Genomic DNA, 72,089 nt, shown 5'->3' on the forward strand with positions numbered 1-72,089 from the left:
CGTATGAAAAGCAATCACAATGAGATCCCAAATCTTCACTTGCCAATGGTTTTGTGGCATAAAATAAAATCCATGGAAACCCAACCCACGCGTTCAGCCATCGCTGCTTTTCGCCCTCAATTTTTACCTACTTGCTGGGAACCCTAATCAGAAGATGATGATATTATATGGCTAGTGCCTAGATTTTCCTACCACTTTTAGGCCACTGCCAAACCCACGTAAGAGTTTCCAGGAAAGGGAGTAGTAAAAGAACTAACTACTGAGAAATTCTATGGCTTTGGATACTTAGGGTTCTCTCTCTTGTGTGCGTGTGTGTGTGTGAATAAGATAACCCCCATTCTCACTATGAAACTGAAAGATTCCCCAAAAATGGTAGAAAAGGGTAAGGGTCCGAAAGCAAGGAAGAAAGAGATGCAGAAATAGAAACAACTTGGGTAACGGTGAGGACTTAAAACAAGAGGGACCCACCAAAGATCTTCCTCCACTTTCATTTCAAAGAGAAATGCTATAAAATTAACTTCTTATCTGGTTGTCATAGGAATCAAGAAAATTTGAAGTTTTACCCAGAAGCTCCCCCCCCCCCCCCCAAAAAAAAAAAAAAAAAAAAAAAAAACGAAATCTCAAAGGGTGCGTACAATAAGCTCATCTTAATTTGCGATGGTCTCTTCATCAAGATCATAAAGACCGCACGCCATCTGGTAAATAATCAGGACAACACACACCTACCAATTTGTTTGAGACAGTTGAAAAGACATCATTCTGAAGCAAAATTTGTAAATTTCACTGACCTGAAACACTTGATATGGTTTCCTTGTCCAGCCTGTAAATCTCCATGGTGATGAATCCTGGACAATATTATGTGATATGAAGGCATTCGAGAACGCATAACTTACCAGAAGCCTCCAGTTTCACAGGATACATCGCTGGTGAATGATACCAATCACTTCGCCCTAATTAGCAATTACAGCAATCCAAGGATGTACAAAGTTCTTGCAACGCACGGCCATATTTCATCTTATCAATCAAATCCCCCTTCATCATCACTGCTGTCGCCAAACATGGCAGCCATTTTCAGGGCCAGGTTTGCTGCCATTTCCCTCCTCTGAAAATCAGGCATCAACCTCAAGCTGTCACGCATGTTTCCAATCTCAGACATCAACTGTTCCAAATCCCCGAAATCATAATGTGCACCCTTATCATCAAGTTCCAAGACTTCATCTGGTTGTGTCTCGGGTTGGCATACACTGGGAGATACTTCTGTGCCAGTATCTTTGCCCGAATGAGACATTGATGTAGAAGGCTGCTGTTGTTCTCTTCCCAATAGGCCAATTTCTTTGTCTCCAACAGATCCTTCAGATTCAGTACTCTGAGCAACTGGACCCCTGGGATAACTTGTTTCAACAGGACCATCAGCAGATACCCATCCTCCATTCGTGACATCCCATGGTTCTGCTGAACCCGCAGATAATACTTCATAATCAAATTCATAGTCAGATTCTTCTTCCGACGACTCTGAGCAATGAAAATGTAAACAGTCAACAGTCGGAGTAAACTGAAAAGCAGTTTTCAAAATTCAATGGTAGTAGTGTCAAACCTTGCTTCTCCGGGAAAGATGGTTCAGTTATCTTATCACCAGATTTCAATACCATTCCAGGCCACATATAAGCAGAAAGAGCACCATGAAGTCGTTCAATACCTTGTAAATCTCCATCAACTGACAAACCTGTCAAAGAGAAGAAGTCTTTTGATCACATTAAATATTAAACATACACAGCAGAATACAGAACCTGTAGACAAAACAAAAGGGACATGAACAACAGATTAAGATTCCATTCAACATGCCTGAACTTTAATTAAGTTTTATTAAGACATAAATTGTTAGTTCAATTGACAAGTTTAGCTCAATAAGATTATGTTTGCTTAAGTTACTTGACCCACTTGACCCAGGAACGATGAGTGACTTGATTTGACAGTGACAAATGTAAATATATCAGGCCAACATAATTACATCTGCAAGCATTTGTGGATGCTGGTGAGTAAACTACATGGTTTACTCATATCTACTACAAGTCATTTTGACTTCTCAACCTTTGGCATTACGTTATACCAGATTCTAGGTACTAAAGAGATTAACATTGAGTCAAACAAGATTGCAATGATGCAATCCACAATAAATACTTATATATCACATTCTTTCTGATACATATACTAATATTGTAGCTTAATTGTGACATTGATGTCATCGGAAAATGAGAAATCATTTTCTCCACATGAGGGAATAAAACTGCTTCAATTGGACCTTCCGTAGGACCTGCAGTGGTGGAACCTGGTGGACCTGGATGCCTACTAATCTTGTTATGGAAGCGTCCTGCACTCAATTGTCCTTTTATATGACAATACTACTCAGAATCTTATGCATCCAATATGGCCAAGACACTAATTATTGGGAATATGCAAATGATGCATGTTATAAGTGGTTTAAAGTCATACAGACAAAACCTATGTTGAGTTCCCTAGTGCAAAGACTTGAGAAAGTAAAAATCTCTTGAAAATAACCAAAAACAAAAACAGCAGCAAAAATGGCTATTTCTAAAAATGCTCATCCATTTTATACTGCTAATTGCCAAATCCACCACTATCAATATCACTGTGTCAGAAATTTGCTTTATTTATGTTTGTGTCATGTATCTATACCCCTAAATCACAATCATGCTTGACTTGGAGGAGTAATGTCTGCGTTATGAAACTCCTTTGAAGTAAACATAAGTTCTAATAAATTCAAAAGGGGTGGCAAAAGCTGTACTCTGTCTTGATTTCAATTTGGGGGCCATATGGGGTTGGTGTAATTTAGCTTCATCATCATACTGCAGTCAGGATTTTCCAGACTTCAGGCGGTAAGAGTAACAAGGTTGTAAATAGAGACATGTAACTGTCTCCATGAATGTTTTTAGAAGGTTTTAAAACCCAAAAATTAAACTTCCAAATTGTGAAGCAGTCTTTTCCATGTTTTCCTTGTTTCGGCAATCAGGGAACACACACACACACAAAGATATATGTATGTATGTACATATATCTGCTGGGTTGCAAAGTAAGAACATCAGCACACGGAATACAAATAAGAAACCAGAATTAGCAACATGATGAAACAAAGATCTTACATCTGTCAAAGTCAGGATTGGATGCACATGATTCGATGTATTCAATATTGTGTTCAAAGCACCAATCCAAACATGATCTCTTAATTTCTGATGATGGCTCTTTATCTCCTAATAAGCTAACTCCTTCAGTTTCAGAAATTCCATAGTCTGAGAACTCAGAACTAAGAGGGGACTCTCCAAGTTTATGTAGGCGTCTCCTGTATTCAACATGAGCTGAATGCCCTGGAAGAAGATCCACTTTGTTCCCAATACATAATAATATGTCAAACTTCTGAATGTTGGTGCGAGAAACCCAATCTTTGAGAGCAGCAAGAGATGATAGCTGTGAGCCAGATAAGATATTGATGTATCACATTATTATATTGGATGCATGGAAATTAATGTACACATTACTTTCTCAAATTTGAAAATTGAACTCCCTGAAAAAAGCCATAGATATGAAGTGAGAGGCTGGGCTGACCTCAGTCATGTCAAAAACCATAACCAAGGCAGCCAATTGGTCATGCATGGGCAGGGGCCCAAAGGAGGAGTCATCATGCAGTTGAGCCATCCAAACAGAGACATCAGCAGTGTAATATTTCGTGTTAATGGTCCACCTGATTAGTATTAGATAAACCATAAATGCACTGCAAGTAGATGCTTTAGGAAATTCTAAGTAGACATGAATACTTTTACTACATTAATTGGACGATATAGGTCTGGAGAAATAATATTTAGCACGCATACCCATAGCTAAGCACATTGGATGAAGAATCAGATGCATCTTCAAAGTCCACAGAAAGTAATCCTGCAATCAATAAATAGTCAAAGTCAATGTTGCCAAACAGAGAACATGAAGCTGCTGGATATGTCCACAATGTTCTGGAGCTTTTTATTCCCCCACTTCTTTCTTTTTGGTCTAGGCCTTTCTGAACAGCTGGGTATAGTATAACTAAGAAGCAAAGAAAATGAAGGAAAGGATAAAAAAGAAGAAGAAAGGAATACGAGAAGAAGAAGAAGAAGAAGAAGAAGAAAGGATCAAGATAGTCTAATTAAAAATGTGTGAAGAAATAACAATTATAGAAGAAGTTACTGCTTCTCTAGTGAAATTTACTTTGGCATATACTCTCTAGAATAGCATCCATAATGCAAACTCCAACTCTGTGTTGTTTTAATATTAATGTCTCCATAATAGTTACATACTAAAAAATCCATCAGGCAACTACACTTCCAAATCTTCATTTAAGAATTCCATTTAAGTTATTCCCACAGACCAAGTGAGCACTCTTCTTTTTGACCTCTTTTTGGTCCAACATGAGGATCAAGAGCCTAAGAGGACTGAAATATCCCCCAAGGCTAGTTGATCTAGAACAGCAACAGTATAACAGTTGCTATGGTCCCTTCATTGAGCATTATACGATCTGTACAGGATGTAATGAGAGTACCAAGAAGCATAGAATTTCAACTGTATAAGAAAAGAATTAAACATCATCAACACTTAGCAGAACATATGAAGAAAATGTTGCAACCCATGCCTTGAGAAAGGCAAAGAAGACAAGCCAAACACTTGTAATTGAGGCCAAGAAGCAGGAAGGGTGCAACTCACTTTCAACTAAATCCACTCAATAAAACTTGTGATTGATGATCAGTTTGGACTCCTAATTTTATAGGGTTTTGTAAGTATAAAAATAACTCACTAGTGTAGTTAGTTTTGATACAACGTGATACAAGAACAAGAATAATCACAAGCCTTAATCCCACTAGGTGGGATTTCATACATGAATTCTGGACTTCCAACCATCTCCATCCATGCCTATATCCTCTATAAGGCTGGCAGGATTAGGAAGTACTAATATTTGGGTTATTGGTTATTGAATAAAGAGATTGTTACTAGTCTTTTCCACCTCATTTTCTTCTCCTTAAATGATCTTTCTCTAAACTTCTCTTTCTTCTTCTTTTTCCCTAGGTTTTCTTTGGCTTGGTCTTCTCTCCATTTCTTTTCATTCTTTTCTTTTACTTTATATGCTTCACCAATTTAGCATCAGAGCAAACATCAATTCACTGCAGCAATAGCATACTGCAACACTGTACTACCTTCTCCTTCAAAATGAACCAGTGTAGCAATTCTTCAAAAACAACACAATCAAAAGGTTGAGATCAGCTTTCCATCAACATCCACCATCACTCAACTAGACACAGCCATTAAAAAGCATCCTTTGGCAATTCATTGTTGTCATAATCATCTAGCAGTTAAGCTATTGCTGGAGGCTTTGTTGGGATCTCAGGTTGTCATCATAAACACCATGCTGATTTCTGAAGAGAAAATCCACTGTTTTGCCTGGATAATTTTTTAGCTTTTACACATCATTACCCCTCTAAATGAGATTTCTACTCAGTCAGGGAAAATAAAGGACATGAAGAATTATAATTATTTCAGAATTTTAGTTATTTAGGATCTTAAGAGGATTAGAAGTTTTATTTGTTTTTTCTGTCATACACCTAAGCTGGAACTATTATATTAAGGGGGAATTATGGCTGTAATAAGTTGTAATTAGATGAGCCTTTTTGAATTTGAATTCGGGAGTGGCAAAGGCCTTAGATCGTTTGCGCGGAGACATGCGCAATCAAGTCCGAGAGGAGATGAGAGAACAAAGCAACATGTTGCGCAATTAGATGCAGCAATTTATGCTAATGTTCTCGAGTCAGGCTCAAGTGAGATTATTCCCTGATTTTCCCCCTCGTGAAAGAATGGATCCGATACTACCGAGCATTGGCACTAGCCAAAGAGTGGTCGAATCGTCAGAAGTGGAGGTTGATACAGCAGCAATTGGGGACAGTGGTGTGGAGAGGAGATCGGAAGTTCAGGACCTCAGGTAAATTCAAACCATTACAATTTTCTGATTCCAAAATTGGAATTACTTCTGTTTGATGAATTGAAACCACGCTGGTGGGTTCGGAGGTGTGATAAGTTGTTTAGTATACACTAAGTGGCCGATGACCAAAGAGCCAATCTGGCAGTGGCCTATTTGAACGATGTAGGGGATGTATGGTTCCAAGGGTGGTCAAGAGGTAGGAATGATTACAATTGGGATGAATTTGTGAAGGGATTGTGAGAGAGGTTTGGGGAGAGAAGAACCATGGATATAGTGGAGGAATTTAATAAGATGATACAGAGTGGGATGGTGCAGGAGTACCAACTCAAATTTGAGGAGTTGAAGTCGCTTATGCTCAATCAAAATCCTTACATGACTGAAGAGTATTTTGTGTCTAAGTTTTATTAGTGGGCTGAGTAATCTCAGGCCCATGGTGATGATGATGAGGCCAAGAATGGTGCAAGAAGCGGCTAAGAATGCCCTACTACAGGAATTGACAGTAGAAGCCTTGATGAGGAAGTAGAGGAATCAAGGCAAGGGAGGAAATAATGGCCTGACACAACCCACGGGAAGGGTGCAAGGGAAGGAGATGTTCCGAGCAAGGGCAAGGACCAAGTTTTAGGCACTGCCACCTCCTGCTCCTGCGAAGCATCAAGGGGGAAGACTCTTGGAGTAACAAAGACAAGCAGGACTATAATATAGGTGAGGGGATAAGTACTTCCCCAAACACCAATGTAAGAGACAATTGCTCTTGCTAGAAGGGGGTGAGATAGAAGAAGACGCAGGGGAGGAAATCGTGGTCGTGGTGAATGATTGGGAGGAGGATTAGGGAGTTATTTCACTGCATGCTATAAAAGGACGAGGGAAAAGTTCAAGAAGGCACTCTAAAGGTATTGATTAACAAAGGAAGTACCCATAGTTTCATTGACGAAGGGACAACCAAGAGGATGAATTGTGAGCTATCAAATACGCAGCCCCTATCAGTGACAATAGCTAATGGGAGTAGTGTGTTGAGTAAGTGCTTGTTTGGGATTTTGTTGGATGATGCAGGGGGAAACCTTTGAAGTAGATCTAAGGCTGTTAAAGCTTGGGGGATGCCAAATCATTTTGGGAGTTGACTGGATGAGAGGGGTAAGCCCTATCAGCTTCGACTTCAACAAGATGGAAGTCACATTGGAGAAGGAAGGAGCATAACTCTCCAAGGTAATATGGGATCAGGGGCTTGCAAGATGATTAAGGGAAAACAATTGCAGAAGCTACTCAAATTGTTAGTATTATTGTTATCTACGATATCTATGCTCTAGCTTGAGGGGGAGTGTTAAAATTATTAGTATTATTGTATATATTATAATTATTGTATGTGTGTGTTTTATTTGTAATTAGATTAAGCCCGTAGATGTTTAAGTGTCATTATGCTTATTATAAATAACAAGCTAAAAGGGGCTAATATTATAAGTTTTTCTCTCATAATTATTTTCTCTCACCCGTACACTTTCACCACCTGATCCAGGAAGACCTGAGCCACTTCTTATGCAGTGTAAGGGTGGGTTAGGCCCAGGAAGTAGGCAAACTTTGTAAGCCAATCCACCACAACAAATATGCAGTCCTTCCTTTTAGATTTTGGAAGCCCTCAATAAAATCCATTGATACACTCTCCCATGCCTACCCCGAAATATTCAAAGGTTGTAAAAGCCCTAGATAGGCCACAGTTTCATATTTGCATGTTTTACACACATCACAAGTTAAGACAAACTTCATCACCTCCTCCTTGAGTTTAGGCTAGCAAAACAATTGCTTCACCTTGTGATAGGTATTGTGGACCCCAGAATGACCTCTGATAGGGGATTCATATAGGGCATGTAGTATCTTCTCCTTGAGCTCTGTGTTGTTTCCCACCACCAACCTGCCTTAAATAGCATCACCCCATTTGCCAGTGTGTACCTATCACAACTCCAATGTGACAATGAGAACAACCTTCTAATTCGATGTGAATTAGAGAGTGTAGTAGGGATTATGGAGAAGAAAAAGAAGAAGGTAAAGAGAGATTGTAATTAGATGGAGAGGAGAAAACAGAGAAAGAGAGATGAAAGTAGAGAGAAAAGATAGGATTTTGTTGGGATTCCAACGAATTGTACTGAATTTCTATTGAACCACTCCAATCCAATTGGAAAATTACACAACTCAAGAAGGAAAAAACAAGAACACCCAGGGCGTTCAAGAGGCCCCAACTCTCCAGAATCCTTCTACAAAATTCCACACCTCTCTCTCACTCTCTCTTATTTATACCCCATCCTACTCAGCATAACTGCCTCTAGCAGCACATGCTGGTTTGTTACACACAAACCAGCTATTTCCCTTACTACCCTCCACCCCCAGCTTGTTGTTACGCAAGCCCCCCTCACTTTACCCCCCTTTGCCTCTGCCCCTTGGGCTGCCTCTAGTAGGTCTAATGGATCGGGGGCCTATCATTATCTCCCTCCCTCACTTTTACCTTGTCCTCAAGGTGAAAATCTGGAAACTGATGTCGAATGAGGTCAAACGGTTCCCGTGTTGCTTCTAAAGGGGGCAGTCCGTTCCATTGAATTAAAACTTCCCTTCCTTGAAGATTACTTCTTGTTCCAGATCAAACCCCCAGAACTACCTCGGGCTCCACCAACAACTCTAGATCTGCACTCAGCTGGCTAGGAACTTCCACTCTAGCCCGCAACGCCCCTCTTGCCTCACGTAATTGGGACACGTAGAAGACGGGGGTGGATGTTGCAATGGGAGGGCAGTGTTAATTTGTAAGCAATCGGTCCTACCTCCTTCTCAACTTCAAAAGGACCATAAAATCTAGGAGCTAATTTCTCATTGGAACAACTAGCCAGCGACTTCCGACGATATGGCCTCAATTTCAAGTAGACAAAGTCCCCCACTTTGAATTTTACCTCTCTTCTTTTCCTATCAGCTCCTCTCTTCATTACCGATTGAGCCCTGAACAATTGTGTCTTCAAGTCATCCAAAATTTTATCCCGTTCAGACAGTTGTCGTTCCACCATTGATACGGGCGTGGTACCTCTTTCAAACCTCACTAAGACTGGAGGTTCTCTCCCATACACCACCTAAAACGGGGTCTTCCTTGAAGTTGTATGGTAGGACGTGTTATACCATAGTTTAGCCCAAGGCAGCCACATGGACCATGATTTCAGTTGAGAGGAAGCAAAACAGCGCAAGTATGTTTCCAAAGTCCGATTCAGTACCTCAGTTTATCCATCGGTTTGTGGGTGATAGGCGGTACTTCAATTTACTTTTGTACCTTGGAGGCGGAACAATTCCTCCCAAAATTTGCTTATGAAAATTTTGTCCTTATCCCATACAATGGATCTTGGGAGGCCATGTATCCTTACAATTTCCTTAACAAAATTTCCAGCCACTTCCCTTGCAGTAAAAGGATGTTTCAATCCGATAAAGTGCCCATATTTACTTAATCGGTCTACTACAACCAATATTGAATCCATTTTGCCCGACCTTGGTAACCCCTCAATGAAATCCATCGCAATATCTTCCCACACTTGATTAGGGATAGGAAGAGGCTGCAGTAATCCTCCAGATGTCAAAACTAAATACTTGTTCTATTGGCAAACGGAACAGCTACTCATATTTACGGATGTCCTTCTTCATCCCTTGCCAATAGACACTAGTCGCCACTCACTTGTAAGTCTTCAAGAACCCCGAATGACCCCCGAGACTGCCATCATGTCCCTCATGTAGAATCAATGGAATGAGAGAGGACCCTTTCGGTAAATATAACCTTCCTTTGTATAGCAGTTGGCTGCCCACCCACTGAAAATTGGGTTGGGAAGCAGGATCAGTTTGCAGATCCTTAATAATTCGTTGAACCTTGTCATCTGCTTCCACTTCTCGGGCCAATTGATCCAATTGGACCACTTTGGGTACAATCAAAGCCATTAAGGCTGTTGTATGGTTGATGCGTGATAACCCATCGGCTGCCTTATTCTCCAATCCCGGCCTATAGTGTATCTCAAATTGAAATCCCATTAGTTTTACCATCCATCTCTAATACTCGGGGCTCACCAACCGCTGTTCCATCAAGTATTTGAGGTTCTTTTGATCAGTCCAAACCTCAACTTTCCTCCCTAAAAGATAATGTCTCCATTTTTGCACCGTAAAGACTATAGCCATCAATTCCCGCTCATAAACTGATTTCGTCCTTCCTAATTGGCTGAAAGCTTGACTGAAATAAGAAATTGGTCGGTGGTCCTGCATTAAAACAGCCCCCATGCCTTCCCCCGAGGCATCCGCCTCGATCACGAAAGGTTTTCCAAAATTCGGCAAAGCTAGAACGGGCAGGGAAATCATCTTCGCCTTAAGCTGTTGGAAGGCTTGTTCGGCTGCCCCATCCCAATAAAAATTATTCTTCCTTAATCGTTCAGTTAAGGGTCTTGCCATCTTACCGTAGTCTTTCACAAAGCGACGATAATATCCCGTGAGCCCCAAGAAACCTATCAATTCCTTCATTGTTGTAGGAGTAGGCCACTCTACCATCACTTGCACCTTAACGTGATCAGCTGACACACCTTATTGGGAAATGATGTGGCCTACATATTCAACCTCCGGTTGCTCGAACAAGCACTTTTTCCTATTAGCAAGAAGTTGATTTTCTACCAACACTTTTAAAACACAATGTAAGTGCTTTGCGTGTTGCTCTAAACTCCTACTATAAACCAATATATCATCAAAAAAACCAATACAAATCGCCTTAAATACTCCCTGAAAATATCATTCATCAGTGATTGAAAAGTTGCGGGTGCGTTTGTCAACCCGAACGGCATAACTAAGAACTCGTAGTGGCCCTCATGTGTCCGGAAATCTGTTTTGGGAACATCTTCCGCCTTGACTCTAATTTAATGGGAACCAGATTTTAGGTCCAGCTTGGAAAAAACCATAGCCTCGTGCAGCTCATCCAACAGCTCATCAATCACCGGTATAGGGAATTTGTCGAGAATGGTTACTTTGTTCAAGGCCCTATAATCGACACAAAACCTCCATCCTTCTTCTTAACCAACAACACCGGGCAAGAAAATGGACTGCAACTTGGCTGAACAATCCCAACCCCCAACATCTCACCCACCAATTTTTCAATCTCATTTTTTTGCATGTAAGGGTAACGGTAGGGCCTCACATGTACGGGTACGGCCCCTGAAATCAGGTTAATAGCATGGTCCTTTTTTCTGCATGGTGGCAGCCCCTCGGGATTAGAAAATACCCCTTCAAACTCTTCCAGCACCCCTTGCAACATCCTTAGAATTTCCCACTACTTTTCTTCAAATTCTGCTGTAATGGGCCCCAATTCCAACAGCATCCCCTCCCCACTTCCCTTAAGAGCTTTCATCATGGCCTTCAAGGACACCATGGTTTTACTTAAGCATGGTTCTCCCTGTAGTGTTACAACCATACCCCCCACTTGAAACTTCATTGTTAAAGCTTTCCAATCCTCATTCATTTTCCCCACTGCGGCTAACCACTTCATTCCTAAGATCACATCCAAGCTACCCAACTCTAAAGGCAAAAAATCCTCCACAATTTGTAGGTTTTGTAGATGCAATTTCACCCCCTTACAGATGTCGGGCCCTTGCACCTCCATTCTTGTTTCCATAATCACTCCATACTCGACAATTTCTATTCTTGGCAACCCCAACTGCTGCACCAGCTCGGCTACTATAAAATTATGTGTCGCCCCTCCATCAATAAGCGTTATAACTGGATGCCCTTCAATATCCCATTTCAACTTCATTGTTTGCAGCGTTGTCAATACAACAACTGAATTCATTGAGAGTTCAATGACCTCGCTCCCTTGCCCCAATTCTTCTTCACTCCCTCCCCCTATTTTCGCCTCAACTCCTTCCTCTTCCATTTCTTCATCATAAATCATCATAACTTGCAGTTCCATGTGTTCTTACATCGGTGGCCTATAGAATATTTCTCATCACAACAAAAACATAGGCCCTTCTACCTTTTGGATTTCCACTCGGCCTCGCTAAGTCGTTTAAAAAGGACATTGCTGTCACTCCCAACCACTGGCAGTTTGCTACTCGCCTGACTAACGACTCTCGAATGAGGAGTAGAACTTCTTGACTATATGGGAGAGGGTCGATTTACATGGGTTGTAGAGTGGGTTGGAAAATTACTCCTCACTGGCCCAAACGTCCTACTGCAATTGAGCATGGTTGCATTTTTATCCTCGATACATTGAGCCATTGACATGATCCAATCCAACCCCCTAGGCTGCAATACCCTAATCTCAGCCCTTATTTTCGATTTAAGGCCATTAATGAAATGGCCTTCCAAGAACGCCTTAGGAACTTTCGACACAGGCACAACCAAAGTCTCGAACATCAGCCTGTAATCCTTGACAGTCCCTTCTTGCCGGAGAGCCAGGAACCTCTCCACCCAGAATATCCATTCGTTCGGATTATCCCCCTCAAAGGTCGGCATCTCCAGGCGGTGAACTCTCCCTTCCTATTGCCATCCCATGCCACCCTGCATTCTCCGATTCATGCCGACTCCAAGGGTCACGTCAAAATCCTGGGTAACCTCCGTTGGCCACTCGCCTCCATGGGTCTTAGCCTTCCTCTCCCGTTCCTGTTCATCCCACCTTGTTCGCATGATGGCAAACTATTTGAGCATCTCTGCTACGTTCTAGTCTAATATCCAAACCAACACAAATACATAAAGTAAATAAAGACATAATAATATAACATAAAAGAAATGAATAAGACAGTGAAAATTGAAAATGGGGTTGCCAATGTCACACCAAGATCTTCGTGTGTGACAGTATCCTACCTTACTTGTGGGATCAATTATTAGTCTTCCTTTGCTCATCTCCCTCATAACTTCTGGCCACTTCTTGACATCACTCTGGAACTAAGGCGGAAATAGAGGCAGTTGTTCCCTCTTCATGGCATCGGGATAGAGCACCTGTTGCAATGTTCTCCTTTCCCTTCGTATACTAGATAGTATAGTCTAGGCCCATCAATTTTGTCATTCCTTTCCTTTGCAAATGAGTCTGAAGTTTCTGTTGTAGTAGAAACTTCAAACTCTCATGGTCAGTCTTAATGATAAATCTGCTCCCTTCTAGGTAGTGCTTCCATTTGTCCACTACAAAGACAACTTCTAATAACCCCTTTTCATATAAGCCGAGGCCCATATGTTGTGGGGCTAAGGTCTAGCTTATAAAAGCCAAGGGCCTACCTTCTTGCATGAGGACAGCCCTTATGCCCATTCCACTTGCATCGGTCTCCACCACAAATGCCCTTCTTGCATGAGGACAGCCCCTATGCCCATTCCACTTGCATTAGTCTCCACCACAAATGCCTTACTAAAATCCAATAAGCTCAAGATTGGAGCTTCACTCGTTGCTTTCTTCAATAGTTCAAAGGTTGCCTCAGCCTGTTGATCCCATTTAAAATTGTCTTTCTTCAACAAATCCATGAGAGGTTTCTTAATTGCCCGGTACCCTCTTACAAATCTCTTATAATAGTTAGTCAGCACCAAAAATCCCCTCAAGGCCTTAATGGTCTTGGGCCTTGGCCAATTGACCATGGTTGCTACCTTCTTTGGATCTGTACTCACCCCTAGCCCAGATATGATATACCCCAAATACTCCACTTGGCCTTGTGCAAAGGTATATTTTAACCCCTTAATATACAATCGGTTGAGGTTGAGAATCTCAAATGTAGTCCTTAAGTGCTTGAGGTGGGTGTAAAAAGTTGGGTTATATATCAAGATATCATCAAAGAACAAAAAGATGAAATCTTTGAGGTGGGGTTCAAAATTTTGGTTCGTTAGTGACTGGAAGGTGGTCGGGGCATTTGTTAAGCCAAAGGGTATGACAAGGAACTCATAGTGGCCATGGTGGGTTCGAAATGCAATTTTGGGTATGTCAAGGGGGTTCATCCGAATTTGGTGATACCAGATCATAGGTCAAGCCTAGAGAAAATGGTGGCATGTTTTAACTCATCCAACAAGAGTCTTCAATGAGTGGGATGGGAATTTGTTTTTTATAGTTATTTCATTTAGCTGGCAGTAGTCAATGCAAAATTGCCAAGAACCATCTTTTTTTTAACCAACAACATTGGGGATGCAAAAGGGCTATGGGTGGGCCTTATAAGTGATTTGTGAAGCATCTCCCTAACCAATTTCTCTATTTTTGTCTATTGGTTAGGAAGGTATATGTACGCACGGGTGTTTACAAGATCTATATTGGGCTTTAGGTTGATGGTGTGGTCAATAGATCGAGTTGGGGGTAAGGAATTAGGCTCTACAAAAAGATTCTCAAACTCAACTAACAGCATATTAAGTAGGTCAAGATTGTGTACCTCATTATCAGCTTGAGGGGGGCTGTTGACAATTAGCATAAATTCCCCCTCAGCTACCAACTCATCTTCCTTTCCGTCCGTGGCTTGGATAGAAAATAACTGAGCCACCTGGTTCATCTTAAGTTTGAGCATCTTCTGTAGCTTCCTCCCTGTCATCATTTTACAAATCCCTAGCTCTTTGCTTCCTGTGAGTGTCATATGTAGCTTCCTCCACCTTTCCTTCTACTTTGATTATCTTACCGTTAGTCAATCCCTTTAGGGCATGTAGGATATCTCACCATTATCCTCCTCTTCCTCTTCTTGGGTCTGTGATGCTTTCCCCTCCTTAGCTATATCTCCTTCTTCTCCTTCCAACAACAGTAGTTGTTTCTTACATTGGTGGCCGACGAAGTATTTATCCCCACACCTGAAACAGAGGCCTGCCTACCTCCTCTGCTCCATAATCTTTCCACTTTGGTGATTGGGAGCAGGAAATGTCAGATTCTTCATTCCCGGGGATCCCCTTCCTCACTCCTTAGCATAGTTCTTACTCTATGGTAGGCTCCATAGGGCAAATCCCTTGTTCATCATTCTTTGCTTCTTCATCAATGCTTCCACTGTCAATTCCTGGAGCCAAGCACCATCAGCAACATGCTTGAGTGTCCTGGGTTGGAGCACTTTTACCATCGACCTCAACTCTTCATTCAAGCCACTTATGAAGCTTGAAATAAAGTAAGCCTCCGTCAAGTAAGGATTATGAATGAATAAGCATTAAGGCTTTTAGCTCTTCAAATCTTAGTTGGTACTCCATCATAGTCCCTACCAGCCTAATTTTGTTAAACTCCTCCACCACATCTGACAAGTCCCTGTCTCCAAACCTCTCACAAAATTCCTCCGTGAAATCATCCCATCTGCAATCTTCTCAAACCTTGGACCACTCTTGATACCAAGAGTCACATCATTAAGGTATGTTGCCGCTATGGGCACCTTTTGCCTCTCTGCTACACCATACCATTCAAACATTCACTCATACCCCTTGATCCACCAACGTGGATTCACTCCATCAAATAGCGAAATCTCCAAACATGGCGTGGGTAAACCCTGTTGATTTTGTCCCACTCCCCATCCATGCTCACCTGGCTCCCCATGATCATCCCCTCCTACAAAGGTTCCAGTGGCCCTTTGGTTCACCCATCGACCCTATGTAATTGGATCTAATCTACCTTGCCCTGACAGAATTGGATCTGATCTCTCCTTAGGAGGAAATTTGGGAGAAAGACTCACCTAGTTTTGCCTTGCAAACATCACCAGAAATCCTTGAAGTTGCTCACGGATTTGAATTCCCACGTCCTCCCTAATCTGAGCCACTACTACTTCTAACTTCCTATCGACGGCCATGACAGCCTTGTGGTTCTGATTGGAGCCCAACTCCAATTGATCCACTCGCGATTGTAGATCACTCATCGAGGATCCACATTGCTGCAACTAAGCCTCCAAATTCTTCATCCTCATTCCTTCAACCATCTTCGTCACCTTCAATCAAGCGGCTAAGGATTGGCTTTGATATCAAAATTGTCATATCCGCAAGGGTCTGGCAATGATTGGAGTTTGATCTCTTCCGAGAGGAGGGAGATCACAATGGAAAACGAGAGAAATCTCGCAAAAGTGAGGGAGAGAGAATTAGAGAAACAGAGAGATAAAGAGAGAGTGGGAGAATTGAGAGGGAAATGTGAGGGAATAAGAGAATTTCATTCAAATTCTGGATGCCTCCCATAGTAGGGTCGGCCTCAATTTATAGCCTTCCCGCACATGCCATGTACATATGTTCCTGCCCAATTTAGTAACTGCCTATGTACTACACGCCTCTTCTACCCATGTACAATTACTTATTGCATCAACTACATTCTATTTGTTACAATATACCCCCGTAAGTACATGACAGGGTTGTTTTGGCACAAGATGGTCGACCCTTAGCTTTCCTTAGTTAGACCTTGGCCCCAAGGCACCAAGGGCTTAGTACATATGACAAAAAGCTATTGGCTATACTTATGGCAGTGAACAAATAAAGACACTACTTGGAAGGGGGACAGTTCATAATCAAGACTGATCATGAGAGCCTTAAGTTTCTTCTACAACAAAGGCTACACACTAACTTACAAAAGAAAGGTATGGCCAAGTTAATGGGGTTCAATTATGTGATTCAGTTCAGGACGGGGAAAGAGAATTATCCTGACCCTAAGGATTTCCCAATGATAGCTTAGTAAATATAATAGTGGAAGTTTACATTTCTTTCTATATATTTTGTTATATGGCTTTGTCTTTAGCTAATAGGCAGTTGGGCTATTTGTTACATTATACATGGGTGCAAGTGGGAGGCAGTTAGGCTATATATAAGCCACAACTGAGGATGGAAGGATTATGCTTGAATTGATTGAATGAAATTCTCAATTTTCTCTCTAGATTTCTCTCCAATCTCCCTCTCCTTTCTCCCTACTACTCTCTCTCATTTCTCTCTAAATTCTTCTCCACTTTTGTCCAATTTCCCTCACCCGTCATTCTGTTCTTGATCTTACTTCAATCGGATCCTTCCGATTCCCAATTCAACACTAGGCTAAACCCTAGGTACATGACAAGAATGTGGTTGCGAATGCTTTAACAAGATACCATGAGGAGGAAACTAGCACAACCATCACTGCCTTGGTACCGGATTGGTACCAGGAAGTGGCAACAAATTATGACAATGGGATGTGGACGAGAGAGTTAATGGAGCAGTTGAGTATTGACAACAATAGCAGGCAAGGATATACTATACTCAATAAGCTAATTAGATATCATGGGAGGTTGGTGGTCGAGGAGAAGGCCTTGAAGAATAAAATCCTTCAAACCATGCATGATTCTCCCCTTGGATGGTACTCAAGGATTCAAAACACCTATCAGAAGGTGAAGCAGATGTTCTATTGGCCTAGTTTAAAAAAATCAATGAGGAGTTCGTCCTCAATTGTGACACATGCAAAAGGTGCAAGCATGAGTCAGTGGCACGACCTGGACTTCTCCAATCCCTTGGCATTCATAATCAGGCATGGACCAATATCACTATGGATTTTATAGAGGGCTTATCCAGGTCAGAAGGGAAGAATTGTGTCCCAGTTGTGGTGGATAGATTGACTAAATTCATCCATTTCTTGAGTTTATCCCATCCATTTGCCGCACAATAAGTAGCTAAGCTCTTCCCGGATAGTGTGGTTAAGCTACATGGAGTGCCCCAAACACTTGTTTCTGATAGGAATAAAGTGTTCACTAGCTTATTTTGGCAAGAGCTACTATGATCCATAGGCTCTAAGCTCCACATGTCCACAGCCTATCACCCGGAGATGGATAGCCAATCCAAGTGAGTAAATCAGTGTCTTGAAACTTATTTGAGGTGTTTCTGTTTTTTGCAGCCTAAGGGATGGCACAAATAGTTGTCCTTAGCCTAGTGGTGGTATAATTCCAGCCACCATCGTTTATTAACATGACACCATTTGAAGCCCTATAAGGTTACAAACCTAATCTACTGCCATCTATTAGGGGGCCGACTACAGTAGCAGCCGTGGATGCCTATTTACAGCATAAGCAACACACTCTACAGACCTTGAAGATGGAATTGGCCAAGGCCCAAAACCGGATGAAGCAACTAGCAGATAAGAAAAAGAGTGAATGGGTGTTTGATGAAGGGGAAGAAGTTCATCTCAAGCTTAGCCAACCTCACCTAAGTCCGTCTCTAAGCAGCCAGTTTGTAAACTAAGCCCCAAATTTTATGGCCCCTATCCAATTATCACAAGGATTGGACAAGTTGCAACTACCTGAGGGAACACACATTCACCCCGTGTTCCATGTCTCTCTCCTAAAGAAGTTAGCTAGAAACAATGTGCTCAGTCAAGCCCTTCCCTCTCATCTCAGTGGGGAAGAACCAGTAGCCATTCTAGACAAAAGGGTAACCTACCAACAAGGGGCTCCCCTAACCCAAGGTATTAGTTTAGTGGTCATCACTATACCCTGACAATAATACTTGGGAGTTGTTGGATGAGGAGTTCTGAAGGAGATTTAAAATTAAAGGAAAGAGATCAAGTTAATGGATGCTGCTCGCGAGAAGAATTTGATAATGTTGATATTTAAAAGTTTGTATTTTTAAGTTGTAAAGTTTGTTATAGAGTTTAAATTTATTTCCTAAGTTTTAGAGATAGATTACCTAGTTTCTAGGAGTTGCATAATCCTAATCTTCTCCTAAATTATAGGAGAACTTTTAGGAGATAACTTGTATATATTTTCCCACTGATTTCATAGAATTTAATCAAGCCTTTACATTATTTCCGGCTTGTTTCATGGTATCAGAGCCTGCTCTTCGATCTTGAATCAGACTCTGCCAGTTTTTCATCCAAGTTCATGCCTTCAACAATGGCCAACATCCCACTTAATCCTACCCTAACCAAGGCATCAGCCACCAGTTCTCCAAGTCCTCTTCCTTCTTCGTCCTCTCCATCTCAGCAAAACAATCCCATAATTTCCATTGATAATCACTCTTTGCAAATTACTCAACATAAGTTAAATGAGAGTAATTTCAAAGACTGGTTCCAATTAGTTATGTTGGTGATTAAAGGAAAGGGTAAAGCTAGTTATCTAACAATATCTATTCCTATTCCTCCTATAACTGCAGGACCCTATGGAGTATGGGAGGCAAAAAATTCAACCATTATGGCATGGTTGATCAACTCAATAGAACCGAGAATAGGTAGGACTTATCTTTTCTACAAAACAACAAAAGAAATCTGGGATTCGGCCCAAGAGATGTATTCAGACTTGGAAAATTCCTCTCAGTGCTTTGAAATCAAGTCAACTATAAGATCTACTTAACAAGGTACTCTTGAGTATTACCAAATACTTTAATGCTTTGGTAAAATTGTTGCATGAAATTGACTTATTTCATACTATTAGTTGGGAATCTCATGCTGATAGTATTAAATACACTAAAATGGTTGAAAAAGACCGGATTTTTGATTTCTTATATGGGCTTAACACTAATCTTGATGAAGTTAGAGGAAGGATTTTGGGTTTAAAACCCTTACCACCCCTAAGACGTTGCACAGGTCAAAAGAGAAGAAAGTAGATGTAGGGTGATGCTGCAACAAGCAGAATCGGTTCTAAACCATCAAAATTCAGCACTAGCCATAAACAGACAAGGGGAATCTTTATCACGGAATCCAGGAAGGGAAAAATTGTGGTGTGATCATTGTAAGAAACCATACCACACGAAGGAATCATGTTGGAAAATAAACGACAAACCACCCAACTGGAAGTTAAAAATGAAGAAAGAAAATCCCAGATCTCCCTATGCTATCGAAGTTTCTACTGAAATCAAAACTAGCCCAAGTTTGAATCTATCCGAGGAGCAAATCCTAGCCTTATACAAGTTACTAAATCAAGGTGCAAATCAGTTAAGTTCTTCTAATCCTCAATCCTCAACATCCATAGACGTGCAAGGTAAATCTAAATCCTACTCCCTAATTACAAAGAGACTGCCTAAGAATGTTTGGATAATTGATATGGGGGATTCTAATCATATGTCAAGTGCTAAAAACTTAATGACTGATTATAAACCATGACATTCCTCGATTAATATTTCAATGGCTAATGGTACCACTTCTCTTGCCTTGGGAATTGGCATGATTTGTGTGTCAAAACTAAGGACGCAATTGGTACTACATGTCCCGAGAATAAAATATAATCTGTTATCAATCAGTAAGTTGACAAATGACATGGGTTGTAGTGTAACATTTTTTCCCTCTCATTGTGTTTTTCAGGACCAAGTATCGGGGAAGATGACTGACAGTGCTAGAGTGATAGATGGTCTTTACTACTTGGTTGGTGATATCCCAAATTCTTCTCACAATAAAGCTGCCATAAACATGATTGTCAGTGACAAAGTCTTGTTATGGCATCAACGTCTAAGGCACCCTAGTTTCTCTTATCTTAAATCATTGTATACAGAAATTTTCATCAATAAAGATCAAGTTTTCTCATGCCAACAATGAACTATTGCAAAACAACCTAGATCTCACCATTCTATTCAATCTTATAAACCCTTTCATTTTATATATAGTGACATTTGGGGACCCTCTAAATGTCATAATGTCAATCGTTTATAACTTTCATTGATAATCATTCTAGAGCTTGTTGGGTGTACCTAATGAAGGAAAAATCATAAGCAAGTAACATTTTCAAAAGATTTCATACATTCATTTTGAATATGTTTCAAACTTCTATACATATCCTTTGAACTGATAACGGCCGAGAGTATTTTTCTAATGACTTCACCAACTACTTGGCCCAGCATGGTATCCTTCACCAAATCTCATGTCCTTACACATCCCAACAAAATAAGGTTGCTAAGAGGAAAAACCGCCACCTTCTAGAAGTGGCTAGAGCCATAATGTTCACCACCAATGTTCCTCATTTTTATTGGGGTGAAACTATCCTCACAGCTGCATACTTAATAAATCAACTTCCATCTAAACCTTTGAAGTTCAAAACCCCCCTTAGCATTCTTTGTGACTCATATCCGGATACACCCTATCTTTCTTCTCTTGATCTTAAGGTGTTCGGGTGCATTGTGTATGTTTATAACCATAATCCTTCTCGTTCCAAATTAGATCGCAAAGCACACAAATGTATCTTTCTTGGGTACTCACCATCCCAAAAAGGCTACAAGTGCTACTGTCCAACCACCCGCAGATTCTATATTTCCACTGATGTCACATTCTATGAGGATCTACCATTTTATCGCTCTCTCGATTTTCTTCCAGCAACACCTAGCACTCACCATGACCCTATTCCTTCCTTGCCTCCTCTTGCTCCTAACCTACCAGTGTATTCTCAAGGGGGAGCATCTCAAGGATCAGCCATTGATAATACACTGGCAACAGTTCCTACAGCTCCTGTTTTTCCTATTTCTCACACCTTTGACGCTTCTCATACTTCAAGTCCCTCCAGCTCTTCCTCAAAGTGTTCTCCTACTAAATCTAGGCATGAGAAAACAGCCTCCAACCCAAATCCAGCAACTGACAACCCTTTGTTTGTCTACTCCAGAAGACCCAAAGGCAATCCTGAACTTAATGCTAGCCTACCATTTCCCTTATATGCTAGTCCGGTGGAGGATGAACCAGATGTGGTTGTTGGCAACACCAGTGACACAAAAGCAAGGAGAGACAGTACTGATAGCAAAGGAAGATGGTTTAGATTGGGCTATTACTATAGCCCTACGTAAAGGGGTAAGATCATGTGTGAAATACCCAATTTCTAACCACCTAACCTATACAAAGTTGTCTTCTCAGTTTAAGGGTTTTGTTTCCAAGCTTGACAGCATTGCAATTCCAACAAATATTCATAGTGCCATGAAAGATCCAAAGTGGAAGGAGGTTGTTATGGAAGAAATGGGTGCCCTAATTGAAAATCAGACCTGGGAGATGGTGAAACTTCCACCAAACAAGAAGACAGTTGGCTGCCGGTGGATCTTCACTATTAAACATAAGGCAGATAAGAGTATTAAAAGGTATAAAGCAAGGTTAGTGGTCCAAGGTTTTACACAAACCTATGGAATTGATTATGAGGAGACATTTACTCCTGTTGCTAAACTAAATTCTATAATAGTATTGTTGTCTATTGCTGTAAATTTAGATTGGCCCTTACTTCAATTTGACATTAAAAATGTTTTTTTAATGGTGATTTGGATGAAGAGATATATATATGAGAATTCCCCTAGGTTTTGAGGAAAAAATTGGCAGTGGAAATGTGTGCAAACTGAAAAAAATCTCTATATGAATTGAAGCAATCACCAAGGACTTGGTTCAAGAAATTCAGCATGACCCTAAATCAATTGGAATATAAACAAGGACAGCCCGATCATACATTGTTCATAAAATCCTCAACATGTGGAAAGAAAGCAATACTAATAGTTTATGTTGATTATATTATTGTGACAAGACATGATTTCCAAGAGATTGAAAACTTGAAGAAAATATTGAGGGCAGAATTTCAGGTCAAAGATCTAGGGAGTATGAGATACTTCCTTGGAATGGAGGTGGCTAAAAGAAAAGGAAGCCTATTTATCTCTCAACGAAAGTATACACTTGATCTGCTAGAGGAAACTGGAATGTTAGCTTGCAGGCCGGCTGCTACTCCATTAGAAAAAGGGTGGAATGCTGAAGAAATGATGATACTCCGGTGTAAAAGGAAAGATACCAAAGGTTGGTTGGAAAATTAATTTATTTGTCACTAACAAGGCCAGACATAGCCTATTCAATGAGTATAATCAGTCAATACATACATTCTCCTACTCAAAGGCATATGAATGCAGTGATTCATGTTCTTAGATATTTAAAAGGTACACCTGGAAAAGGGATGCTATTTCAAAAAACAGATGAAAGAGGAATTGAAGGCTATGTGGATACAGATTGGGCTGGTTCTAGAGAAAATAGCAGGTCCACCTCTGGTTATTGCACCAAGCAATGGGGTAACATTGTCACATGGAGAAGCAAGAAGCAATCGATTGTAACACGAAACAATGTTGAAGCCGAATTCCGAGACATAGCTCAAGGAACATGGGAGGTCATATGATTGGAAAGGATGATGGAAGACTTGGAGATACCTTTATCTAATAAAACAAAGGTATTTAGTGATAACAAATTAGCCATCAGCATTGTGAAAAATCCAGTTCAGAGTGACCGAATGAAATATGTGAGGATAGATAGGAGCTTCATAAAAAAAGAGATTGAAAAAGGATGGATTGACTTATCCTATGTTCCTACCACTGATCGAGTAGCTGATATATTCACAAAAGCTATTACAAGACTAGTATTTGAAACATTGATTGGCAAGCTGGGAATGATGTCTATCTATTATCCAACTTGAGAGGGAGTGTTGGATGAGGAGTTCCAAAGGAGATTTAAAATTAAAAGAAAGAGATCAAGTTAATGGATGTTGCTCGCGAGAAGAATCTGATAATGTTGATATTTGAAAGTTTGTATTTTTAAGTTGCAAAGTTTGTTTTAGAGTTTAAATTTATTTCCTAAGTTTTAGAGATAGATTACCTAGTTTCTAGAAGTTTGATAATCCTAATCTTCTCCTAAATTATAGGAGAACTTTTAGGAGATAACTTGTATATATTTTCCCACTGATTTCATAGAATTTAATCAAGCCTTTAGATTATTTTCGGCTCGTTTCAGGAGTACTTGTCAGAGCTTCTCCAACAATTTACCAATGCGGCCAACCTACTCTACATTCTTGGGGACAAGAAGTAGTTTGAGGGGGGAATTGTCGTGTGCCTAACCTGGAACTATTGTATTAAGGGGGAATTATGGTTTGTAATAAGTTGTAATTAGATGAGCATTTTTTAATTTGAATTCAGGAGTGGCAATCGTTTTATTGGTGCCAACTTCCCGCGGAGGACCAGTTTAAAAGTTCAATCCTAACTCATTTGAAAGGCATCAAATACAATTGAATTGCCTATTCTCTCAATTTCCCTCTAAATCTCTCTCTCCCTCTCTTTCCTTCTCAATCTTTCTCCCTCAATTCTCAAATTTCCCTTCCCTCTTCTATAATTCCCACCTAATTCTCTTCTAAATAGAGGAGAGTTACCTCCATCGGATCAAGGATTCAACAATTTCTTTCATTTTGTTTCTTAATTTTGTTTCTTAATGGTCCTATGTTGGAGTTAAAGAATTACCACAAAGTAAGACCCAAGCAATAGACTGTTTTCTAGGAACGAACTAAAATCCAATCAACAAATGGATTTCCAAATGAAATGTCTTTATGAACATGCTACATTGGTATTTTGGACATGAATAAACAAGTTCAATGCAATTGATTCATTTCACCAAGGCAATGTTTTTTTCTTCTTCTTTTTTTTTATAATGTTGTATCATGCCATAATTTGTCTTTGCCAACAATGAAGGACCAGATCCAGTTCCTATTCTCGGTCAAGAGCAAGTCAGTGATTGATTGATATGTTTCCTAAAGTAAAGATAATATTTTTTAATTTAGATATCTGCTGTATTTTAGGATTGGTTTTACTTTCCTATCCATACTTGGGAGTCTTTCTTATTAGGAACCTCCTGATTTAGGAAAGAAGTTTTGTATATAATTTGTCCTACCCGTCTAAGGGAAATAAGATTAAAGAGAAGCATTTTTTCATCTTTCTTGACATGGTATCAGAGCCCTAGGCTTCTTTCTTTACAGATTCCTTGGGACCTTTTTTTTCCCTATCTCTTTCAATCTTCTCTCTGTTTGTTCCTCACTCAAAGGCTTAGTCTACCATCCAAAATTCTACACTCGATTCAGCAAATTCCAGCCATACTTCGGAAATTCTAGCGGCTGGAACTCAAAATGGTGGCTCCGGAGGGGAACTACAAAATCGTCAAGTTGCTTACTGATTGAATGGTAAGAACTATCTAAAGTAGTCACAGTTAATTCGAACTTTCCTCAAAGGAAAAGGGAAGCTTAGTCACTTGCTGGGAACTGGCCCAAAGGAGGATGATCCGGCGTTTGGAGCATGGGATGAAGAAGACTCTTTGGTAATGTCCTAGCTCTGGAATTACATGATTCCAGAGATCAGTGACACTGTTATGTTCTTGACAACAGCCAAAGATATTTGGGACGCCATAAAGATGACTTATTCAAAGGTCAAAGATGCGGCTCAAATCTATGAGATACGGGCAAAGGTTGCAGCAACCAAACAAGGTACAAGGACCATTACAGAGTACGCAAACTTGTTGCAGACCCTTCGGTAAGAACTGGATCATTACCGGTGCTTGCAAATGAAATGCAGTGAGGATGCAGCACCACACAAAAAATTTGTTGAAAAAGAAAGGATGTATGACTTTCTAACCGGCCTCAACATAGAGTTCGATGCGGTAAGGGTACAAATCTTAGGAAAAGAGGATTTATCTTCATTGAATGAAGTAATTTCTTTAATAAGGGCAGAAAAAGGAAGAAGGGGTGTCATGTTGGAACCTCCTCCGATGGAAAATTCTGCTCTAGTATCCTTGAAATCTAATAAAGGGTATAAAGAAGAAAATAAACTTGTGGACAGAGGCACTCTATGGTGTACCCACTACAAGAAGCCTAGGCACACCATAGAGAGGTGTTGGAAGCTTCATGGCACACCACCACCAAAAGGAGGAACAGTACGAAATCCAGGACAAGGGCAGGTGTATATAGCTAACGGCCAACAATAACCTGAACCTAAAGATCCAAATCAAGGAGATGGTTTTGAGCTCAATAAAGCTAAGATCGAAAGGTTGAGGAATTTTTTGGGATCCCTTGACAAAAAGGCTAAGAAAAGTATCTGCTCTCTTGCCCTTACAGGTACTTCTTCCCCTTCTTTTTCCCTACATGCTTCAGAAATTGCATACTCCAATTCTTGGGTCCTAGATTTTGGAGCTTCAAATCATATGACCCCTTTTTCTCATCTTTTCATTACTTATAACCCCTGTCCTAGCTCCAAAAAGATCATGATCGCAAATGGCTCCCTGACCACTGTTGCTGGCCTAGGAGATGTTCTTCTCAATGAACATCTTACTCTTAAAAATGTCCTACATGTTCCTAAACTATTTACAAGTCTCATATCCATCCAGAAACTTATTGAGGACACTAATTGCAGTGTTATTTTTCATACAAATGTCTGTGAGTTGCAAGAACCGAGCAAGAAGAGGATAATTGGGCTTGCTAAGGCAAGGGCAAGACTTTACTATCTTGCAAAACCGAGTGGGCAGGACAATAAGGAGGGTACTTCTCTTATGTCATACTTAGCTCAGTCCAATCGAGATCTAATCTGGTTACATCATTATCAACTTGGTCATCCGTCTTTTCTAACTCTTAGGGTGATGTTTCCTGAGCTATTTAGAGATCTAGACATTAGGAATTTACATTGTATTGTATGTGAGTTTGCAAAACATAAAAGAGTCTCATTTCCTCTATCTAATAAAAGAACCAAGTCTCCTTTTACTTTAATACACAGTGATATTTGGGGTCCATCAAATATTCCCAATATTTCTGGGGCGAGGTGGTTTGTTATCTTTATAGATGATTGTACAAGAACAGTGTGGTTATATCTGCTGAAAACAAAGGCTAAAGTCAGTAACGTGTTTCCTGTTTTCTACAACATGGTTAAAAATCAATTTGGAGTTGGAATAAAACAATTTAGGTCATATAATGCTAGGGATTTTTTCAACCAAGTTCTATTCGTTTTCTTCCAACAGAACGGTATTATACATGAGTCGTCTTACCCCTACACTCCTCAATAGAATGGTGTGGCTGAAAAGAAGAATGGCCACCTTCTAACTGTTATTCGAGCTCTCTTGATTCATCATAATGTCCCTAAACACTATTGGGGAGAGGCAGCTCTAACAGCCACCTTCATTATCAATAGACTACCATCAAAAACTCTTGGATCTCAAAGTCCAATCCAACTGTTAACTAAACACTTTCCTGATTTTCATGTAACCGATTGTTGGAACCCCAAAGTATTCGGGTGTGTGGCCTACTTTCATATTCCTACAGTCAACCGAGGAAAATTAGACCCTCGTGCACTAAAATGTGTGTTCATTGGATATTCTTTTACTCAAAATGGATACCGATGCTATCATCCTCCTTCAAAAAAACTCTTAGTGTCAGCAGATGTAACTTTTTCAGAAAATGAGTCCTGCTTTGGATACTCTAATGCTCAGGAACAGAACCTATCATCCTCTAACCAGGACCATTCTCCCATTTCTTTTGGTCCTGACCTATCATCCTTCCCTACATCATTGCCTATTCCAGAGGGTCCACTAGATATGACATATGAGGAGCCTAATCCAGAGACTCCTAGACCACTGCAAGTATATTCAAGAAGGACAAGACCAGAATCTATGCAAGTCTCATCATCCATGGCTAGCCCAGTGTCATGAACCTAGGGTTCATAACAGGGCTGGATTGGCAATTGGAAGAATCCGATTGAGTAGAACTAAGAACAGAAAGTTTAGAGGGATATTTGGACAGAAATGGGGGAAGGATGTAGAGAGAAATGAGGGAGAGAGGTAGAGAGAAAATGAGAGAGAATCAGATATTCAATTCAATAATTTTCAGCATACCATCCCCTCCATTTACATCAGCCTTATATAGGTATATTTGTCCCCTAACAGCCTTGCACATGCAGCCATGTGCACCTAACTAATTGCTAGAACATCCCTAACAAACTATTATACCCTATTACAATAATACCCTTTTATTACTCATAGGGTCATGACACCCAGGTCTCACCACATACAGCACTGACAATCTAACCAATCCTTATGATTAATCACCAAGTAATTCTCTTCCTAATCCTTTAATACCTGCTGACAACCCTACTGAATCTACCGAACTCTCTCTTGATACTCCTAAGAGTGACCTTGATTGGCCTATTGCTCTTAGGAAGGGAACCCGAAACTGCACTAAACATCCCCTACATTTATTTTTATCCTATTCTAAGTTGTCATCCACCCACAAAGCCTTCCTATATCAATCTCCATACAATTCCTATACCCAAGACCTTTTCTGAAGCAATAAGGGATAAGAATTGGAATGATCCCATGGAGGCTGAGATGGCAACCCTAGGAAAGAACCAAACATGGGAACTTGTGCAATTACCCAAAGGGAAACATCCAGTGGGCTGTAAGTGGGTGTACACAATGAAATATAAATCTGATGGGTCGTTGGATAGGTATAAGGCACGGTTGGTGGCTAAGGGATATACTCAAGTGTATGGGGTAGACTATCTTGATACCTTTACACTGGTTGCTAAGCTAAACACTATTAGAGTCATTTTATCTTTGGTTGCTAACCTAGGCTGGTCATTACAACAATTCAATGTGAAGAATGCATTTTTGCATGGGGATCTAGAGGAAGAAGTGTACATGGAGATACTGTCGGGATATGGTCCAACAACACAAGAGAAGGTAGTTTGCAAACTAAGGAAGGCCTTGTATGGACTAAAACAGTCCCCAAGGACCTGGTTTAACCGGTTCACAAGTGTGATGCTTAATATGGGCTATAGGCAAAGCTAAGGGGATCATACCCTATTCATTAATCGCTCGGCTGTAGGGGGAGTGACAATTCTTATAGTGTACGTTGATGACATTGTTGTCACTGGAAATGATGAAGAAGGCATATGCAAGCTAACGGAGTGTTTGGTAAGAGAGTTTGAAATTAAAGAATTGGAAATGTTGAAATATTTTTTGGGAATCAAAGTAGCTCATTCAAAAGAGGGAATCTTCATCTCACAGCAAAAGTATATAGTAGACCTTCTCAAAGACACTGGACCGCTTGGTTGCAAGGTAGCAGAAACTCCTATTGAACCAAATCACAAGCTAGGAGAAGCCTTGGAAGATGATATGGTTGACAAGGGGTCCTACCAAAGGCTGGTTGGGAAATTAATTTATCTGGCTCATACTCGACCAGACATAGCATATGCAGTTGAAGTAGTTAGCCAATTTATGCACAATCCAAAGGAGACACATCTAAAGGCAGTATATAGGATCCTACACTACTTGAAGGCGACACCTGAGAAAGGTATTTTATTCAAGAAAGGAGAAACCATGACCCTTGAGGCTTACACAAATGCTGACTATGTAGGATCCATGGTGGATAGGAGGTCGACGTCGGGTTATTGTACTTTTCTGGGAGGTAATTTGGTAACATGGCGAAGCAAAAAACAAAATATGGTTGCTCAGTCAAGTGCAAAAGCTGAATTTAGATCCATGGCCCTAAGGATGTGTGAATTTCTATGGCTAAAGATATTGTTGGATGATCTTAAGATTCAATGGACAGCACCCATGAAGCTATTTTGTGATAATAAATTAGCAATTAGCATTGCCCACAATCCGATTCAACATGATAGAATAAAGCATATTGAGGTGGATAGACATTTTATAAAGGAAAAGTTGGATCATGGTTTGATTTGTACTCCTTATATCTCTTCAAATGAGCAACTAGCAGATGTACTAGGGACTTCTGGTTGCTGTGTTTCACAGGATGGTAAGCAAGATTGGGATGCATGATATCCACTCCCAATCTTGAGGGAGAGTGTCAGCAATGAAGGACCAGATCCGGTTCCTATTCTCAGTCAAGAGCAAATCAGTGATTGATTGATATGTTTCCTAAAGTAAAAATAGTATTTTTTAATTTAGATATCTGTTGTATATTTCTTATTATTGGTTGTATCTTTTTTATTAGTTGTTGTATTTTAGGATTGGTTTTACTTTCCTATCCATACTTGGAGTCTTTCTTATTAGGAACCTCCTGATTTAGAAAAGAAGTTTTGTATATAATTTGTCCTACCCGTCTAAGGGAAATAAGATTGAAGAGAAGCATTTTTTCATCTTTCTTGACAGTCTTCATGCAATCAAACAACCAAAGCAACATCTAAGTTGCACAAGCATGCCGGCAGTTTCAGTCCCCTTAGAAGACGGCATGTATTCTGCAACAACAAAAAAGATTTCCAGCATAAAAGCATGAAAAATTGAAAAACTAAATCTAAGATGGACTTGATCCAGAATTCCAGATCCATTAGAGGTGGAAAAAGGAAAGCTATATGGAAATAAATGCCACGAGGACAAAAGGTCAAGAAGACAACCAAAAGATGATCATTCATTTGTTTTAGAATGAGTGAAGATTAGGTAACTTCTCATAGCGAACAAACACATCAGCTGAACATTACCATCTTATCAAATTGATACTTCCGAAATATGGCTTTGAGGCTTTCACATCTCGCTCACATAAAGTCCAACTGAAGCCAATAGCAATAAAACTTCACGCTGCTATTGTGTGATTTGCAAGGTGTTCAAATATCAAATTTATACTCAACCAACAGAGAACATAATCCCTTACATGGATTACTGATTCATACATTCCAAACTTAACCAACCAAAATACAAACTAGTCTCACATAATTCGCCACTAAAATTGCCCCTTCAATGCTCAATTGAATCAACCAAACTTACTGCCCTAATTCTCAGAAGACAGCACTAAGTGTAAAGAAATACAAACATTTCCCGCAAAGTAACAAAGAATCCAAAAACACAACCAGTAAAGAGATCTAAACCGAATGACCACCAGATGAACAACACATGTAGAGAGAGAGAGAGAGAGTTACGAGAGAGGAGGGTCCGCTTGCCGACGCCGAGGGATCCGATGATGAAAATTCCAGGCCGTTGCTCCAGAGAAGGAGCTCTCTCAACGCTCGCTTGCTCGTTCATCTTCTTCGCTGTTTTACTGTAGATCAGAATTCACAAATATTATTATATAAGTTAAATTTAAACTTATACTTATTTTTAAATTATGTGAAAATTAAAAGAAAGAAAGAAAGAGGTCGTCGGACGGCGATGGAGTTGGGGGTTGAAGTTCGAGCCACTGCCAGTTGAAGGTGTGGACTTCAGAGAAGACCGAAGTGGGTTTTTCATGGATTCAATTGAAATAATGAGGGGGCTGAGAGGTGGGTCTTAAGTGAGCGGCAATGGTTGGGGATTCAACAAACTGAGAGATGGATTTGCTGAAAATCAAAGACGAATTGTGTAGATTTCTATGCTTTTGGGACCAGTTGGAGAGATTTGGATCAAGAAGTGAGAAATCTTATGGTTAGATTAGGAGATGAAACGTGAGGTCGTGCAATCCCAGAGAGAGAGAAAGATCACCGTCGTTGTCATTGCCGAAGAAGGATAGGATGATGGAGAGAAAAAAGTTTGGGGGCAGGTGAGTGTGTGAAGGTGTATTTCAGATACCTCAAAAATTTTAAACTTGGGGTTAAACCAAAGGGAAATAGTGCATGAACTGATTGCTTTTGTGTTTGGATGAAGGGTGCATATAATGCATAATTCTTGATCTCTTGCCCGACGTGAATGTGTCAGCGTCAGGCATATAATGCCAGGGTGCATATAATTAGGGCTGTAATCGAATCGAGCCGAGCTTGACACAGCTCGATCTATTTTATTGGAGCTCGAGCTCGGGTTCATTTTATTCCTCATGAGCTCAAGCTCAGCTCACTTAAAATTCGTTTAGATTTATTCGCGAACCAAGTTTGAGCTCAACTCGTTTAAAATTCGTTTAGATCCTTTCACGAGCCAAGCTCGAGCTCGGCTCATTTAAAATCCATTTAGATCTGTTCGTGAGCCGAGCTCGAGCTTGGCTTGTTAATTTTAAGCGAGCTCGGCTCGCTTAAAATTCGTTTAGATCCGTTCGCGAGCCCAGTTGAGCTCAGCTCGCTTAAAATTCATTCAAATCCGTTCACAAGCCAAGCTCGAGCTCAGCTCACTTAAAATTCGTTTAGATCTATTCGTGAGCCAAGCTCGAGCTCGGCTTGTTAATTTTAAGCGAGCTCAAGTTTAAACTAATAATAAAATAAAACTCAAATTTAAATAATTTTTCTTATATTTGGACTAAAATAAGCATTAAAATAACTTTATTCAATGCTAGAATAGAAATGAGATTAAGAGACAAATTATACATAACTAGGAGTCTGTGCGAACAGTATAGTCACATAACTAGCAGTCCTAACACAATTTTGTATAAAACTAACATATGTATATTTAAAATATTAATTCCAAAAAATCTTTTAACATTACATAGAAAAAAAAACCAATGTTCAGAGATTTGAAAAACACTGTTGGGGTTGCATTTGGAGTTTTGAGATATACATTTTTATATAAATAAAAAATTAGAATCAAAATAAATATATATACAAAATATACGAATCAACAAAGAAAAGAGTGGGAAAAAAAAACTTACCAGTCTGTGTGAACAGTATTCAGATTCGGTGCAAAAAACTCCTAGGCGACGACCGGAGGTGGCGACGACCGGAGGCTGATCTGGAGGGGGCGACGACGACGACCGAAGATGGAGGCGGAGGCGGAGGCGGAGGGGCGGATGACGACCGGCAGCAGATCTCGAGGCGGCGACGACCACCGAAGATGGAGGCGGAGGCGGTGGGGCCGACGGCGGGAGTTCAGAGAGTGAGAGAGAGAGAGAGGGGGGGGAAGAGTGAGACAGGGGGGGAGTTTAGGGTTTCCAACTTTGGGAAATCGGAAATGAGAATTTGGGAGAGGGGGGGGGGGGGGGAGAGGGGGGGGGGGGGGGGGGGGGGCGGGTTGGGCGGGGGCGGGGTGATTTCAGATTTGGTATTTTAATTGTTTTTAAATATTTTATTATTAAATAAAAAATAAAATAATTTAATATTATAATAAATGATAAAATTATTTAAATTATGATAATTAATAAAGAATTTAAATTATAATTTATGATAATTATCTAGAACATGATAATAGAATAATTTAAATTATTACCAATGTTTATTTAAAAATTTAATTATATAATAAATTTAATAATTATAATAATAAATTAGTTTGATATATCATATTCTTTTAAAATGTTCGTAATTTTTAATATATTGTATTATTAATAAATAAATAATATAATTAATTATAATAACTCAATAATTATATTCGTGCATTTTCAGAATTATATTAGAAATTACTTATAATAGTGTTAGTTAAATTTTAATAATTTTTTTATTAGAATTAACAAAAATATATTTAATAAAAAAATTATAAATATAACCCTAAACAAAAAAAAAAGAGAAAATAGAAAGAAGAAAAAAGATGAGATGGGATTATAAACATGGTTAACAAAGACTGATATAAACCAAAAAACTAATCGATATAAAAAACGTTGCAAATGATAGAAAAAATTCAGAATTTTACAACTTTGTCTCTATTTCTATATGAACCTTTTTATAAGGTTAATGGTATAGCGTATTTATTAAAATTTTAAAAAATTTGAAAATGAGTAGATGAGCAAGAGAGGGATCTTATAAATTATAAACCGTGTAGGGATTTAATTTTTTTTTATATTTTTTGGGTATTTAAACAAATATTAAATAAAAATGTCACACAAATAATTTAATGTATAAAAATGAAAAATATAAAAATAATAAGATTAGCGATGGAAAATGTTTAATAAAATATATAAAAAATAAAACAATAATTTGTAATGTTTAATATTCTATTCAAAATATATATAAAAAAAACGTCAACTTTAATCTTCAAATCTTGATTCTTAGACAAACTAATTACACCACAAGTTCAAAACTTAAAAACATATGAGAAACAATATTATTCTTAAGATAATTAAAATATAGATTATAAAAATATAAAAATAAGGGAGCATTAATATATTACTTACAATTTAATGTTTTAGTATATAAGGAGAAAGATAAATTTTATTATGATATTTAATAATTGATTAATAAATATATAAGATGACTGTGTAAGTGTTTGACTACTCAAACATAATGGATTTATTGATGGTTAACCTACTAAAAATAATAACTAGTATTTATTGATTCAATTAATATATATGTATTTCACAAGAAATTCTATAGTTAATTCAATTAATTTTTTATATTTATATATATCTAAATCTAATTAAATATAAATATAATATACAATATATTTTTATATAAACAAATATTACGAAACTAAATGTATATTATATTTTTATATAAAAATATTTAGCACTAATTGTTGACTAAATGTGCTTAGTTTAATGGTAAAAAGACTATTCAAAATATAAAAATCTAAATGTAATGTGAAATTGTAATGTTTTAATATTTATTTACTCGTTGACTTATTTAAAAATTATACATATTGATATTCAATTTATTATATAAAAATTAATGTGATTGTCAAGAGATTATTTTTAATATAATGTTAATATTTTTATAAGATTAATTTTTATAAAATTGAAATTATTTAGTCATTAATTTAAAGGAATAAAACATTATTTCTTTATATATTTTTATTTTATACATATTGACATATTGCTAAATTTACATAATTAACTATAATTATTAACTCAATTCATTTTATTTACGAGCTCATACTCAAGCTAACTCGCGAGCTCATTTCCAAGCCAATTGGCGAACTTGATAATGAGTCAATTATCGAGCAAGCTCACAAACCTATTGTCGAGCCAACTCATGAGCATACCATCGAGCCAGCTCACAAGCTTTGTTTACAATCCCATCTGTCGAGCTAGCTAGTTCACGAGCTTACAATTGAGCTAGCTCATGAGCTTTGTTTACGAGCTGGTTCGCAAGCTGAGTCACGAACTTACAAATGAGCTAACGAGCCAAGTATTGGGTTGCTCAAGTTTGACTCGTTTAACTTTCGAGCTTTAAATTCAAGCTCAAGCTTTGCTCGTTTATGAATCGAGCTAAACATGAATGAGTTTTTTTTTAGCCTAACATCGAGCTGCTCATGAGCGACTTAGCTCATTTACAGCCCTACATATAATGCATTATTCTTGATCTTTTGTCTGCGTCAAATATTTTTTATCTTATTCGATGTAAACGTGTCAGCAATTCCCTTTCCTGTATCGAATATTTCTCATCTTATTCGATGCGGACGTTTTAGCATTCTCCCTCCCCTTTCCAATTAAACTATGACAACCACCCATCCCCTCTCCCCCCCCCCCAAAAAAAAAAAATCAAAACTCTCATTTCCCCTTTCTAATTATATAATGTTAGCGCCCCCATCCCTAAATTAAAACCCTCATTCTACAATCATAGAAAGAGAAAGAGAGATCACCGTCGTTGTCGTTGTCTTTGCCAAAGAAGGATAGGACGACGGAGAGGGAAAAGGTTGGGGACATGTGAGAGTGTATTTCAAATACCTCAAAAATTTTAAACTTGGGGTTAAACCAAAGAGAAATAGTCCATGAACTGATTGTTTTTGTGTTTAGATGATGAAGGGTGCATATAATGCATCATTCTTGATCTCCTGCCCAACGCGGACGTGTCAGCGTCAGACATATAATGCAAGGTGCATATAATGCATTATTCTTGATCTCCTATTTATGTCAGACATTCCTTATCTTATTCGATGCGAAAGTGTCAACAATCTCCATCCTCCTTCCAATTAAATCATGACAGCAACCCCCCTGGCCCCCCCCCCCAAAAAAAAATCAAAACCCTCATTTGCCTTATTCCAATTATATCATGTCAGCACCCCACCTCAAATCAGAACCCTCATTCTCCCCCCCCCCCCCCACACACACCCACCATGTACCATCCCTCGTACAACTCCCCATCAAAACCCTTATTTTAGCGTCGCATACATAAATAAGATAATTTATTTTTTTTTATAAATATTACTATAATATTTGTTAATATCATACTTTTATTTATTGAACAATATTGTAAATAAATTACAACTTAAAGAATATTTTATAAAAGATGGGTTTGATCTATTGTCCGTATCAAGCATTGCTTATGTTGCCCGATGCGAATGCGGACATCGACTTAAAACAAATGGGTAATACTCAAAAAATTTTAATGGACTTAAGAGTAATTTATCTTGGGGCGAAAATGCAATTTACAGATAAATTGAGGTTATATGGTAATTTTGGTACAGTTATGAGCGATCGAATCAACTACAGGGAGTACCCTGGAGTCGAGATGTCCAAGTAAAATGATACGATATTGACGAACGTATCAAGACATGATTTATGGAATCAAAAGAATTTGGGTCAGAGACGATTTTTGGTACAATTGTGATTTGGGCTAAAAAAAACTGAATTATCGTAAAAGATTTCAAAGAAGTCAACGAAAACCTGAAGGGGCTCTGGTTTTATGTGAGGAACAGCCCTTTAAATGGTTTCAGGAAAAAAGTAAAAGGATTTGTGATTAAATATAAATTTGGGGTTGAAATGTAATTATTTTGGGATAAAAGTGTAATTTTTCATAGTCAATGGGCTAAGAAAAATTTTCAAAAAACTTTAAAACTTGAGGGTAAAGGTCCAAAGTGATAAGAGGTGAAAAAGGAAGGACCAACTGGGCATGAAACATGCAAGAAAATCAGGAAATGAGGTCAGTCACCGGTTGTTTGCGTGCCATCGCCACTTTTTGTGATGGGATGGTCATTATAGCCTAGGGGGTAGGTCGGGTAACTCGAGACGACCTGATTGGTTGAAAAATCAGCTGGAAATGACTATAAATAGTCGGGTATGGTCGAGTTTTGTTAAACAAAATTTGGGTTACTAAATCGTTGACTTTGAGAAGAATTGAGAGAAATAAATAGAGGGCTTTTGTTCCTTAGGTCCCAATAATGATTTTTGGAAATTTTGGAGGGTTTTGGTGTTTATTTCAGTGAGTTATAAGGTTCACCAGAAAATCGGCCAAGTCGTCAAAGCCGAGATTAAGCCGGGCATTCGACGGTGATTCAACTGGTGTTTCGAAATGGTGCTTCAATGGATTTAAGAGGTCAAGTAGGCCATGGGTGAAGAAGAAATCACGAAAAATTGAGGCGTTGCAAGTCGTCGGCGACGAGCAGCTCACCGAGGAAGACACGTAGACAGCATGCGCGCCCCAGGTGAGTGAGGTAAGGAATTCTGAAAACAACAAAAAAAAATGAAAAATGAAAAAAAAATATAGAAAAAATTTAGTAAAATAGGAATAGGATTTTATGAGTTATTGTGAAGAAAAAATGGAAAAAAAAATGTCGAGGAGTTTTTATTTTAAGAGAAATGAGGTTTAGGAAAAATATGAGAAATTTGAGAAAAATACCAAAAAAAAATTAGAAAGGTAGGAATATGATTTTATAAATTTTTGTAGAGGAAAATTGGAGGACATGTTGTGGAAATATTTAATTTCCAATTATTTTGGAGGAAAATAAAGAAAATTGGAAAAATTGGGGATAAATATAGAAAAAAAATTCCGAAATGTTGATTTGGAGGAATATTTATTGATCAGGAGAATTTTTAACTATAGGATTTGGAGATTCACACGTATTTTTAATGTCGACACATATTTTGAGGTAATGCACGAATATTGAGATAGTTTGATAAGTTTGAGAAGGTAAGTGATTCTACCAAAAGAAAAAAAAAAATCGATTTTACGTAAATGATTTTATCATGTTGTCATAACTTGACGTGAATATGTCATGTAGATTGCATTTACATGCTATGATGAAATGTGCATATGTACACGATGATATTATTAATCATGCATTCGCATAGGAGTTTGAGAGTACGGGCTAGGATTGCTGCTATTCCAATGGTGCACTCATACACCTTGGCTTGGTAAATAGGCTATAAAAATGGGGAATAGCATTAAGGTACGTCAGCTCAAATCGAAATGAAATAGAAAATGACATTTTGTATCTATGCACGAAATATGTTTACTGTACCCCTACTTAGATGATTCATCATCTAATTTTGGCTTTGCCTCTGAAATATTCAAACATTTCAGATGGAGATTGTAGCAGAAACGAGAATGAATGAAACATGAAATGGCACTTAGCAGAGTGCATAATGAATTGAATGTATGTTATGTAGCCCATATATTTAAGTTCTGCTACTTTTAATTCTGAATGTTTTGAGGAATGATGATGTATAACCTCATTTATGGTTAATGATGATGTATAGCCTTATTTGTGATTAAGGTTAAGATGTTAGGTTCGATTCTACCTTTCGCATTTGATGTTTATGATGATTCTCTTTTGAGGTAGATGGAAATTTTGGGATGGTTATGAAGAATTATATGGTTTAGTTCTGGCTTTAAATAGAAAAAAAAATTATTATCCCAGGATTGTCCTAAGTTATAACACACCTGAGAAAGTGTGATGTTACAAAATGAACCATCCCGGGAAGTAATTGTTGAAATTCATATGAGAAACATTATAGATGCTACCGGCAATACTCGTGAACCCATCATTCTGCGTTCCATCAAAAAAATATAGGGAATGATATGAGTCATCCAATCCATCCAACCTGAAAAGATTGGAAAAAATGGTAATATGAGATGCGTAATACAACTTGTAAAATGAGTTAAATTAGTCTAGAGAAATAATATGAGAAATACATTACCTATCACGCAACGTTTGGGAAGTCCTTTTGTTGTGACCACTAACATTACAAATGTGGCATGTTCTACTAGATTGGGACGTCATTGCTTTCTCTTTCGATGACTTTAATTGCTTCCTACACCTTTTCATTCTAACGGCATTCAAATAACATACTACTTGGATCTTCTCGCAGTTTTTTCTCTTATTCCTACTCATCCCAATATTTTTGCCGTTGTCAATATCTTCAAGCTTAATACACAAACACCGTTGTCAATATCTCCAAGCTTAATGCGCAAACATTCGAATTCATCCAATAGAAAGGTATTGCGAGCTTCTATTAAAGACACGTCATCGACTAACAAAGAAGCCTTGTGTGATAGTAACCCATGCTTAGCCATTAATGACTGACTAGAACCTTCATGGACTAATAAACTAGCCAAAAGTTCATATACGGGTCCAACCTTTGCATTTTTTGTCCACCTCCTTAAAATATATTTTTTCGACAACAACAACATTTGTTTTTTCTTTAAATAACATAGCATATGTCAATATGGATAACCGTCGAACAGAAACATTTGACAACTGCATAATATGAAATCATACTATGGTTAATAAGTCGACTGTCAATGCCTATCAAAATTATTCCCTCACTCAAAATGATCAATGTTGCACACCTTAGCATTTACAGAGCTTGATCTCTTTAAACAAATGTATAAGTTGTTTTGCTCAACTTCTTTATAGAACAACACAAATATATGCTTCGCGTATATTTATATCATCTGTTGCTCCATCATAATAACTGAAGTTAGCCTCAGTTGTTCACTAAGATCAATATGGTTGACAACCAATTCCTCATGGCGTTGATGAGTTAACGCCCTATTGAAACGTGTAATGAAGCCCATCAATGAGTTATTTATGTTGATATATCTCTTAAAAAATGGGTGCCTACTCTCAACCCTTTAACTGTTAGACATTCTTGCACTGAATACATGTTTGACATACGTTGGTACCCATCAATTACATATTTCATACATGTTGATCAACCATTTATTATTGCCCAAATTGGTGGTCTCTATTATCTCTGTTCATCGTTATTCAAACTCCTCGGGCGATTTAGACTGTTTAATGATATTCACTAGCATGCGATGCTACTGCTTATAGCCACAGGCAAAATCGGTGCAGAGTGAATGGTAACACCATTGAGATAGCCTTTGAAATTGCAACATATTGATAAGTGATTATAATAATGGGGGCTACTTGGTTTGGCATGGCTTTTAGGAACTTCGAGAACAACCAAACAAATGATTCGATCGTCTCATCACTCAATAATCCACAGCCAAAGATAATGGTCCGACCATAGTGGTTTACACTAACAAATAAGGCAAAAATCATCAAGTACTTGTTAATGTTGTAGGTTGTATCGAACACCACAGCATCGCTAAAGAAGGCATATGATTTTATTGACTCAAAATCAACCCAAAAACAATGAAGCATCATATTGTCCAAGTCCATATCGTAATCAAAGAAAAAGTTTGGATTTTTTTCTCTCTCAAATGTGAAATTCTTGATTAATGTTTCAACATCATAACCCATTTGTTGCTGACGTAAATCCTTTTCATGTTTCCTGATATCTCTCTCAATACAACCCATTGATGATGAACCATTTGACTCTATCTCCATGAGTCACAATTGTTGACATGTTGGTATATTGGCTTCCGAAAATTATTGAGCAAGTGTTTTTTTTGTGGATGAGACATTTCGATGTGATATTAACAAATGTACTTTGTTGGGAGTAGTTAGACTATGGTTATGTTTCTCCACAAATTGTCTAACTACTCAACTATTGCCAGTTTATTGTTTCACCACCGATGATCTAACATTACACCCAACTCGTGTATATCCACAGTTTATTTCGGCAACTCGTGGCACAGCATTTTTACAACCCATCTGATAGGTCTCGTCTATTTTTCCCTTATTGAGAAAACAAATAACTTCCATATGGTTTCACTCATTTCCTTATTTTTTTCGTTAGTTGCAATTCGAGTGCTAAAACCCAATTCTCGTGCATATGCATTGTAAAAAGTGCTCGCATCCTCATGTGATTCAAATACTTGACCAATTTTTGAAATCCGACCAATGAAAACTTGAGGAATATACACGTTATCATAACTTTGTGATTTCATCCCTACAAAAAAAAGTTAAGACTCCAATTAGAAATAACATATTAGGGAAACACAAGGCATATCAATAAATTAATCACAAAGTAAGGCTTTAATACTACTAGTAAATGATAATGCTAGGCAAAACGAGAGAGGTAAAATTTATAAAAAAAAATATTATGTGTTAGTTAATCAATGGTTTTCTAAATTGGTAAAAAATATTACTTCAAAGTTGATGAAAATTAAATATAAACAAATGTCATTTAAGCAAAAAGATTAGAAAAATAAAATAAAAAAATATAAATAATATACCAAAAGTGGTGGTAGAATGAAATATATTAAGGTAAAGAGAGATGAAAAATAAACTATCAAAATTAATATAAATAACAAAGTGATAAATCTTCAAAGAGAAAGTGAGAAATCTTCAAGAGATGTGGTGTTTAAATAGAGAGGAGTTCCATGAGAAAGCTGATGCTTAAATGCTGCCAGCGAGGGCGGGGAAATAAGGGTTCTAATTTGGGGGTGAGGGGTCGTTGACATGATTTAATTAGAAAGAATGGGCAAATGAGGGTTTTGATTTTTTTTGGGGAGGAATAGAGGTGCTATCATGATTTAATTGGAGGGTGGGTTGTACATGGGGGGATTGCTGACACGTCCACATTGGGTAAAATAAGAAATGTTCGACGCAGACAAGAGATCAAGATTGTACAATGCATTTCTTTTTTATTTTTAATACTTTTAGCTCTCATATATCGAGTAATGTTATATTATTCGTGTCAAATAACCTAACGCAAATTGCAAGGAGGGTAGGTGGGCGGGTTCCTCCCTCGAGTCCACATCCCTTCTCAATTTGTCTACGTCAAGTAACGTCAAACAAATGATATGTTGCTTGACACGAATAATATAATAACTTCACTTATATATCTAACAATTATTTTAACAAAAGAGGAGGACATTCTTAGTGAGCAATGCGACACCCACACCTAGTTCGTAGGTGAACGTTGGTTGAAATTGGCCTTGCACCATAGACACATTTTAAAAATTTATAATATGTATATATATAATATTTTTTTAATAATAAATATTTTCTTACAAATTTTAAATACAAAACATTATAAATCTTTTTAACTTCCCTTCTCTATTTTCCAATTTTTTATCATTGTTGTTTGTTATTCCCAAATCCCACAATCCCATAAAACCCACATTCCCTTCTCAATTTTTCCCTTTTCTCATAAAACATTATCTATTAAACATGATTTATTAGATAAACTTGATTATGGAGATTTAATCAATAATTTTACATCTCAAAAGACAAGAAAATTTGATTTTACATAAAGATGAACATAATTCAACACATATTTATAGAATGAAAAGTTGCTCATTTATTTATAAATTTTATCTTTTTAATACTATCAGTTTAATGTTTTGTTTTATTCTATAAGAGAATCGAGAATGTATAATTTTTTGTTCGGATTGACTTTTTTAGAATTTTAAGAAAAATTAATTTTGTTTTTTTTTTGCTTATTGTAGTAAGTTGTTTTGCTTTTTTTTTTTTTTTTTTTTTTATCTCTTAGACATTATATTTTAGTTGAAAATTTATTGTCATTAAGAGATTATTATATTTTGTAGTTGATTGAATTTTAACTTTTTTTATTTAATAAAATGATGAAATATTTGTGTAAAAATGTGTCATACTCTTGAGAATGTCTCGACAAATCTTTTTGCCTAACGCCCCCAGCTTCGTTGAGCTGGCTCTGCATGGACAATCATATTTTTTTAATTTTTATATATTTAATAATTATTATCATGAGACAACTCAACTGGATATTTTCACCTAGATGGCCGTGAGGTTAAATTGGTCTTATTTCTTAAGTAACAATGCATCTTAATGGTTACATATTTACAACCCATAACAAATATATTACTAAATTTATAACAATAGTGGAGACAGACGACCCTCAAGGAACCACACTCAATACCATTCTTCCTCTCAACCATTCTCACAAAATGCTTGGCTACTTAGTGTTGGGCACACCCCTGCTGCTATTCCACCTTTGTGGGGGAGTCCAGAACGTTAGTGCTTCTACTTCATCTCAACATCCCCTATGCAACCACTGGAAAATGGACGTGTTGCGGAAAATCTCTTTAAAAAATAGAAAAGGTTAGTGCAATAACATCGAACCAAATTTAATTAAACATAATGACAATACACAAAGTACTGAAAACAACAACAAGAAGATAAACACGAAATACAAAGTCTCTGTTTAAATACGTTCAAGACTCAGATATGAAGAGTCCGTTCACCATTTTGGTAACGCCAACAAATAGGAACCACAAACCACAATGAAGCCCTCAAATCGAAAGCCCAGAAAGCTCCAACACCTCTCTGCTGAACTCAACCGAAGCCCTCTCTCACCCAAACAATCAAAGCCACATAAAGTAGGTTACCACAGAAGGTAGATCGGTCATAAAGACAGAGGGTAAAAAGCACAAAGTAAAGAGAAAAGATTATAGAGAATGGATGATCGAAACCCCCTAAATAAGGTATGCGACACCAACAAATCGGCCAAGATCAACAAGGACAGATGCTGTCTCTCAACATGGAAAGAAGCATCGGACCGATATGGAAACAAAGCCATCGAAGATCAGCCGCAAAAGGAAACCACGAAAGAAGCAATCGGCCAAGCAAGGAAACGAGAGAGAGGTGCTAGGGTTCGGCCGAGAGAGAAGACACCAAGAGAAAGGGCTGCATAATGGCCTTTTATATGTGGGTTTAAGGCTTAGGAGATAATGAGCTTTTGGGCTCAGAACAGTGGGCTTCCCCCCACTTGAGCAAATGAGCTAAGGTCTATTTCTCTTCTAAAGTGAGAATAGGACTTGTGGCCCGACTTCTAAAATGGGCTGCTTAAAAGTGGTAATGGAGTTGAGTTATTCAATCTCGGGCTGAAGCCTATGAAGATAAAATTCACCCGAAAAATCGTCACAGCCTTGACCCTCATTAGAAAATACAAAACCAACCGCACGCCAACTTTCTTTGTCTCTACATTGCCACCAAATCTTACACTAGTACCATATTATTATGGGTCTAGCAAATATCGTCATACAATGTCTTTAACTCCAATGTAAATTAAGATAAAAATAATTTTTACTTGACTGATAAGTTTAAAATACGAATAATAAAGCATTCGACAACATATAGTTGTACATGTAATTAAATTAATAGAAATAATTAAGACCACTAAATCTTATTACTAGTGAGTGAGTCATCATTTGTGATGTTATAGTCCTAATATATATAATTTAATTTTAATAAATTTATTATAGTAAATATGCTTGATATTGCAAGATTGCTATTAAAATAAATATTTTTATCTTTCACTCACTCACAGTGTCATTGTTAAATTCTTCTTGTTTCCGTTTCGGTTAAAGTAGAATATTTTTTTTAAAAGCAAATGTAATGATATATACATATATAGATAAAATATAAAAATAAAATAAAAATTATATCTCACTAAAAATTAAATTCACAATTTTATATTCCTAAAATGATATTTCTAAACCCTCCTGTGAGCTACCATATATCTCACTTTTTGAAGTGAGATTAGTGCGTGCGTGCCATGGCCAGGCCTATTGCATTTGCATGTCAAGGCACCCTGGAGTGTGGCCAGAATGAAGTCTAAACGAAACTCGCACTCCAAGACATTCACCAAGTTTACAATGAAACTCAAACATCAAAGAACAAAATCCATCACAATCAAAGGCAGCTACAAAGTGCATGTCAGGGCTACATGAAAACCCCGCGATTTGGCCCTTTAATTACTTAAAACAGAAAAAGAAAAGAAAAGAAAACCCGATATATGCCCTGTCCTGTCCTGAAAGTCTTAATATTCTTCTTGCCAGATGATCTCCATGACCTTGTTTTTCAGCTGCAACCCACCTTTCATATTGCCAGTATCTCGTCGACATAGTTTGCAACTTGTATCGTCAAGAAACGAGGCCGGCCAAAACTTTAATACTCTTATCGCTGTCAGTTTTATGCAGGAACAGCGGTTTGCTTTGCACCAAGAGCAAAGAACTCTGTGATGACTTCAAGGGGCATTCCCTTTGTTTCAGGAACCTTCAGAAAAACAAACACCCATGCAATTGTGCACACAACAGCGTACATTCCGAACACTCCCCCGAGGCCCATGGAACTGAGCATGACAGGGAGTGTGTAAGTGATGGTGATGTCTCCAAACCAGAATGTTAGGGCACATATGGCAATGCAGAGGCCACGGACACGGGTCGGAAAGATTTCCGAGCAGAGGATGTTGGGAATTGGTCCAAAGCCCATGACAAAACAGCAGAAGTAGACAATGACGCTACCGGTTGAGATTATAGCGTGGATGACAGAACCCATGTCAACAACGTTGCCGATAACCAGTATGACAAGTGAAAATAGCAAGACAGGTAATGTAGATAGCAACAGCCGCCTGGAGAAGAAAAAATACACAGATTAGACAACCAAATACGGCATGAGATTCAACTTAAGAGTCCCATTCATGGTTCCATGATTGAAAACAGCTCCATAGTCCCAGAACCATTTATCAACTATCATTCTGTCCCTAGAATTGGAAAGGTAACATGCATGCATCATTGAGGAGAATGCTATATGATTTTCTTACCATTTGAATACAACAACAAAAATAAAAGCCTAAATACTATTATGGTTCCAATAATGGCAAGAAAAATGAATTAAAAGGATGGGGGCAGAAGAAGGATGAAGCCTTACTTGCCAATTATGAAGTCCAAGACAAGAGAAACTCAGAATGGAAAAACAAAGTTCACAAGATACAGGCTTCACCAACAAATAAGCAAAAGTTACCTTCTGCCTGCAATATCCATTAGTCTCATAGCAATACCTATGCTTGGAAGCATCAACAAAGTTGTAAAAGCACTTATAAGCAGAGATGCAGAGTCAGAACGAAGGCCCATATTGGACAGAAGAATTCCAACACCTGCTTGCTCAAGAATTTGAGGAGTATAGTACAGAACCCCATTTATGCCAGAAAACTGCATAAATGAGAAATATGCATTAAATTTTGTAGATCTTACAACAAAATTATTGAGAATTTAGCCCAGCAGATTAATTTAAGTGTTAACACAAAAGTTTACCAGATCAACAATAGCTGAAGGAGCCACATGAGTTGGAATATATACTTGCCGTGGTCTTCTTAATCCAAACTCATGTTAATTGTGTTAAATTGGTATGGTATGCCTTGGCTTAAACAAAATCATTGAGAATTTTGCCTGGGAAGTTTATTTAAGTGTTCCAAAAAGTTCAGCTAAATAATAGTATGTGTTGCATGAGGTGGAATATATTCTTGTCATGGTCTTCTTAATCCAAGTTCATACTAATTGCCTTGTGTGGGTATGGTATAGTTTGACTGAGTTGGATCATGCGAAAATTTGGCAATCAGAGATGAGATATTGTCAGAAGGAGCCTGGAACAATTTTTCTTATAGAAGAAATGGAAAAGGAGACCACCACTGGAAAATGGGTTACAAGTAAACGTACAAAGACAGTTTGAAGCAAGGGCAAAGGTAGAATTCATGACATCAATAAGTGTGTCGCCTGAGTGTTTCTACGTGGGAAAATAATAGAATTACTAATGTTGGATGGGCTTCCCAGGCCTGACCCACCTGATGCAACTAAATATTTTTTTTACATTATCAACCCAAGCCTGTGAATGTATATGGCCAGGAGTTTGTGACAGAAATATTGCTTTATGTTCCATGGCTGTTACAAAAAACAGCACATTTATAACAGAAGATACATTCAATTAGGAAACTAGATATAGGTGTTAGTTCAATGTATATCACTATGTTGCTTCAGCCTGGCAGCTGATATTCAAAAACTATGCAACCCTTTAAGAAAACATAAAGCAGCACAAGTACAGAAGATACATTGATCAACATAACAGAGATGGAAATAGGAAATTAATAGGTTTTGTCAGTTGACAGACAATGCAAAGGCTTTAGCCAAAACCCAAATGAAAGGAGCACTAAAAAACAATCACTGTACTGCTCGAGTTGTTCAAATTTAAGATTGTTCATGAAAGTCTCTGACAAAATTAGGCATATAACATAATGCCAGGAGTGATTAAAAGGGTCCAAATTCAATTGATTTATAAATAATTTTATATTTATTATTTGGATCAATGATTACCAAAGATATGTACTTTAATGTGCAAGGGAGTAAACTGTTCCAGTCCTTAAATCTGGTTGATGCCCCCACAGAATTCCCCTTGTAAGCACACGAGTTTCTTCCAGATTCTAGGAATGTAACAGCATACAATGACATAGAGAAGAAAGTTGATCAAATTTACGGATGAGAAAATTATCTATTTATGGAAGAAAATAGTAATGGTGACTCAACTGGACCAAGTCAGAACCAAAACAATTCAATGCCTCTGCAGAATCAAAATTTAACAAGTCAAACTGCAACTTCAATTGAAAAATGTTCTTACCTGCTGAAGTATCTGAATTCCTACACCAACAATTAATGCGTGCTTGACGCCAGGCTCAAAAAGATCAGCCCAACTTGGCCTTTTCACAGCAGTTTGGGATGGCTGAACCATCTCTGGTTCAATCGGGAGAAGGCCAATAAGTTCTTTGGAATAAAGAGCAGATTGACTTACCAAAGCAGAAGCATGTATGAGTTCGCCTTCTGCAATGGCATCACCACCGGGAAGTGATAAAATGGACCCATGACGAGATCCAGGGGCATTCTCTTGGTGCAAATAGATCCTTTTAAGTTCTGACTTTTTTCCATCTTCAACTTTCCCCTCAGACCATGTATATGCCAGCTGCCAACCACCACCAATGTCCATGCCACTGACTGTCTCACCAGCACCTCCTTGCATCATACTGCTTTGGAGTCTCGTGCTCAATACACTGCCATTAGAGACAGGAACTCCCATGTCCTTTTCCACATTTGTACCATGACGTGATAACAATGGGCTATGTATGTTGTCATCTGACTCAACCCCAGAATCATCAGATATTTGATGCTCACCATCTCTATGGAGGCTTTCTACATCCCATTGTTCATTCCGACTTTGCTCTGCTACATTGAACATGCTGCCAAAGGTAGGAAATAACATGCTTCGTCTGCTTCCCATCTCAGGCATTTTCTCATGAATACTTCCGAAGAGAGTGACCATAGGATCAATAAAAGATTTGCTGCTCCGGTTTACCACACTCCCATGTCGGGATGCTAAACCAAGGGTGCTCTGACCAGTGACAGGTTGTGCAATCCATGAGACGCCTTCCTCTGCACCATATAACCTGATATTGTCTCTCTGCTGATCATGCTCCTGGCTGTCAGTGAGCTCATTGACTGGGGCAATGACATACTCTTCTAAAGATGTCTCACCTCCTTTGCCCAGACCTTCGACTAGCAAAGCCATTTCAGCTGAAGACCATAAAAACAAACCTCAAATCAAGATGAGAATTCCATGAAGGATATGGAAGAATTAAGGGGTAATCAGATTGATAAGGTAGAAAAAAAACACAACACTCACATGATGAAGATATGAAAATCCAAAAAGTAGGTGAATTTGGAAATTAGTCAACAACAAAACTAAAATAATAGCAAGCGTTAATCCCACCAAGTCAGGTGGGAAATTAGTCAAGTTATCCTATACTTCACATGGAGATGACATCAGATAGAAATTAATAAATTATATTTCTAATCTGATTCATAAAAGTATGCAATATTATCATTCAATTTTAAACCTTTTCTTTCCTTATCTTTTTGATGAAAAAAAAAAAAAAAAAGATATGGCGATATTTATGGAACAAGGCCATGCTAAGTGTGCTTGTAGTTGTCAGTGCGTTTGCTTTGGAAATTAGATGATATGAGAAGCAAAAAATTGAAGTTGCTCAAGTAGTACTATTTTCAATCAAAGAGGAGTACGCACAAAGAGAAGAAAGAAGCTACTTATTGAGAATTGTCTAATTGAGAATTGCTGACAGATTACTGGATGGAAGCAATAACAATAATGATTAACAATCACAAGCTTTAATCCCACTAAATGGGTTCAACTACATGAATTTTAGACCTCCAACCATCTCTATCCAAGGCCACATTCTTTATATAGCCATAATATCCTATGTAGTGTCTAAAGCTTTCCCAGCAAGTTATTTGGTCTTTCACCCTCTCTTTTGCTACAAGTTTCCTCTATTTTATCCACTTGCCTTAAAAGAACTCCTATTGGTTTTCTTTTCACATGTCCAAACCATTTTAATGTGACTCCCTCATTTTTTCTTCAATGTGCATCATTTCAACCTTATTACATGTCTCGTTTCTTATTTTACCTTACTTGTCTAGCAGCATATCTATTGTAACATTCTCATCTCAACTACTAGATGGGAGCAAATAAGGAAAAAAATTAGTTGTTCAGAAATCTTAAAGAATAAATGGGGCCTAAATTTAAAAAGTATTCAGACTGGACAGTAATTATAACTAGCTAAACAGATGCAATATAAAAGCTACCATTTAGTTTGCATGCCCAATAAATGGTCCATGCCATGAAGCCATCAGCATATATACATGCATATATCATAGAACTCTAAATATTTTTATGTCTAATTGCTAGAATTTATTGGAAGGATTCATCTTGGATTAATGAATTGCAAATATATTGCTTTGTAATATTTTCCAGCAAAGCCTTCTTTTTCTAGTTATGAATGCATGGCCACAACATATGCTTTTGATTTCAAGTACTTGTCAACTCTGTTTCAAGTTGTAGGTCGAAATATTTATACGAATATACTTAATGGTGGCAGTTACAGGAGAGACCCAAATGAAAGGCGTAGGGTGGCTCCTTTAATTTATTGATTTATTTTTTTCTTTAAGACAAGCAAAACTATTTAACAAAATTTTAGAAATACTAAAAGTTTGAAAAATAATTTAAAAAATGCTACTCCAACAAAATTATTTAACAAAATACTACTCTAGCTTGCACCTCAAACGCCATAATGGCAAGCATGCCAGTTTCTGAACATGGGACAACCGTTGGTCACACTAGCGGTTTTCAATATAGTACATTTACTTTAAGGAAATAAATACAAACTTTCAAAAGTGAACTTAATGTATTGAAAATCGCTGGTGAGACCAACAGTTTATAAACCGCTAATCTCACAAACGGTTATTAGGCAGGACTTTTGGTCCAACCAGTGGTTCCACTTTGGAAAAAAAATTGCCACACTAGAAGATTTCCAACGTGGCATTTTGAGGTGTAAGCTAGACCGGTGTTTTGTTAAATAGTTTTGCCCACATAGCATTTTTAATTTTTTTTTAACTTGTAGTAACGAAAAAAAAAACCCCTAAAGTTGACTGTCAAGCCCTTAGATTATGGGCTTCACAATTTGAAGGAATTCGAGCAAAATTCCAAGAAGAAGAGATGCATTTGGGAAAGAACAGATATAATGAGGAAGGAGAGAGAATGAGAGAAAGATCAAAGAGAGAATTAAGAGAAAAGACTTGTCATTATTCTCGATGCCCCTCCCTCTCACTGTTGCTAGTCTCTTATAGAGCCTGTAGTAGCCTTCTAATAGTATAACAACAAGCCAACAGTAAAGCTAACTAAATCAACAGTAAAGAGTATAGTTCTAACCCTCTAACTGTTAGTGTTGGTGCCATAATGCTAGATTTAGATGGTCTTTGACAATTATGATTGTGGGCCTAATGATGTAATTCTTGCAAAAATATAACAAAATGTGTTTTCATATTTTGAGGTCACATCTTCATTCATAGCTCTCCAATTATTATATATGAAAGAGTCCTTAGATTTCCTATTAAAGGTTTTATTCTTAAGTGTCAAGAACATGTGACTAAGGACTTTTGAAAAAAGGATATCTTAAGGTTTATTCCCAATCCTTAGACGTATCAAAAGGGGACTATGATTAGTCAATTACGAACTAGCACGTGGGATACTACCTTTAATTAGTATGAGATGCTAATGCTAAAAGATGGTGAGTCACATGCCATAATCCATGGGATGGATATAGTATACACGTGGGCAGGTGTTAGTGGAACACTTAATGAATGTGACGCATGTGATAGATCATATGGCTGAGAGAATCTATAATCTATCACAGGTTTGGATTGTGTTATTGGTCTTTAAATCGAAGGTAACACAGTTGTCTTGTGTGTCGGTACAAGGGATTTGTCGTTGCTAAGAACAATCCAGTTACCGAGTGAGAGATGCACTGTGTGGTCCCTGTGTAATGGCATATAGAGACAGGTGATTGTTGATGGGATCCATCGACTTCCGGCGTGAGGTGAACATCCTATGCGATTAGTGGTAGTCCTGATTGTAGAAACCCTGGCTAAGGTACACTTAATTGGAAAGTATTCCAATGTCGGAAGGAGTTCCGATGTATCATCTCAATCTCACCACACTAATTTTGGCATAATCATTGAGTTAGTGAGTTTGGTTAGTCCATGACTCTCACTCGATCGGGATGATAACATATGGAAGGATTATAGTACACAGGAATCAAAAACCCAAATAGGTTTTATACTGAAGTAAGACTTTATTACTGGTAGGATTGTCTTGACATAATACTAGTTATCACTCAAGATCTTTCGGGGTACATTAGGGAGATGGAGAGATCCTCATTGTAGACCAAAATGTTTAGTCAACGTCAAAGAGTTTGACATTTCTTGATTGCTACTTAGTAGTGAATTTAGAAGGTCACACGCGTATTCAGGTGTGATGGTTGACTAAATGATTAAGGCTGAAACCGTCATTAAAAGTTAATGATGTTTATTGTTAAGAGTTAACGAATCGGGTTCAATGATCAAATTTATGAGGAGCAAATGTCAAGAGTTGACAGGCATGCCGTTAAGAGTTAACGGGGGCCTCGGTTTCATCATGAGATGGTGAAAGTGTCATTAAGTGTTTATGGCGTGGCTTAGATGCAATTTCTGGAAGTTTGTACAAAGGGCCAAAATCGATCAGCTCGAGCAAAACTGTTAACAGGTCCTTGTGAATTGTCACCAGTTTCTGTCGATGGCGCTGGTAGATTACACGACCGTTTGTCATCTTCTGCAACGAAAAAGCTAGGACACGTGGCGAGGGCGAACAGAGGAAGGACGACATGCGTCCTTGTGGTCTCCTCCATGTTCCTCAGCCCTATTTCCATGTCTCTTGTCTGTTATGAGGGTTTTGGGCGACTAGGGTTTTGTGTTTTATATACAAGCCAAAATTGAAGAATAAAAGGAGATAGTGAATACCTTGCAACTGTTGCATTAAACTCTCTTGACCTTGGCTCATTTTCTTCTCCGCATTTCAGAGCTCAAAACACTCACCCCTTGCCCCTCTTCCTATGCTCCTTGTTCATCCATTACTATAGTAGTAACCTAAGCAAAACAGTGAGACTGTTTTGGTCCTTGGGTCTTTTCATTTGAACCTACTTCATTTTCAACCTTGATCTCCCTTAGTCTTTCTGTCTAGCACAAAGAGAAAGTAGTGGGATTCACCATCTCGTTGGAGCGTGGACTAGATAGGCCCCTCGTAGTTTCGGGGACAGTTCGATCTAACCGAAGAAGTTTCAGGAGCTATTTTGGAGTAAGGAGTTGCTGCTATTGGGAGGATTTCAGCCCCTACATCGACTTTCAAGAGTTGAAAGGTATACCTACTAAATCCCCTATGGCATGGTTTAGTTTCGGTTTGCATGTGGACATTGAAAATGAGTCTTGCAAGGTGATTTTGGTTTATGTTTTTGCTACCTTATGTGCTTTCAAAAAATGTTTTTGAAAACCAGTTAAACCCTTGCATTGGTACAACTAATTACTGAGCCTCCCCAACTAATTAATCTCCAACGGTTAATACAAGTAGGTTTACTAATACATTTACTGGTTTTACCCCTAGGGTCGTGACAATCCCCACCCCTTCAAACAATGCTTGTCCCCAAAAATTGACAGCAACGGTGATGGTTCAACCAATCCCTACCTTCAATACTTGATACCTCCTTCTCTTCTTCTTACTGTTTTGCTTTTCCCCTTTGGGTAGTAGAAGTGTAGCAGCGTCTGCCTCTAGCTGTGCCTCTGTTGCATCAGCCTTTTCCTTCCAACACTTTAGTCTGTATAGAATACAACCGTAATTCTTCTCCAATGATCACCCTGCACTCACCTATATACCTCATGGGAAACATCTTCTTTTTCTTCTTCTAATCGTTCCTTGTCTTCCTCCCCTTCTTCATTAGAACCCTTTATTTTCAGCGTTAGCCTTTGATGTCCTGGACTATACTTCTCACCACACTTGAAGCATAAGCCTAATGGTTTCCTCTGCTCCATAATTTGATTCTTGTTTGCCGGACCTGTAGCATTCTTGGCCCCTTCTTAACCTGCTGCCCATGTTATAGCCTTGAGATTACCCTCAAACTATGCATTTTAGACCTTTACTAGGTTGCGACCAAGGTTGTGTCCACTCCTTGTTATTCTTGAATACAACTTCCCATGTCAATTCTTGTAATCGGGCTTTCTCTGTTGCTTGTTTAAGCGATGATGGCCCCAGCATCTTTACCACTGATCTCAGCTCGTCTCTCAATCCGCTAATGAAACTTAACACGAAATAAGGCTCGGTCAAGCTCGGGTGGGCCATTCCTATCAAAGCCCTCAATTCTTCGAACCTCCTTAGGTAATCTTCCACCAGACCCATCTTGCCTCAGTTTATTAAATTCTTCCACCACGTCTGTCATGCTCTTCTCACTAAATCAACCACACAACTCTTTTGTGAATTCCAACCAAGACACTACTCCACCCTCCACTTGCTTCCAACTTTGATACCAGGCATCGACACTGTCATTGAGATATGCCGCCACCATCATCACCTTTTGCCCTTCATTAACCCGATACAATTCGAAAAACCTCTCACAACGATAGACCCACCATCTTGGCTTCACCCCCTCAAAGGTTGGAATTTCCAATCGAGGTGTGGGGGTATGGCCAATGCAAACCTTTCCTCTTTCGTCCTTAGCCCGTCCGGTCTAGGTAGGATTACATCCCTATCAAAGATCAGTTCCGGCCCTAACTTGGAAGGAAATGTTCCGATAATCGGAATTACGGCAAGGCGGACAGCATGTTAAACATGTTGTTAATCTTCTGTCCATAGTAGTCCGCCCATTCTTGGCCCTTCTCTAGCTCACGTTCGCTATGCCTCAGGGCCGCCATATCCTCCTGACTTTGGTCCTTTATTGCCGCCATACTCGACTCCAAGGCCTCCATACGAGACTCAAGCTGCTTCAAACGTGTACCTTCTGCCATGGCTTGGGTCGAAATTGTCACTTCGAAATTGCTCTTGCTTCGCATACGTCCATTATGCCTTGTCTTGGTCATGCCTTGGGTCTCACTCTCGTCGACGTCTGCTAGTCCGATTCCACGTCGCCCACGTAAACCCCTCATTCTAACCAAATCATCGACCAATGGTTGGAATTCACAATCTCAAATTTTCTTGATTCCTGATCGCACCGTACTAGCTTCCACCCGCCACTTCCTACTTCAATTGCACCAGCTTCAATTGCGCTACCAACTTCCGATCGACAATCAGCCACTGCCTTCAATTGTGTCTAGGAGCCGCTGAAGATCACCGGCTTTGATACCATTTGTCAAGCCCTCAGATTATGGGCTTGACAATTTGAAGGAATTCGAGCAGAATTCTGAGTAGAATTCCAAGAAGAAGAGATGAATTTGGGAAAGAACAGAGAGAATGAGGAAGGAGGGAGAAAGAGAGAATGAGAGAAGGATCAAAGAGAGAATTGGGAGAAAAGACTTGTCATTATTCTCAATGCCCCTCCCTCTCACTGCCGCTGGGATCATGACATTGACACATATAGATAACATATATACATTATATATTTATGTACTGACATTAAAATACACAGAACAAGCTCGGTAAAGAGTAAGTAATGTACATGCTTACTGAATAACTTAATTAAATATTTTTATGAAAGATAGTTGGAACAAAGAAAGATACTGTGTAACAGTGTGAGAAAAAAGACATAAAACAACTGACTAAGAAAGAGGACCAACTGGACGAACCTGAGACATCTTCCCTGCCACATAGTCTCTGTAAAACCTGCTTAGCCTCCGCCATCTTCCCTTTACTCACCAACCATCGAGGAGATTCAGGCAAGAACATTACTGTTAAAGCAAAATAAACAAGAGAAGGAATGGAAAGAACCCCGAGCATCAACCGCCACTTCGGTGAATTCATCAGTGACATTCTAAAGACCATGCAATATGACAAAAACATGCCAGCAGACCCAGTGAATTGCGGGAGCGTATTTAACGATCCCCTTATTTCGGGAGGGGCTGTCTCAGATATATAAACAGGAACAAGAGTAACAGCAAGACCAATTCCGAACCCATCCATTAGCCTTGCGACAAGTAGAACATAGACGTTTGGGGACCATAACATTACCAGACTGCTAAGGAAATAAAGCACAGATGAGATTATCAGCATTGGACGTCGTCCAAGGGAATCTGATACAGGTCCAGAGAAAGTTGTAATAATTGTGGCGCCAATGAGGGACATAGCCACAATTAGCCCTTCGATGGTTGGTTCAGATTGCAAATTAAACTCTCTCTTGATGTAGAGAACAGCCCCTGCAACACATCATACAAATTGTTTTGCCATGAGATTGCAACGTAGTACTCAAACCAATTTGCAGAAGAAGGGTGTCCCCAGTGAACGGGGATCCCCACTATGCAAAGACATTTCTACAACCTGAACCCACGACCTTCCTGTTGCAATACAAATAAAATACATACCATAACATTGACACAATAATAGAAAATGAGCAGATACCTGCAATTGTTGCGTTATCCCAGCCTTGCAGCAAGTTGCCAATTGAAGCGGCAATAGCAACAAGCACAGCTCCCCTCATCCTTCCGCAGTAAACTGAATATGGAAGAGAAGTCAGATCACTAAGAACGCAAGAAATTTGAAAAACAGAACATGAACCAGAGAGGCATCGACGAGCCCAAGTTGAAAACAGCGTAAAAAGAATTGGGCGACTCTCGTCCCTAAGAACGCACAACTTATCAATGTCGATAAATGCGTACAAAATCGATATTTCAGAAGCAGATACAAGACCTAGAAATGCTCAAGAGACGGGGATGTTCAAGGAACGAAGTGATTCGAGAAACGAGGGCAAGAACTTCACGATGAAAGACGGCCTTACCAAACTACAAACTAATGCTTCCGAATAAAGACAGTTTAGAGAGCTTACCAGAAATTCCTCGATATCTCACTTTCGAAACTGCAGCACTCAGAGAGAGAAAGCGAGAGAAGTTGTTTGGAAGTCGAACAGGAATCTGATGCAGATCTACAATACGGCACGGATGAACTGGAAGACTGGGGTGAAGCGGTTCATAGTATTGGTATATTTTAGAATTTCAATTTTGGACGCTACAATACAATGACGACTGACGAGGCTGAGTGAATCTCTCTCTCCCCAGCTGTCGAGAATCAGAGCGAGAAGAACGTGCTTCGCTGATCTGTTTTTCTATTTTTATACATGGGTGACGCTGATGCTCACGTTGATGGTGATGGGGCAGGCAGCCACCACACCACACCACACCACACCAGCCAGGGGTGGGTGGGTCCTTGCTTCGCCTGGACAGAGTTCGTGATTTTCTTGAACTTCCTTGACAGTGACAGTCAGGATTCTCAAGTAAAACGTTACCAGAATCTGTAAGTAAAATTATTATTAAAATAAACTGCAAAAGTTCTGATTTGGCATCCACGTATACCTTCCTAATTCCTAATTTTTAATTTCCTTTTTCTTTTTCTTTTAAATGAAAAATCGTGATGATGACCTTTCTATAAATTTCGAGTTTAATAAGGTATTACTAAAAAGATTTTAAAATACAGATTTTACTCAAATTACTATTTAATTTAAGGCTCTGTTTGTTTTCATTAAAAAATATTTCACGATGACATGACATGGTGTAACATAGGATTGATGGTTCCTTTATTATTTATTATTTACATGGACAATTATTGTTTCTATGGTAACAGTGTACTGATGTGATATGATCATTTTCTTAAACATTACTTTCTATGTTTTTTATAAAAAATAATACAAATCGATTTTAGAGTATAATTCATTGAATGATCAATATATCGATATTAATTCTATAAATTATGATTTTGATTCTCATTTTATATAAAAATTAAAAATTTAATTTATAATTTATCTTCTTTAATATAATTGAATATATGAACATTAAGGATCGTACAAAAATAATAACAAAATCTTATTATCGAAATCTCTCTCTCTCCATTTGATTAAACCTATTTATGTCTATATATATATATATATATAGAATTAATATTATTTATCAAAGTGAATAACGAGGATTCCCATCTGGGTCATTTGATGCCACCGCCGTCACCCTTCACATCAATTAATAATGCACGTACCATGTACTAATTTAATAAAACCAAGGATTCTCCATTGTCTCTCATATAATTTCTGTTAAAAATGTTATCTCTAGAATAATATAACAATAACACTCTTTTTTTTTGTTTTTAATTTTGAGGTATTGTAATCAAGTGGTGTTTTATCACGTTATTGGGGCATAATTATATTATTTAATTATTTTTAAATATCTTCTCATAAGACTTAATATTATTGGAATACATGTATAATATATAATAGTACAGATAAATTTAAAAAAAATCATACATAAAAAATATACAATAAAATATATCAATACATACACCATATAAAACTTAAGTATTTAAGCGACGATATTTTATTATATGAAATACGATAAATGATATATTTGTAGCCTAATATCAAGTTGAGTACATAAACTGATTATGTACTAAGATTGATTCAACCTCAAGTCGTGGTAGGGGTAGTCTGTTTAGACCTACCCAGCTACCTAGTGTCACTTCGTTACTTTTGTCCCCAACTAACTTGAGGGCTTCGATTCACTAGCACTTATGTGTCTCACCAGACTTTTCAAAATTACCACATCTCACAATTATGCGTCTCTGTAATTTACAGAAGCAGAAACGAAAAAAAGGTTGAGAAAGAAGACAGAGAGCTAGACAAAACCCCCTATATTAATTATTACCCAAATCTCCCATCCAATTTCTTCTAGGACCCAGTCTACCACCCCTCCAATTTTGAGCCACACGGACCGCACTAAAATTGGTTGGGGCTGTGCGAGAGTCAAAATATGAGTTCTAAGGAGTCAACTTATGCCATTGGAAGTTGATTGGTAATCTCTGGGAGTCAACTCCCGTGGTAGTCAACTATCTGAACGAAGCAGTCGAAATCGGATGTAATTGGCTCATTAATTAGTAACAATCATCGTAATTAACACTTAATGACACATTTAATGTAATATCCTAAAACATCGTGAATAATAATCGTAATTTTGGTATTTCAGACCCCAGTGAAATGATTAGAATTTGAGTGTTTATCAGTAAATTTAATAGGGTTAGGTATGTATAAATTTATTTATATTGTATAAAGTATATAGAAAATACCATAAATTATATAAAAATTATGTATTAAAAATTGGGATTTTCTTGCAAATAATATATTGTTATATAAATTCGTATATATGTATATATGTATATTATATATATATAAAAAATCAAGAGAAAATCGGAGCAGGCGCAATGGCCATGCTCTGGCCGCGCCTGCAACAAGCTGTCAGAGAGAGAGGGGCGACATTAATGCCGCAATGGCCGACGGGATGGTTTTCTAGGACACGTGGGTGCCGTGATGGGACAAGACACGTCGATTTTGGGCTATAAATAGCGGCGTTCGGGCGACTCATTTTTATCAAACTTTTACTTCAAAGATTGGGAGATTTCGGTAGTGTTGAGAGATTGGTGAGTGGAGTTTTAATCCTTGCGTCGTGGGCAAGATTTCTGGAGCGTTTGATGGCCAACGGAGTAAAGGAAGAGGAGAAACGAAGCTTCGTCGAAAAGTCGCGCATCGCCGAAGCCGAGCCTTCAATCGCCAAAACGAGGTATTTTTGTTGTTTTTTTTCTACATTTTAAGGCTATATTCGGGTTCGGGATGTTGTAATTAGGGGGAAGGGAAGTTTTTTTTTAAGCTTGGGGGCTCGGGAGGCTCGCTGGTTGCGAAGTGGCCACCAGAGAAAACGATCCAGTGGGTCGGGCGCATGGCCTGCACGCGCACGCCAAGTGGAAAATAAAGAAAAAAAAAGAAGAAAAAATAAAATAAAATAAAAAAAGTTTTGCAAAAATTTTTGAAAAATTTCAGAAAATCTAGAATTTAATTTATGTTTTATTTTGAGATAAATTTCCTGGAAAATGCTAAATTAATTATTTATTTAGTGATTTTGCTATTATGGAAATAAGGGGAAAATAGGAATTTAATCTGAAAAATTACAAGAAAATTTTAAAATGCTAGAAATGTTATTTTAAGAATATTAGTGAAGAAAAATTGGGTTAAATGAGGGTTTATATATTTATTATGAATTTTTGAGGAAATAAGACTTAGAAAATAAGGAGAAATTGTGGAAATTATGAGAATTATGAGAAAAATAGGAAATTGATATTCTGGAATAAATTTAATATTTTAGGAATCCTTGGGGCCCGAGGATTGGGAAATAGCTCATTTGACAAGTTTATCGAGGTCGTCACGCTTATCGAGACAACTTAATTGTGAAAAGTAAGTATACTATTACAAGTTTAGTACGGTTATAAATGTTTATATTAAACCCCGATCTTCGGGAATGCTTTCATTATATTGACATGCTTTGATATGTATCCATCACGTAGACTACACATGACATGTTATGAAATGCATATATACACGTTGATATCATTGATCACACGCATCGTGACTGTAGGAAGTACAAACTGACACCGCTATTTTACCAAGGGTGTCTCCATACACCCCGATTTCGAAAGAGGTGATCGTAAAAATGGTAGGTAACATGAAGGGTGCAGTTGACACCTACGATGAGTAAGACATTGCATGCACACATGATAAAATATTTTGTACCCTTACTTAGATGGTTCATCATCTAATTTGGGTTTTGCCCCTGAAATATTCAAACGTTCCAGTTGGGACTTGCAGTGATGGTACGGAGATCAAAGATGTGTAACGACACAAGTTGTTGAGGAATAAGCAAGTTGTACCATGTTTTGTTATAACATAAATATTTTGAGCATGATGTATGTATAGCAAAAATGTATGTTTTTTAAGCTTGTGTATTGTACCAAGAAATTTGTATTATGATCTATGTTCAGTTATCAATGTATGAGATGCTATGATCAGGTTTGATTTCAGCTTTCGCTTTATATGATTCTGCTTAAACCTAGAATATGAAGTGTTAGGTCTGGCATTAGATAAGTCTAAGGGAATTTCGGGAACAATGTAATTTAGCATAAAAAAAATAAGTTTCAAATTTCCTAAGCTATAACATGCCTTGAGAAAGTGGGGTGTTACATTTAAAACCATCATTAACTATTAATGATATCCGAGACACAATATGTACATAGTGTTGATACCAAGTACAAAACTATATGGTATGTGACTTTTTAGGTTCATTGTTCGCTAGCAAACAGATAATGTCAAACCTTGTTCGACACTGGACGAAACACCTCGATCCATCACAAAAATCTCTCCATATTTCGATGTCAATTTGAGAGGTTCTAGGAAGCAGCTAGCAGCAGTCTAGGAAAATATAAAAGGTAATAAAGTCTAACTTCATGTAAGTCTATTACAATTAACGATTACCATGTATTATAATATTTTCGTCCCCTAACATCTCGACTGAGCGAGAGTCATATGGTATGATAAACTCACAAACTCAATAATTATGTGTCCAATCTTATCAACGTGACTAGATCACATCTCGAAAAATACTTTCTTGATTAATCATGTTATTTTGGCTGAGGACTTTCTCCTCACACTAACAATAGATCACATAAGATGTTTATCTCATCAGTAACAACGAAGGTGACAGATTATATCCCTAAACACTTGTCTGCATACACCAATAATATGGAACCATATAGATAGAGATGTCAAAAGGGCCAGCCTGGATCAGCCCACGGGCTTTTTAAACGGGCGTGGCCGGCCTTTTTACTAAAAGGGTCGGGCTGGGCCTGGCCCACTTTGTTGTCGATAGGGCTCGGCCCGGCCCATGGCCCCCCTACAGGGGGCCGGGTCGGGCTTGGTGGGCCCGACCCCTTTTTCCTTTTTTTTAAAAATATTTTTTTTAGAAATAATGCATATAATATATACATATATAAATATCAAAATAATGCATATATAAAAACTAATTTTTTTCTTTTTAAACAATTTTTTATCTTAAGTTTTAAATATTATTTTATCATTTTATATTCAAAATTCTATATGCCTTATAAATTTTCTTGTGAATTGATATGAAAAATAATACACATAAAAAAAAGAATGTTTATTTATAATTTAAATATATAAAAAAATTTAGCTTGAAAATTTTAAATATATTGATAGTTATTATTTATAAATATTACGAAATGTAAATTTTTTAGCATTCAATATCAATAATTAATAAAAAATAACATAATTAAAAAAATAAATGAGCAAGGGACACTGCAATTTATAAAGGTTCGAACCATTTGGTAAACAAATGGCCTACTCTTCTCTCTTCAAGCTATCACTTGAAGAAGTTCAATAAAATAATTTTTTTACCTTTTACATGAATTAGCAACCATCCCTAATAATCCTAGTTTCTTTTTAGAGGTAGAAAATTTCTAAATCCATTGCTGCAGCAAGATCATTATCTTACGGCTAGCAAAAAACTCTCATCACTCAAATAGCGATTGTCAATACTGATTGGTGAGGGAGTACAATAGTTAAATTAAATTTTTACATCTTTTCGATTGAATAAAAGAAAATAGTACAAAATTGCAAAGGTAAAGTGGCTTCAGCTAGTTATCAACATCATCTTTACTTGATTCATCTACTAACTCGATCCCTTGTTGTTTGAACTCCACATCGAGCCAATCTTTAAAGTAAACACATATTTTCAATATTTTTGGTGATAATCTTGATCTTTTTTGATCTAACACCCTGTTACCTGCAGAGAAAGCAGACTTCGATGGTACTGTGGACACCGGAAGAGTTAGTACATCACGAGCCATGGCAGCCAAAACATGATATGTGTGTTGGTTAGGCGCCACCAGGCCAAAACATCAAAATTATTTATTTCATCATCAGAAAATTGCATATCTCTATTTAAATAAAAGTCTAATTCATTAAATGCACTACTTGACGTTGTAGTTGTTTTTTTTTTATTGTTTACTTCTCAAAAAATTTGAAAATTCAAATTTTAAATTTTCTTCGGATTTTGTTTGTTTTGATGAGTCTTCAACTTGTTATCTAGGTTTAAAATGAAATTGTTTAACTTCATATTTGTATCAATATACTAATTGTTTAACTTCATATTTCGTATTATTTGTATCAATATTCATAGCATTGCAATAAAAATCTAAAACACCATCTACAGCATTCCACTTTTGTGTGGGATCTAACGTACTAGCTATTAGGTAAAGTGGTGGAATTTGCGTTCAATATTTCTTAAATTTTGCTTCCATTGGGTCAAGAAGTGACATGTAACTTTGATGTTCTCTATATTCATTGAAACAATTTACTATATTATATATTTCTCTTAAAAAAATATGAGTTGTTGGGTATTTACAACCAGAAAATGTAACTTTAGCATGATAAAATTATTCTAATATAAAAATAAGTATATCTAATAAATTCCAATAAAGTTCAGTTATGTGATGTGATGAGATGGGACATTTCTTTATTCCAAAACATTGTTAAAAGTTCTTTATATGGTGTTATCATTTATAATAACAAAAATGTTGAGTTCCATATAGTTTTAATGTCTTTTGGAAATTTTTTATAGGGCAGTTGATAAGCATGAACTAATTGTTTCCATTCTCTAAGTCTAGACATATTAGTGCGCTTGAATTTTAAACAACTTTTTACTTTTTTTAATGACTTTGAACCTACACGAAGACCATCTTGAACACATAGATTTAAAATGTGACATGTACCATCTATTGTGAAACAATTTTTTCCCCTAAAATTAAGGGCACAAAAAGTTTTAATTGTTCTACTGCGACATTATTATTACTAGCATTATCAAAAGAAATAGCAAATAATTTTTCCAAAATATTGTAATCTAATAGGGACTGTGAAATTGCTTGAGCTATGTAGTTTCCACTGTGTGCTTCTACAAGTTCTTTAAAAGTAATTATTCTTTTTGAATAACCCACATGTCATCTATCCAATGGGCTGTCAACATAAATAATGATTATTTGTTAGTCCGTCATACCATATGTCAGACATAAGTAAGATTTTACTAATAAGTTGATTAAATACATTTTTTAGATTATCTTTATATATTAAAAATAATCTCTTTGTTTCATTTCTAATTGTGTTCATAGAGAAATCTCTAAACTGTGAATTGTGTACAGTTTTACAATACCACTTAAAAGTGGGATCTTGTGCAAACAAAAAAGTGCATTATGATTTAATTATCATTTTAACTAAACACTCATTGTCTAATTCTGGATTATAGCGATGAATATTACCTAAAAGATTTAATTGAGTTTGTGTACTACATTTTTCACTACAGGCCATTGCCTCCTCATGCTTTGTCGCGTGCCTTTTTAGATGACATGTTCCATCGCCACACCCAAGACGTTTTTTACATACCTTACATTGAGCCCTTTCACCCTTGCCTTCAACCTGAACTATTTCATAATAGTTCCAAACAGTACTTGTTCATTGTCTTTTCCTAACAGCTCCCATATTTGACGGACCTGCATCATCTTCTTCGTTTTCTCTGGGTGTTGGTGGGGGTGGAAAATCAACAGACCCAACAAAGTTGATGTTATCATCTTCTTTTACTAAGTCAGGTGGAAGTGTTTCATCCTGATCTGCATAATTTGTGTTAAACAAATCATGAATGAAATCTACTAAGGGTTAGGGCTGAGGACGACGAGGTGGACAGATTATGGGGTTAGATGTGCTAGACCGTGGTAGATCCATAGAACCAGAAGGAGTCCCATGAGAAAAACAGGTAGACTTTGAGCGACGAATGAAAGACATTATTATTGATAAGAATAATATCTAAATTGTGAATGGATAAAACTTATAAAATAAAAAGGCAAAAATAAATAAGAATTAAGAAGTGAAAACTCAAGAACAATTGAACAACAAAATTGCATGGAATTCGAAAGCAAATGAAAATAACTCATATTTGTTCTCTTATTTATAGACAATCAGGGGACTTGCAAATTTGAATTTCAAATTTTCAAACGTTGTGACAGAAATGTTAGGGAACATTTGTCAGGCAGCCTGGCAAACGTGGGTGACAGCCTGACTCAGCCTTGTCAAGTTATATCTGCCAGCCTTCAAATTTTCAAATGTTGTGACAGAAAGGTTCTAACATTTGTCAGGCAGCCCTTATGGGTGAATATTCAATTTCAATTTTAAATGAGTTGTCACAAGACTTATGACATGCTTTGCCTTTATGTCAAGTTGTCAACTCACAAGTAAAACAGTGAAACACATGCAAATTGTAAAATTTATAAAGACATAATGAGTTGTCACAAGACTTGTGACATGCTTTGCCTTTATGTCAACTCACAAGCAAAGCAACATGCAAACTGCAAATTTGTGGGCTTAATTGGCCAGCCCATAAGGGCCTCATGGGCCCAGCCCATGGAGTCCCAACGGGCTGGGCCCAATGGGCCACGGGCCAGGTTGTGGGCCCAAATTCTTTGGCCCATTTGACATCTCTAACGGGCAGAAAAAATAAAACATCACTAATATGATATTGGTATTACAAAAGTGATATTGTTATAACTAATTCTAGGGTATTATGCACCTATTTATAGACCTAAATCGTCTATATATGTACACAAAAAATTCTGTTCTGATCAGAAGATGATTCAAAAGGATATTTTTCCAGATGAGATAAATTTCAATCAAAATCGAATTCGACAATATCATAATTACAGTCAAATTTGAATTCTTAATCACAAACAAATTATCAATTACAGTCAAATTTGAATTCCGAGTCACAATTATAACAATCTCCACCTTGACATGAAATTTAAATATATAATTATTCATAATTATTTCTTCCAACAAAATCATAGAGAATTAATCTTCTGATAAATACTAACCAAATCCACACAACGAGAAATACCAACTAAATCCACATAACAATCAATACAATGGATATCCTTAGCCACACTTAAAGTATATGCAACAAGATCATACTCAACATATATATCTTTACTGACCTTAATGACTCTACATTCACCTATGTAAATCTATCTTAATAACTCTGCTTTCATCTAAATCCACCAGTCTAAAATTACACGTATCTTAATTTAACATAACGAAAATCTAATATTATGGTCCAACAATGAAATATCATACTTTAAGGTAGCAATTATGATGATTAAATAACCCCAAATAATGTCAAATGATTGATAAATAAAAACCTAATAGAAAACATACCAAAATACCATATCTAGGCCAAATATGGGCAAAACACATATCTGAATCTATATGGTGAATCTGTTAGATTTAGAACGGGTCAGATTTAACCAGATCTAGGCAAGATTTGGGTTTGCTTTGGAACAGGCAACAATGGCTGAAGTACTTAGCCCCACTACAATAGCGAACAACAAGGAAGGTCGATGACAAATGAAGGCGGTGATCGATCGTGGAGATAGAATTGGATGACAAATAAGACAACCAGAGAGGAATCAATAATGGTAGATAGCAAGGGCTGTCAATCGTGTGTTGCCAGAAAAAAACAAGGCATCCGATGGTAGATGCAACCAGTGGTGGCAGACGAATGATGGCTAAATCGACAATAGTCGGCGACCAAGGAGGTGATGTTGGTTGTCAGTAGGTGACTATGGAAGAAGCTTAGCAACTTGAAAATCCAGTTGAAAGATAATAATGATGTATAAATCCAACGGCTAAGATTTGTCAAACATTGATGGTTTGATTCAACGACTCTGATACCATTTTGTTATGAATTTGGATAAAAAAAAAAAACCATGATCAAACTATAAACCACACATACGAACACAAAATTTAACGTGAAAAGCTCAAATTGAAAACAATCACAGATAGAAAGAATAAAATATCACTAATATAATATTGGTACTACAAAAGTAATATTATTGCAACTAATTCTAGGGTACTGAACACATATTTATAAATTTAAATCATCTATAGATGTACACAAAAAATTATATCTTGATTAAAAGAAGATTCAAGAGATATGTGTATATATATGTGTGTTAAATGATGTATATACGTAATACATACACACAGAACATGTATTTTATGTACAAAGATGTTTGGTTGTATGTATGCATTCGAAATCAAAATAAATATCGGAGACGAGGGAGTTGACGATGGCTATTTGTGAGGCTGATTGTCTTCTTTGTGAGGACCATCGCCACTGTGTTTGCTCATTTTCTCCACGTCCGGCCATTTTTTTGAGTCCCGCAACAATCGTTGATTGATTATTCTTTTCATCTTCTCCACACTTCGTGGCTGCAAATACCCATGACGACGAAGGAGATAAACAATCACATAGCTAGTCTATCGCTGTAAATGTTTTCCTTGTTTTCAGTTTTTGCTGTTTGCAAATACATAAATGTTTTTAAGTTTTCTGCTCTTTGTGAATACAGAAAAGAAAGTTGAAAGGTAAGAGGCAAAAAGCAAGATGAAACGCAAAAAGTGAGAGTTTCTTATTTGTTTAAAGTGAAATTGAAGTGAGTTTCTATTCAAGTGTGAGAAATGAGTTTCTTGTTTTTGGAGCCTTCTGTTGTTCTCTTTTGTCTTATATGCAATGAAAGTGAAATTGATACTAAGAGAATACGTTTTCCTCACATTTCTCAACTGGGTTTCAATTTAGGCACTTGTTTGGCCAATTCTCAACTATTTTTCAATTTAAGGTCTTGTGATTCAAGTGGGTTTGTTTGGCTGGTAAGGCTTGTTTGGCCCAATTGATAAATAAAATTATTTTATTTTTTTGTGATCATTTTATTCAAAGAATATTTATTGTTATTAGTTAACAATAAAATAAATATTATTATTAGTTAATAATAAATACTTTATTGTGGCATTTTTCATTTTTGGAGGTTATTAGTTAACCATAAGTGGATCTGTCCATAACATACTTTTTTTGTTTTGTACAAAATTGTCTAAAGAATTTGTTTGTCAAATTCTTACTATGTCATTATTCCTTTAATTCTTTTTTAGGAAAATAACACGAGTGCGAACCCAAAAAATCATCTGAACTGTTGCCCAAAGAGCCTAAGTTATGGAAATGAAAAGGCAATTAAATGATTGTCGGATGATGGAAGGGAAAAGTATACGCGAACATATCATTATTGTGTGTAATATTATGCAATAACTTATATTTGCCGGTTATAAGGGATTATGAACTGAAGAAGCATAGTATCAATCTTTGCTTACTACATTGTTGCCACAGTATTTGGGAATATAATCATCTAGTATTTGGGAATATAATCATCTAAGGAATTAATGCATATAGAAGAAGAGAAATTGTAATTGTTTTATATCCAAGTAGCTTACCATTTGATATTGTTAGTGATATTGCTCAAAGAACTCCTAGAGTCATTTTCGATGATATCATTCATGCAATTCCTTGTATGACTAGAATTATTGAGTAATATGTTGCTCAATTCACTTATCTAATCTATTTTGATTCTGTAACAAATTTCTAAACTAAGTGTTTATTATTTTATTTTATAAAATGAATCATGTTAATTATTTAATCTTTGTGATTAAATATGTATGCCCCTTTATTAGTTATTTAATCTTTGTGATTAAATGTGTTTCAATAATTCCTTATTAAGTGGAATTAAATGTTCACAAAATTTGCTTTTGAGGTAAAGAAAAATAAAAATTTTTAATAGTTGGACAATTGGAATATGGGCGATGATTGGGAATATAGTGAACTTTTGACCATGTATCCAGTTAAATATTTATTGATAATTTTATTTAGTAAATGTGTGTAAGACACGGCATTAATGAAATGAATCTTGTGTAGATTATCCTTAACAATGGCTTCTTTAAATAATATAATTGCTGATTTGATAAGAGGTAAAAAATTGAATGGGAATAATTATGAAATATGGAGTATAAAAATTCAGTATGTTCTTGAGGAACAAGAGTGAATAGAAGCTCTAAATGAGGCTATGGTGAAACCTGCTGACCACTGCACAGCACAGGAGGGATAGAGAGGCTTACAATGCCTGGAAGAAAAAGAACTCCACTACTTGCATTACATTACTTAGTAGTATGGAGAATGATATTATGCGAGAATTTATGAAGCATGAGCTGGCGCATGAAATGTGGAATGCTTTTAAAGAACAGTTTGGGGCGACTTCAGTTGCAAAGGTACGACAGCTAACCATTAAGTTTGATACTTATCAAAAGTGCCAAAACCACAACATGAGGCAGCATCTTCGAGAAATAACCAATATGGTGAATGAACTTAAAGATGCTAGTGTGAACCTCACTAATGAAGAGTAAGTGCAAGTTGTTATCAAATCCCTACCCCACAACTGAGAGCATATGAAAATTTACCTTACTCATAACGTGAACATAAAGATAATGGTTGATGCTTCACGCCATTTGGAGTTAGAAGAGGACCGTATTGAGGCCTCTAGACCTAATACAAATGTTTATACGATGACATCTAGCTCCAAAGGCGCTCCTAAGTTTAAGCATAAGTTTCCTTACAAAGAAAAGAAAGGGAGTTATGTCCCAAAGAAAGGTGAAGGTGCTCGTTTTGAAAAATTTGAGAGTCACCATGGCAAGGGTAAGGGACCAGCTCACAATCCCTCTAAAAAGAAGAACATAGCGAATGTAAAGTGCTATAATTGTGGCAATAAGGGGCACTTTGCATGTGACTACAATGAACCAAAAAATGTACATGCCCTAAATGTATTTTCAAATGTTATATAAGTTTTGAGTTTAGTACTCTTGATTGAATCTAATCTTTCGTGGATTATTGATTCAGGAGCCACAGACCATGTAACCAGAGACAGAAGTTCCTTCAGGGAATATCGTTGAATACCATGTAGAACTAAGTAAATCTATGTGAGAAACAATATAAGAGTTGAAGTTAAAGGCATTGACACCTGCAATTTATGTATGTGTGGTGGTCAAATCTTGTATTTATATGATGTATTGTTTACACCATAAATTCAACGAAATCTTATTTTTGAACCTATTTTTCTTAGTTATGGTTTTGCTGTGTATTTCCATGACACAATGTTTGAACTATTTTTAAATTCAAAATATTATGATTGTGGTAATTTTCAAAATGGTTTAATTTTACTTGATGTAGATTATGCTTCATGTAGCAAATTACAAAGTATCAGTTTTTCTCTCATTACTTCTTCTAGAAATTCGCATGAATAAGAGAATATATGGCATGCAAGACTATGCCATACAGGACAACATAAATTAGATAGATTAGCAAAAGAAGATTTATTGGGCTAAGTTACAAAAGTGAATCTACTAACTTGTGTAAATTATCTAGGAGGGAAAATGGCAAGAAAACTATTTGGCAAAGCGATTAGAGCTAAATATCCATTACATTTAATTAACTCCGATATATGTGGTCCAATGAATGTTAAGGTCAAGCATGGAGTTATTTATTTCATTACTTTCATTGATGACTATACTCGTTTTGGCTTTGTCTCTTGATTTCTCACAAGTCAGAAGCTTTAGAGTGCTTCAAAAGATATTTGAACTTAGTAGAAAATTAATTAGACAAAAAAGTTAAAGTATTAAAAATCGATAGGGGTCGCGAGTATTTGTTTGAACAATTTAAATTGTTGTGTGATGAAAAAGGAATTGAGAGACAATTGACCATTCCATATACTCCACAACAAAATGGTGTTGCATAAAGAAGAAATAGAACACTTCTAGAAATGGTTAGGTCAATGATGGCAGGGGCAAAGTTATCAATCACCTATTGGGGTTATGCATTGTTGACAGCTGCCTATCTACTCAATTTAGTACCCTCCAAATCTGTACCTTCTACCCCATATGAATTATGGACTGAAAGGAAACATAATCTAAGTCATTTTAGACCCTGGGATGTGCAGCTTATGTTCATGATCGTTCTCACAAACATGGAAAGTTGGGTCTGAGAGGCAAAAAAAAGTATATTTGTAAGATACTCAGGACACTCAAAGGGATATGTTTTTATTGGTGATCAAGCAAGTAGGAGTGTTACCGAGTTTGAATCTCGAGATATTTTTTTCTTGGAAAATGAGTTTCCTAGCAGGGAAGAGATAAATCAAAACTTGTCTCTTTATGAAATTGAGGATCATGACGATTCCATAGTTCAAAATCGTCTAATATAGTTATCTGAAAATGTACCTAGGGAATTTGATCCGAGTGGGAGTGAGACGAGAGTTCCTGAATCTGTTTCACGTGAACCTCAAATTAGAAAAGTAGTTGTGGACACATACCTCAACATCGTTTTAATGTTGCAAGTGAAGCTTTTCTAATTGCCCTACAAGATGAGGAAGAACCTAATTCTGTCGAAGAGGTTTTTTCTGGACCTACTAAAGAAAAATGGTAAAAGGCAATGGAAGAAGAAATTGACTTAATGAAATCAAACCAAGTTTGGAAATTGGTTGATCTTCTAAAGGATCGCAAGGCTATTGAAAATAAATGGGTTTAAAAATCAAACACAAAGCTGATGGATCCATTTAGAGATATAAGACATATCTAGTAGCCAAGGGATATATTCAACTGGAAAGAGTTGACTATGAAGAAACTTTTTCTCCTATTATAAGATTTACCTCTATACGCCTGATCCTAGCAATAGTGGTCAGTTTAGATTTGGAATTACATCAAATGGATGTAAAAACGACATTTCTAAATGACGAACTAGAATAGGAGATTTATATGGAATAACCCAAAGGTTTTATAAAAGATGGTCAATAGCACAAAATGTGCAGACTCATGAGATCTATTTATAGATTGAAACAATCTTCCAGACAGTGGTACTTAAGGTTTCATCAATCGATTATCTCATGTGATTTTCAAATGATTGATGAGGACCACTGTGTGTATATCAAAAGATCTAACGATAAGTTTGTAATCTTATCTCTTTATGTTGATGACATACTTTTGGCTAGGAATGATAAGGAATATCTTTTGAGTATCAAATAATGGTTGTCCTCTAATTTTGAGATGAAGGACTTAGGTGAAGCAACATATATTCTTGGTGTTAAGATCAAAAGAGATCGTTCAAAAAAGTTGTTAGCTCTTTCTCAAGAGCCATATATTTGAAAGATTCTTCAATGATTTCATATGCAAAATTGTAAGCTTGTAGATACTCTAATTGCTAAAGACGAAGGCTCAACTAGAAAAATGTGTCCTAAAACTCTGCAAGAAAAGAAACAGATGGCTAGAGTTTCTTGTTCTAATGTCATGGGTAGTCTTATGTATGTTATGATGTGCACAAGACTAGATATTTGCTATGCAGTTGGCATGGTGAGTAGATATCAATCAAACTAGGCCAACCCCATTGGAAAGCCGTAAAAAAGATAATGAGGTATCTGAATAATATAGTGGATTATTCTCTCTATTATCAAAGAAAAGATCTGCACCTTGAGGGATATACTGATGTTGATTGGGGAGAAGATTTAGATGAAACAAAATCTACCTCTGGATATACTTTTCTACTTAGCAATGGAGCTATCTCTTGGAGTAACAAAAAACAAACTTGTGTAGCTTTGTCTACCATGGAAGCTGAGTTTGTAGGATTATCAGTTGCAATACAAGAAGCTATTTGGTGAGATTTATGAACCACTTGAGAGTTGTGAATGACTTATCGAATTCTGTTATTGTGAATTGTGACAGTCAAACTGCAATAGCATTTACTAGGGATCCCAAATATCATTCGAAGACCAAACATATTGACACAAGATATAATTTTGTGAGATATATTATTACACAGAATGAGGTGAGCTTAGAATATATCTCTACATACAAAATGATAGCAGATTCATTCACAAAACTCATTCTAAGAGATTTATTTAAGAGTCATGTTAAATCCTTGGGAATCCGTAGATAATAATTTTTTTTTTTTTTTTTGCTTTGTGAACATTGATATATAATATTATTATTTCCTTAATTTATGTCAATAAATGATTCATGTTTTTTTTTATTAATGTCAATTGTGTTTAATACACAAATTTATAATGCCTACACATATATACAATGCTTCGTGCATATTGTTGAGTGTAATAATCAAAGGTACATCGGACAGATGGTTGGCTTTCTCACACAAACAACCACATCTATGACTAGTGGTGTATAGATGAAAGATAAGTTATAAGCATATCACAAAGGCAAGATAATGAGAGCTCAAGCTCAAAACAAAATCACCTTGATGATTTATCAAGATTAGACTATAGCGGATAGTCAAAAGGTGAAAATTCGTTTCTCAAACCTTACCTGTCTAAGAA

The 72,089-nt window shown here is 37.2% G+C and overlaps 2 protein-coding genes across 3 annotated transcripts; both read right to left on the reverse strand.

Annotated features, from left to right (window-relative positions):
* Positions 1–647: 647 nt before the first annotated feature.
* On the reverse strand, positions 648–32,497 carry LOC127803479 (uncharacterized). The gene is made up of 7 exons (XM_052339721.1): positions 32,197–32,497; positions 30,569–30,687; positions 3,885–3,945; positions 3,619–3,754; positions 3,159–3,480; positions 1,595–1,723; positions 648–1,512 (listed from the first exon to the last, which is right to left on the reverse strand). Exons 2-7 carry the CDS (start codon positions 30,669–30,671, stop codon positions 1,019–1,021), a joined length of 1,245 nt encoding a protein of 414 aa, XP_052195681.1. The 5' UTR covers positions 30,672–30,687; positions 32,197–32,497; the 3' UTR covers positions 648–1,018.
* An 11,695-nt stretch (positions 32,498–44,192) lies between these two features.
* LOC127803049 (monosaccharide-sensing protein 2-like) lies at positions 44,193–56,014 on the reverse strand. Of its 2 annotated transcripts, none has more exons than XM_052339056.1 (6): positions 55,753–56,013; positions 55,329–55,421; positions 54,560–55,126; positions 46,977–47,923; positions 45,333–45,520; positions 44,193–44,940 (listed from the first exon to the last, which is right to left on the reverse strand). In XM_052339056.1, the coding sequence occupies exons 2-6, from the start codon at positions 55,405–55,407 to the stop codon at positions 44,502–44,504; spliced, it is 2,220 nt and encodes a 739-aa protein (XP_052195016.1). In that variant the 5' UTR covers positions 55,408–55,421; positions 55,753–56,013; the 3' UTR covers positions 44,193–44,501. The 2 variants fall into 2 exon arrangements, 1 of the variants encoding a protein (XP_052195016.1); XR_008023440.1 differs by having other exon boundaries at positions 44,809–44,940; positions 45,240–45,520; positions 55,753–56,014.
* Between the last annotated feature and the right edge of the window lie 16,075 nt (positions 56,015–72,089).

Source organism: Diospyros lotus, chromosome 6, assembly GCF_014633365.1.
Source record: "Diospyros lotus cultivar Yz01 chromosome 6, ASM1463336v1, whole genome shotgun sequence".
Lineage (NCBI taxonomy): Eukaryota > Viridiplantae > Streptophyta > Magnoliopsida > Ericales > Ebenaceae > Diospyros > Diospyros lotus.

Coding starts and splice junctions, on each gene's coding strand:
- LOC127803479 (XM_052339721.1), bottom strand. CDS start 30,671: ATGAACGAGCAAGCGAGCGTTGAGAGAGCTCCTTCTCTGGAGCAACGG. Junction 3,755..3,884: donor TCCAATGTGCTTAGCTATGG/GTATGCGTGCTA, acceptor AATACTAATCAG/GTGGACCATTAACACGAAAT. Junction 3,481..3,618: donor TGGTTTTTGACATGACTGAG/GTCAGCCCAGCC, acceptor TCTGGCTCACAG/CTATCATCTCTTGCTGCTCT.
- LOC127803049 (XM_052339056.1), bottom strand. CDS start 55,407: ATGAGGGGAGCTGTGCTTGTTGCTATTGCCGCTTCAATTGGCAACTTG. Junction 55,127..55,328: donor GGATAACGCAACAATTGCAG/GTATCTGCTCAT, acceptor GATGTGTTGCAG/GGGCTGTTCTCTACATCAAG. Junction 45,521..46,976: donor GAATTCAGATACTTCAGCAG/GTAAGAACATTT, acceptor TCATTTATGCAG/TTTTCTGGCATAAATGGGGT.